At 40.0% G+C, this 60948-nt stretch overlaps 3 protein-coding genes across 3 annotated transcripts; all 3 read left to right on the top strand.

Moving 5' to 3' along the window:
• Positions 1 to 232: 232 nt before the first annotated feature.
• MAN2B2 (mannosidase alpha class 2B member 2) lies at positions 233 to 27613 on the top strand. Its single transcript, XM_038135717.1, has 19 exons — positions 233 to 471; positions 2698 to 2844; positions 6708 to 6813; positions 9143 to 9315; positions 10582 to 10697; positions 11687 to 11864; positions 13069 to 13267; positions 16158 to 16348; positions 17073 to 17259; positions 18108 to 18241; positions 19283 to 19539; positions 21507 to 21698; positions 23453 to 23705; positions 23811 to 23921; positions 24036 to 24228; positions 24889 to 25044; positions 25413 to 25525; positions 26372 to 26489; positions 27384 to 27613. Exons 1-19 carry the CDS (start codon positions 340 to 342, stop codon positions 27476 to 27478), a joined length of 3051 nt encoding a protein of 1016 aa, XP_037991645.1. The 5' UTR covers positions 233 to 339; the 3' UTR covers positions 27479 to 27613.
• A 4874-nt stretch (positions 27614 to 32487) lies between these two features.
• Positions 32488 to 43500, top strand: LOC119700516. The gene is made up of 5 exons (XM_038135718.1): positions 32488 to 32620; positions 34572 to 34901; positions 36268 to 36381; positions 37242 to 37375; positions 40201 to 43500. The coding sequence occupies exons 1-5, from the start codon at positions 32566 to 32568 to the stop codon at positions 40315 to 40317; spliced, it is 750 nt and encodes a 249-aa protein (XP_037991646.1). The 5' UTR covers positions 32488 to 32565; the 3' UTR covers positions 40318 to 43500.
• A 6337-nt stretch (positions 43501 to 49837) lies between these two features.
• LOC119700517 (S100 calcium binding protein P) lies at positions 49838 to 54764 on the top strand. The gene is made up of 2 exons (XM_038135719.1): positions 49838 to 49975; positions 54225 to 54764. The coding sequence occupies exons 1-2, from the start codon at positions 49838 to 49840 to the stop codon at positions 54372 to 54374; spliced, it is 288 nt and encodes a 95-aa protein (XP_037991647.1). The 3' UTR covers positions 54375 to 54764.
• The last annotated feature ends 6184 nt before the right edge of the window (positions 54765 to 60948 follow it).

The raw sequence follows: 60948 nt of genomic DNA, 5'->3' as shown, positions 1-60948 counted from the left end.
ACTCGCCCTCAATTCAAAGGAATTTCCTAAAGCCGACAAAGATTTTTGCCCAAGGTGCAGAACTCGGCCTCTCGCTGAGCAGCCCAGCGTTATCGGAAAGGCAGCCCCGGAATTCCCAGCGAGAGCCGCTCTGGGGCCGCGCTTCCCGCCCCTCACGCCCGCTAGGGCGATCTCCCGCCCCCGCAGCGCCGCTCGGGGCTGAGGCGGAGTCACCCCTCGGGCCTCGGAACCTCCCGCTCGAGAGGCGACTCCTGCCCCTCGCTTTATTTATTTATTTAATTCCGCTCGGGGAGGCGGCGCCGCGGGACGCGGAAGTGCGGCGGGAGCGCCGCAGCAGCCATGGCTGCCCCGCGCATCCCGCTCCTGCCGCTGCTCCCGCTCCTCGCCCTCCTGCCGCGGGCCGGCGGCGAGCTGCGGGCCTTCGTGGTCGCCCACAGCCACATGGACGTCGGCTGGGTGTACACGGTGCAGGTCGGCGGGGGCGCCGCACGGGTGGGGCGGGTTCTCCGCGGCCGGGGCTGAGCCGCAGGCAGGGCTGCCCGGCGCCGCCGGCTCCCGGGGCGCGCCGCCTGCGGAGAAACGCGCGCATCCTTGGCCGGTGCAGCTCCTGCCCCCAGTGTGGCCTGCCGTGTCCCCTGGTGTTTCGGGATCCTCCTTTGCGGGTGGCATGGTTAGCCTAGGAGCCGTGCCCTTGGGCTGTGGGTTTCTGTGTGCCTGTGTTCAGTAGGATGCTCCTGATGGTGTTTTGGTTGTTTTTGGGGTTTTTTTTTCTTTTTAAGGGAAGTCTTAATTCTGCTTGATGGGGCTTTGATTGCGTGGCAGATTTTCATGGTCGTTACGTTTATCTTGTTACAAAGCCAAAACCCCAGGAAAACCTTCTGTCATTTCTTCAGAGAGGAGAGCAGGATCCCAGGCCCTCGATGGCTGGGGTGGGGAGACTAGGGCACTGGAGACTAGTGCCTCTGAAGTAGGGTAGCAAACTAATTTTTGCCAAATGCATGAAATGCCAAGCAAAATAAATCAGGTGGGGCTTCATGCCTTTTACCTTCGTTAGCCAAAATCCTAATACTGAATTCTTCTTCGTTACTATGAATTATTTTCATTTACGTGTGAAAGATGCTGTGGGTCCTTCACTCACTAGAGTGAAATGGCATTAGGCCTAACTAATAAAAAAGAGCTAGTGGCTCACCCACTATCTCTGCTGTGCATGTATTTTGTCTTCCCTTTTTAGGAAAGATTAATGAATTTCTCCTTTAATACTTCAAAGTCATACTCAGAAATTGCATAAGAGAGCACAAAACTAAAACTTCAAACCCTTAGTTAAAATTTCACAGTGTTTTAAGTATCTAATAATCTTGATTTCAAAAAACCCTTATGAACCAATGGGAAAATAATTGAGGAAGAAATTATTCAGATAAACCCAACAATATTTTAAGCCATTCCTCCTACACTCAAATGTTTTCCATTTTCTAGTGGCATGAGCATTTTTGCAAAGGTGTCTGGATTTCTGTTGTGGAAAGAAAGCAAGGGGCTAGGAAAAGTTAATTTCTGGAATGGATTACCTCATTTTATTTCAAATTGTTATTTTCATGTAGGAAGTTTACCTAAATTGAAACTCTGCATTCGTGTTTTACATATCATGTCCATTAGTTTTTCTGTGGGGAGAGATCTATGTGTCAACCACTTTAGCATGTACATTTTGTGTTGTGTGTTCTTAAGTAGCAGTAGTTTAAGTAGAAAAGTGTTAGAGTGAAATAACTGTCCAATAACATACAGATAACTTCGTTACAAGACAGACATCTCAGGGAATCCCAGGACGTTGGCTGTTGTCTTTAGACATTCTCTATCTCTTTGAAATTAAGTAATAGGTGGAAGATGATCTGGTCAACAAAGGTTGTTCAGGTTGAGGTAAGTGTACAAAGAGTACAGCTTTGTGTGCACAGCTTCAAAATTAACATGGTGTTGTTAATTTGATACCATTTCACAGGATATAACACTGTGGTAGATTATTTGATGGGTGCAGCTGTCATATTTGCATTGCAATAAAAGTCCGTAGGCCTCGTTCTGGAATAGAGGTGTTTTTAGGAGCAAGATACAGTAGATGCGTAAGAGCTCACACTTTCTGTGTCAACACTTGAACTCATTCTAAGATTCTTTTACCGGCTTGGGTTTACTCTATCCTAAAACATCAAGCAAAATAGAGTTATTTTTTCATGATAGTATAATTTACATCACTGCATTGTACTGGTAATGCACAGCACAGTCGTACTCGCTCTGAAGAAGCAATTCTGGTAATTCAGGCCGTCAGAAGAAGAGCTGGAATGGGAGAATGAAGCGTGCATGTGGGGTCTTTATGGTGGTGCAAAATATTATCATTCATAGCATCAGTGATTTAAGGTGAACACTGAGGGACGGGGTAAGCTGTTCCCAGTGTGTCTAAAAGAAAGCTGATATTAGTGCTGGTCTTGGGAGAAGCTACACCTTGATCTAGTCAGGTCCCCAGTCAGGAGGATGTTTTCTGAAACAGAAGGGCCAAAGGCCTTATGTAGACAGCACTCAATCTTTCTCAGGCTACAAAGGAAGCGTACAGCAAATGTGAGGTTTTTGGTATCTCTCTTTTCAAGCCCAATGAATGTTTAAAACAGCCCTTTTAATTTAGGTAAAACAGAGCTTATTTACCTTTTTTTTTTCTTTCAGGAAAGTATGCACGCGTACGCAGCAAATGTCTACACTACCGTCACAGAAGAGCTAATGAAAGGAAAACAGCGCAAATTCATTGCGGTGGAGCAGGAATTCTTTCGACTCTGGTGGGATATGGTAGCCACAGATACACAGAAGCAGCAGGTAAATTGCACTGAAGCCATGCTTCCTTCTAACAAAGAATTCACACTCTTTTCAGGGGGATAAATAAGGGCAAAGTACTTTGCCATTTGCTTTTTACCCAGGTCTGATGTAAGCTGCCTCTGAATCTAGTACTTAAAGGACTTTAAAGGCAGTTGCAAGAGGTTAAACCCCAGCTATAGATTAGAGCAGTAGGAGGTAGTAACCTTTGCACTGAAGATTTTTTTACACTTTACCATTCTTGTTTCATCGGCAACTTACTTATCTGGGGCCATGCTACTTTAAGATGTGGGTGAACCTGAAACAGGCTGCACCAATATCCATTAAAACATCTGATACCTGTCACTGCTCACAAGAAGGAACTTTTTGTTCTTTCCAGTTAAGCACGGCTCAAAAACCTGCCATGTGTAAGCTCAGGTAGTACAGCAAGTCAGTGACTGTACATTTAATGGAAGTGATTTTTTTCTAGTAACGTCATTGTGGAGTTTTATTTGTCACTTCTTCTTTCCTCTGACATGAAACAAACATGCTGAATCAAAGACTGGACTGATAGGCTAGCAGCTGGTTGTTTATTTTGGATCCTAAAACCAAAGGGTATACACATGCAACTTCCCATGGGCACTTAGAACTCCATGGTCTGGTTTGTTACCAGGGTCCTAACAACAGTTCTTTACATTTCAGTTTGTTTAAAGTTCTGGATGTTTGAAGCATGGTGCAAAAAACCACACCTCTTGTCTGGTTTTCTTCACATAGTTCTTCACTATTCTGAGTCTTCTCTTATGTTCCGTATTCAAATAACAGCCTGTGCACAGCTGATCTTTGCAGGAGAGATTTTGCTGGGTTTAGGCAGTTGGCAGTTTTTGTGGGGGCACTCTGCCCATATTTGCCTGTTGTAGGACAATTTTCTTGTAGATTTGTTAAATGAGAAAGCTGTGCTGTAAGTGGGGAAGAAAACAGCATAGGAACTGCTTTGTAGAAGGACAGGAAAGTCCTCCAACTTTCAAAGGTGAGTTGATCTTATTTCAAGTATGTTCTGCTGCTATAAGCCAAATGTAAACTCAAGGCCCATGTTTCTAATGTCTATTCCTGCTATTATGTGGAGTTGAGAAGAATAATGTGTATCACGTTTGACCTTGGTAGTGCAAAATTTAGTACCTATGATTCAGGCTTTAGTTTCTTAGCCTAATTATTTGTAATTGTTGCTTTTACACATTGTATAGTCAGTTCTCTAGTTACTTTGTAGTTTCTTCTCTCAAAATGAAAATGCTTAAAACTAAATTCCTCTTAAACCTGTGTGTCTAACTTTGAAACTCTAATTTGCAGATAAATGGTATGTTTTTAACATTAGCAAGTTGCAAATATTGGTCCCTGAAATTAGGTCACTCTGGTTACTGTCCTGCTTTTTCCACTTGAACTCTAGAATTAATGATTTTCTGTGGTATAGGCACTCTGGTTTTAATTTTCTTTTTTTTTTTTTTTGTCATTTAGTGGTTTACTTGGAATACAGGATGTAATTCTAGTTTGTTTTGAAGTGTCTAGGATTTAATTCTAGTGTTGTTTTGAAGCTTTGTATTGGAACTATAGCATTAAAGACTTGTAAAGGGTACAGCCTGGGTGTCACAGTTGAGACGGTCACAGTACAAAGCAACACACTCCATTTTCAGAAGGCTTCAAACTGCTTTTATCATAGCATGCATGCTTTTTATACATTCTTACAAAACTCTTAAGTTTACACTTTACTCATTGGTCACGAAAGACAAACAAGGTGCTTATTGGAACAGACAGTTGCAGTTTTCTCTTATTTATCCTTCTTTCTTTCTTGGTTTCTATGTCAACGACCTTGGTAGAAAATTCTTCCAGGGGTAAACATGGATCCTCTTATCAAACTTCTCTCTGGTTCACAGAAGTCGCTGTAAAACCTCTTCCACACCGGGGTACAGAAGTTGGTTTTTCAATTCAGACAAGAGAATACGTTAGAGTGAAATGTACTGCAGCGGTATTCAGCCAGATGGGAACCTTGTAGTTCTTTGCACGTGTTATTTACACTGAATTGTCTTGTGTGAACCATTCCTACCTCCTTACTGCGGGTTGATGTCTGGGTGCTTTAACTAGGAGACAAAAAAGATGTGTAGCCACTTCTGTCTGGTTTGTAGGCATGAGTTGATGGTAGTATGGTCCCAAGGATCACAGATATGTTCTAACACCATAGCATCCTGCTGCTTACAGTACTACTGCATCTGTTTCCTCCTTCATTTTGCCCCCTTCTGATCAGAAAAAGTGCTTGTCTTTACAGATACTGTTTTCTTTTCTTTTTTGGAGAGATGGAAGATTGGATATTGCTTAAATTACTTGATTTTTTTTTTCTTGTCTCTCCAGCCTCTCAGTGGTTCCACAAAATTTACATTAAAAAACATTTCTGTGGCCCCAAGTTTTGATCAGAGGTATATTTTGGACTTCCATCCAAATGGGGAATAATAATTTCAGATTCTTTTCATGTAGGTCAGGGCCAGTTCTGTGCTGACACCAGATATCAGTTATCTGGTCTCCCAGCATGCTAATCAGTCACCACAGTCGGCTGGAACTAATTTAGGAATGCTGAGCCCTGAAGCGTTTTCACAACATTGTGAAGGAGAGAAATGATTATAATCAAAATTGACAATCTGGCATCCTATCTGAGTAGACACTGAAGGTTCCTGGGAAAATAAACATAATAGCTCTAAAAATGGCATCCTACATGACAGATTAAAAAAAAAAAAAAAGTTGAGGATTAAAATATATATTTGCATAAACTTTACTTATTGGAAGTTTGAGATATCTCTGAATTTCTAAAGTAACTAAAATAAAACCAAAAGACTCCTAATGCTTTTAGAAAGGAACATAGACTATTCCTTCCTCCCTCCAAACACCACCCCCCTCTTCATCCAGCATTTGCTGAAGGTTGTACTTGTTTCTAGGAGCTGAAATTAAACTCCCCCCTCCCCCACCAAGAAAAAAATTCCCAACCCCACCCCCCCCAAAAAAAAAAAAAAAAAAACACCACCAAAACTTGAGCAGGTTGCAATATATTGACATTTTTTAAACTAGGAAAAAGATCAGAAATTGAGGTTAGCAGTGGGTTATTCAGGCAGGCAAACCTGTGGAATAACTATTTCTTAATAAAGCTTTCTGTCAGTCACAAGTTGAGCAACTTGTCTGTGCCCCAAAGGCAAGATAGATGCACAGGGAGTGAGGAGAGATGTTTGTGGCCATGGTGTGATGGCACTGTCTGTCTGTCTCTCTCCTGGATTCCAGAGATCTTGTTTCCAGCTAAAACCCTGGGAGCCTGAATATTACTGCCTGCCTGGGGCTCCATTGCTGCTTGCAAGGAATTGCATATTGCTTCCTCATCCAGCCACCAAGTGCCTTCCCTAAGCCAAGCTGGATGCAGCAGGAGGAAGATTTTGGGAGAAGCATTAGTATCTTCTGTTTTAATCCTCGAGCTCTAGCTGCCTTGAGGCAGGATTACAGGCTGCTGCCAGTGCAATGTCTGGTGTTGACAGCATAAAAAAGCACAGTAACAGCACTACTGAAAAACACCAAAAGGTCAATGTCTTCCTGGCATCCTTTGTTCCTGTTACCTGATTTCAGTGTAAGCTGGATAAATCAGTGCACTGTGCAGCTCATTGAAATCCTTTTTTTCTCTGTTGCTCTCCTTTAGATACCCTCAGTACAGACAGCCCTGTATCTCACTTTTATCTCACTTTTTCTCCTAGATGCCTTCTTGATAAGTGTTGTGTCTAGGTAATGTACTAGCAAATGAATTTGCAGCCTTTTTGGATAAGACTGAAATGATGCTTATGTTCTGTGTCTTAATTTCCATATCATAGGTCCATCAGTTGCTTCAGGAGGGACGACTGGAATTTGTCATTGGAGGGCAAGTGATGCATGATGAAGCTGTGACACTAATTGATGATCAGATTTTACAGTTGACGGGTATGCGTATTTGCATTTAACCTTTATTTTTCATTGTAATGACCTTGGAGGTTTTGTTTGTCATTTTTTCCACTCCAAAATTGCTATTAATTTCTGACTTCTTAAGAACTAATTAAAGCATTTCTTATTTTTTTACTAGCCAAAGTGTTATTCGTATAAAAATTGTTGCTTAAACAAAACCCATTAGTTTTGACATGACAGTTCTGCAGCAGGCACAAAGGTTACCAAAAGCTGGTTTGTCAGGTATAAACTTGTTTGGAGCAGAGGCCTTTCCTGTGTGTGTGTTTGAGAGCAAAGTTCCTGGGAAGATAGTTATGGTGAAATTGAGGGTATGAAACTCCTCAGGAAAATACCTGGTGCAATTCAGAGTGTAGGGAAGTTGTATTGTTTCGGCAAGGTCTTCTGCAGAATGGGGCACAGGGAATGTCACAGAGGTCAACTAAAATGAGTTGAAAGACTTCCTTGATGAAGAAACCCCCTTTGTAATCATCATCATTTTCTGTGAGAAAGGGGTGCATATTTCCAGGAGACGCACTGTTTGCCATTTAATCTTCTAACTTTTGCATCTAACATTTAAATGTTACACCTGTCCGTCTGATGGTTTAAACATTCTTCTAGTGCATGGGTGTGTTTGCATGAAACAGAAACAGGATAGCTGATGCCACCTCTGTGCTAGAGATGTCTATTTTATGCCACTAAGGTGTAGCAGGGAGGGGATGTGTTAGCACCAGCTGCCATGGCTGATGGAAACTCTGCCAGGGCTATAGTATTTCTACATGGGACAGCAAAGGGACAGAAAACACTTCTGTTATCTTCTGCATCTGACTGCACAGCACCACTGGCCTTGTTCCTTGCTTGTTAGTGTTTATCAGGAGCTCCGGATTAGCAGCTGCTTTTGTATCTCTACACTCTGGCCAAGAGGAGGAGGAGATATGAACTTGTTTTTTCTCTCATCTGACTCCTGTGTTTAAAGGTTGCTTTATGGGCTTAGAGCACTGAACCTAGGACTTCTCAAATAAAATACTAAAATGATTGAAGAGTTCTTTTGTTAAACAAAAACACAGCTTTTCTATACATTGTAGTTAGCTGAAAAAGACATAATTTCTAATTTAACATTTCATTCTGTGTAAACATAATCTTTATTTTTAAAAAGAAATTTCAAGTTTGGTAATTTATTAACCAGGAACAAAATAATTAATGTATTTTAAAATTCTCATTTGTTTGTCCTGAACCCTCTATTCAGTTTGAGTATGTACAAAGAAAATTGATTGTGTGGTGTTCAAGTTGAGAAGCCAGTGCAGACATTTGTGGTCTAGATTTCATGTCTTCTTTTGTCTGTCCAGAATTCCGGTGTTTTGGAGGAGCCTGGAAAACCCTGTTTTAAATATGTCTGTATCAGAATACTGAAACACATTGCAAATATTTTAGCTAGGAAAAATATTAACCAAGGGAAAGATGAAGTGGAAAGAGGCCTTGCAGCCTCACTTATTCAAATGTGATATTAAAATTTGAAATAGAGTTATTCCAGGGAAGATAGGATTGTATTTTCAGATAGTTCTGAGCATAATTCTTCAATTATGAAATAATGATCTGCAATTTTTTTTCTTTTTTCTTCTTTTTTTTTTATGATGAGTATCCAAGTGCAATATACCTGAGTTCCAAATAAAATCTACTGCTTTCCTGGTAGTTTTACTTTGATTCAAATTATTTTTCTGGGTTCATGCTATTGTCTGGGCTTTCCCAGTTCAGGGGTTTCTTTCTTCAAAACTCATTTCTATATTAGTAACATTAGTAACTACATTAGTAACATTAATTGTAAATAACATCAACTATCAAGTTCACTATTAACCTTTGTCTTTTTTAGCTTCATATGACTGATAATTATATTCATGCTAGTTTTATTTAGTGGATGGCTTGCTTCTCTGTCCCTTGTCATTAATATGAGACTAAAATTTTCTGGGAATGGGTTTTATGATTTTTAAGCAAACTTAAACTAAGCCCCAGGTTGTTATTTTCATGCAGACTCCAACCTGGCTATTAGCCTTAACCTAATCTGTAGCTATGTACTTTTTCTGAGACCTCTCTGATCGTAATTCCTTTTTGTTGTAATCTTTTATAATGTTAATAAGTTATACTTGGCGAACAATATAAACATTTTCAGTGTGAAATTTTTTGGTGTGAATGATTAAATTCCCAAAACTTTGAATGCTTTGGGAAACAGCTACAAGAAGCTATCCTTCAAGTGCTTACCTGTATCACAATATGCCTTTTAAACTTAGGAAATTAACTTTTAGAAGTGTTCCTAACCTGAACAAATTTTGCTTTGCAGAAGGTCATGGTTTTTTGTATGAAACTTTTGGCTTCAGGCCTCAGTTTTCTTGGCATGTTGATCCTTTTGGAGCTTCAGCTACAACACCAACTCTTTTTGCTCTGGCTGGTTTCAATGCTCATCTTATTTCTCGTATTGACTATGATCTGAAGGCTGACATGCAGAAAAACAAGGTAAAAATACCCTTAGGAATGAAAACTTTGCTGGCCTCTACTTACAGTAATCTAAACTATGACATTAAGATAAGAATCTGTCATCTGGGCAAGAAAATGTAGGTATTTCTGGTTTAAATGGGACATACTGATTGCATGTGGTAATAGTGAATCATATTAAATGTGTTATATAGTCAATTAATGTCTTCATGACTTCTGGTCAGTGATAAAATGTAGTCCAGCCTGAAGACACAAAATGTGGGCAAGTGGGCAAGTCTAAATGGACACTCCTAATTTGGAGTGTTTGAAGTAGAGACATCTGGGAGTTCCAGCTTTCCCTGACAGAATCTTGTATCTGTTGGGTTTTGTGTGAGCAGGTTTTTTTGTAACCCTTGGGCACAGTGTTGTCAGGCTTGAAACATTTATTTGTGCCTGTAAAATTAATGGTACTAGGTCAGTTAAAGTGGCAGTTAGTCTTGGTTTTGCTGAATTAAGGTTTTCTTTCCTGTTCTGCCTTCTCTTGCACAGTGTCCCATACACAATAAAGGCTTTTCCTATCACTATGTTGGACCCTGATCTGCCATCAGTTTTACTCACTACATTATGAGAAAATAAGGGGCCTTCACTACTGTGTTCTGGGCACTGGGCAGTTTTTATGAATCTTGGGTAAAACTCAAGTGTCTCTGAAGAAAACAGAATTCATGTTGAATTTACTGAAGCCTGGACCTTATGTTTGCAATGATTTGCAGTTCTTCCTTTCTGTTAAAATCTTTTATGACCTTTTGATGATCTTTGCCCAGATGTTTGTTTTTTTTTCTGGCCCTTAAGAGTCTGAAGGCTTCTAAAACAGTAAAATTCTACTTCAGTAGAATGTAAGCATTAACATCAGTTAAACATTGATTCCCACTGACTATAGTGCAGTCAGACTACATCTGGATCTTTTCTAGCTTCCATTGAAACAACTGAGGTATAATGGCTGTGATAAGCCAGGCTTATCTCTGGATTTTAGTGTGCTGGCACTGTGCTGCCTCCTCTCCTTCTGCATCAGTTCTAATGGAAAGAGGCACTGATGTGGCTTCCTGTATATAGTGTGGGGCCTTGCCTGGGATACCATTGGCATTGGATCTTCAGAAAAAGCACTTAAAAGTATTAGAAGTGGTGGAAAGGAAGATGAGAACTCTGAAGTCTTAGGTTGTTATGTTGTTTATGATGTATATATTGTTAATGATGTATTTCTGTGAATGTCATCAAGGGTAATGGTTTTTTACCTTTTCTTTTGTTTTCCAGAAGCTTCAGTTTGTATGGCAGGGCTCTCCTTCCTTATCTGCAAGACAGGAGATCTTCACCCATGTTATGGATCAGTACAGCTACTGTACTCCATCTCAATTACCTTTTTCAAACAGGTCCAAAGATTTCCCAAATATACAGAAATGTTGTTCACTTCTGAGAGTTTATATTATTGGAGTTTAAGCATGTTCTTTGACTGTTTTCTTTCAAAAGTATCCTACTCCTTTCTCCTGACCTGTCGTAGGTCAAGGAGATGTCTGGACTCTGTAGATCTGAGTAAGGATTGTTAAGCATGCATCCCCAGCTTTCTACCATAATAAAGAGGTTTGCTCTGTATGTAACAGTTGAATTCTCAAAAGTGGCACTTGGTACTGACAGGCATTAAAAATGTCTCTAAATATTGACAGACTTGTTTTCTTACACCAGCAGGCTTGAAACATAGGTATGGCTTTCATCTACTTATAATACAGTGACTTACTTACAATGTCAGTCATTATTAAAAAAAAGAGAATAAAAATATGAAACAAATTAATTACTGTAAATAGAAAATGTCCAAAGCAGTACTGGGGTCTTTTTTCTCTGCCTGGAAGTAAAGATTTGAAAGCTCCAGGAAGCTCAGTAGGGAATTGGACATTGCTAATTGATTTTCTATGGGAGATTTTCAGCATTATCTTGAGCTGAGATTGTGTCTGTTGTCCCTGTATACACTACGGCAACAAAAATTTGCCATTAATTTTGTGAAGAAATTTTAGAACTTTTAAAAAAATTATTTTGCTTACTTGCTTATTCAGTAAAATACTCTTTGAAAATGAAGTCTACTTGAGGGAACATCCTCATTGTTACAAAGCTTGCTGGTTGTCCTGTGATTTCTTTGTTCTATGACAGCAAGCAGCAGGGACTTGAAAAGTTGCACAGTGTTGAAAGAAAACGGTAGACTCTTCCCCCTACCTCCATCCCCAAAGAAATACTTAAACCTAAATAGTAGCAATGAATATAAACGGAATTTTTTTGCCTCTTATTCCCGTTTTGTACCAGCACCTTTTGATTTGTTTTTTGCAGTTGAGTAAATCCTGTTTACAGCTTACTGCTTTCTGCTTCTGCTTAGGTCAGGATTTTTTTGGAATGGATTTGCAACTTTCCCAGATCCACCAAAAGATGGTGTTTATCCAAACATGAGTCTCCCTGTTACAGATGCTAACCTCCACCTGTATGCACAAACCATGGTGGCAAACATCAAGGAGAGAGCGGCCTGGTTCCGGACAGGGGAGGTCTTGTGGCCATGGGTGAGTGCCTGGTCAGTGTTTGCTTTAGAAGAGACAGGTACACACCAGAGTGTGAGTGGGTGGTTCTTGTTGCAGCAGGTACTTCAGAAATGCTGGTACAAACCACGTGACATGAACTGTTTTTCTAGTAATTGTGATCCAAATGGCTGACTGGTAATGATATTTAAAAATTCCTTGTATAGCCTGCCAGTTGCCTATCAAAGCTTTCCACTCTACTCAATATAGAAAAAAAAAGTGTCAAAACTGTAAAGATAACCTCTTGCATAACTATATGTTACAGTATTGCTTCCTTTTTTTACCCCTTGCTTTTCTATTTATATGATCTCCTTTTTGAATTGCTTAGCCCAACATAACTCAGTGTTAACAAAATTATAGCATTATAGAAAAGTTTATGACACTTAGGTAGACGTGGTCTTTCCTAACAGATGTCTAATAATTTTCTTTTAGAGTCCTTATATTTTAGCTAGAACGATAAGCAAGCATATCAGCTTGGTCATCCAAACACTTTCTTCAGCAATATGCTGTGTTATTTACATCCTACATGTACATATAGCACTGATGTGCTCTTGCTGTTTCCAAGACCTTAGGAAAGAATAACCTTGCCTAAACTAAAAGTACAGTCTGGTTTCTAATTTTGATGGATGCTGCAGGTATCATTATTACAATATTAAAGGATTATGGGCTATTTCACCACAATATCTGTTCTTACAAAGAAAAACTTTTCTGACTGATGAGTCACTGATTTGTTTTTCTCCTGTGTTTATGACACTTGCTTATATTGAATTTATTATTTTTGTAGAGAGTGAGAAATAGAATATAGCACTCTGTAGTTGTGCTATGGTGAAAATTGTGCTGGAATGGGGAGAAGTTTTTAACAGTACAAATAAACCCCTAACATCTAGATCCAAACCCACAGTTTTGCAGTAATGTAAGAAAACTTATGGCTTTCTGTGCTTGTGATAATGCTATGTAAAGAAGTAGGGAGAATATATGGTTCTAAAACTCTATGCTTTTTAATTATTTTTTCATGATTACAGACAATTTGTGCGAGTAACCCTGCCCTTGATAGTTTTGTAACCAATGTCAGTTATATGGGCAGTCAAAATCAAAATAAATACCCCTGGAACATTGACTAGTGTTAAAAATTATCCTCCTTAATTATGTGACCCAAAGTGATTTGGCTGTTCTGCATTTGGAATTTCAGGGCTGTGACAAACAGTTCTTTAATGCATCTGTTCAGTACTCTAACATGGACCTGCTGGTAGATTATATTAACAAGCATTCTGCTGAGTTTGGAGTGACTGTCCAGTATGCCACTGTCAGTGATTACTTCCAAGCAGTCTATAGCAGGAATCTTACATGGGAAACTCGGGACTCTCAAGATTTTCTTCCATATTCAACAGGTAATGAAGTCCACAGCTGACTAATGTCTGCCTCAAATGTACGTATGTAAAATTTTAATAAGGGAAAATGAGCAGTAAAAAAGAAAAATGCCTTCTGATAAGATTTGTTCACTCTATGAGGTATCATCAACAGACTAGTTGATCCCAATTTAGTTGTGTAAAAAAGATGGGTGTGTGGCCAAATAGAACAGTGTCCCATTTTTACTGTTTAAAATAACTGGATTAGGCATAGCTTAGACCAGAGGTGGAAAATGTGATGTGGATCTGTGAATGTCTGGAGAAGCTACAGGTAACCAAGGGACCAAGGCAATCTGAAAGCTCTTGGGGTAGTTCTGTGTTACTACAGTAGGATGGGGGTTCCCACAGTGAAACAGTCAATGTTCAGGATTTGGTGTCCACACTGTAAGTAATTACAGGAAATTTGTAATCTAGTCATGTGTGGCCACAGCTCTCTTCACAGAAAGCAGCAGGCACAAGTTCTCCAAGGATTTTTCCTGGGAAAGGCAGTCAGAAGTTCAGAGAAGAAGAGAAAACAATTCTTATCTCTATTCACTCCTCCTGTTGTTTTGCACATGTGGAATGTGTTATGGAGATTGTTTCCTGAAAATGATTTGGTTATTGGACACCAGTGAAGGTTGTTTTGATTCCTTGGCCAGCTGGGTCAAAGCTGTGTCCTGGCTGTCTCAGACAGTCATGGGTTTTTCTTAAGTATCTCTTTTAGTATAGTATTCTTAAGTATTTTTTATATCATTTTAGTATGTAATTGAGTATAGTAGTAGTGTAATATAGTATAGCTTAGTAAAGCAATTGTTCAGCCTTCTTAATCATGGAGTCAGAGCACATTATTCCCTGGCTGGGGATTGCCTGTTTCTACTATAGTCATATAGACTTGAATGCCCATTAATGCTTGTTGCATCCATCAGGAATCCAGTTTGTGAGCTCCAAATCCAATCTTTTCTATAAGGCAAAGCATACTAGGTAAGGATGACCTGATCCAAACAAAATACTAATGGAGATGAACCCCTAAAGTCTCCTGTAGGAGAAATCTTGCCTTTTTCATTAAAGAAAACACTTTGAAATTCTGGGGTGGGAAAGAATCCTCTTATAACTGAAGTCTAAACAAGTAAAAAAACGGTCAGTATTTTGGAAATTTTGTTATACAGTGTTAGAAAATTTCTTTGCTGCTCCTTGTTGTTTACCTGCTGCACTGACTTAGCTTTTCAAGCCAAGCTGAAAAGTACTAAAAGATACCAAAAAAATCATGCCGTACCAAACATCCCTTTAATTCTTTTCCCCAGTAAATTTACCCTTTTAGACCTCATATCAAAGTATGCAGAGAGAAGCCACAACCAATTTCTCAATTTCTAAACTCATTAATTTATTTTATTGCCTGGTTTATTGTTAAAATCCCATTGATTTCATTAAAACACCTTTCTGTGTAATTGTAGCTCCCACTGCTTCATCACATTTTTTGGCTGTGTACGTATATTTCAGACTGTTCTGTAATGTGTCTGTTAACTTTTCAATGAATAAAAATAACCATTGCTTCCTGTGAATCATGGCGTGGACTGATCCCTGACTCCCTCACCTCCCTCTAGGGATCATACCTAACAACTTACTGATTAAAGCATTGCCAGTTCTAACTGCTAATATCCTTTTACATCTGGGCTCTTTCCTTTATCTTCTGGCATAATTTACCTGCAGGATTCAATTGCTATTAGCTTGCATAATAGCAGCACCTTCAGTGTTCCAGCTGGGTGCCCACACAGAGATGTAGTTTTTTTCCCCAAATGACTTTCTGTGCCTGGCAATTGCAGTATAGATTTGAGTGCACTTTCTCCCACATGCTGTTTTGCTTCTTGATGATTAATCCTCTCTTATTCTTGCTATGCCCTTTTTTTGTGAGTCACATATTGGGCTCAGTGTCACTTATGATATATGGAAACTCAAGTTTTAAGTCCCAGATAAGTATTTCCTTCTGCTCTGCATTCATTGTACTGTGCTGATACGTATGTGTGGTTCTTCTGCTTGTAATGTTTAAAACCAAAAATGAATTAATTCTGTTGAAACTTCTAGCACCTTTCAGTCCAAAATAAGTTTTTTGAGCAAAAGATCCTATTTTTTAATCATTGCCTTTGCTCTTGGGCTGATAGCAGATTATTACATTTGCATGTATGCTCTTTGGAAACACTTTCTGCAACTTCTTTCTAGAAAACCTATTTATCACTAGTGTATGTTAAAAGAAATTGCCCCCCAAAAAACACACACTCCCACCCCTAAGGAGAGTTTTGAAGGTTTTAAAAACAAATAATTGTTTTCCAAGTTCACTCTGTGGGCTACTGAAACATTAACACAAACAGAATGTTGAAATACTTTCCAGTAACCACTTGAGGGCATCTCTTGATGTAGTTTGAAATGCTGCAGTAGTTTGGAGTCATCCCATCACTATTTCTACTCCAGTTTGAAGAAATCAAATTTAAGCTAAATCTCTTTGACTGAAAGGTTGAAATTTAGAGTGTGTGTATCAAGCAATTACCAAAGATTATAATGTATTTTATTAACAACTAATAATAATATATGGTTCAGTGAAACTTCGAAAATTCTTCAGTGCAGATCCACAAGGAAGAAATTTCCATAAACACAGGTTAACTTGGTTGGTACTGGCTGTGTATCAAACTTGCATGTTACTAGGCCTGTAGGAGAGATGATTTTTCAAAATGCGTGTTCCTGGCTGAGTTTCTTTGTAGGCTTTATGACCTTTGTACTTGATGGCTGCTGTGTCAATCCCCAGTAGGATTCATGTAAGAAGCTGAACAGTAGTAGTAGAAGAAGAAGAAGAATAAATGAAGTGGTATTTTGATGTGTATTGGATCTGTTCCACTCTAAACAGAGCCATTCCAAGCATGGACTGGGTTTTATACTTCTCGGAGCACATTAAAAGGAATTGCGAGGAGAGCAAGTTCACTGCTTTATGCTGGAGAATCCTTTTTCACACAGTATGTCCAGAAACACCCAGAAGGTTCTATTTGCAAATGTAAAGCCTTAAAGCAACTTCAGAGTCTTAGATGGGCAGTTTCAGAGGTAAAGATTGATTTATTTTCTACTTTGAATGAAATTGTTTATTTTCCAAATGAAAATTTGCATAAGCATTTCACCTGGAGTGTCTCAAAGTTGCTTTTATATTTTTGGAAATAACTTTCCGCCTTTTGCAAGTCATAAGCAATAAAGCAATTTTTCAAAAAACTGTCTTGTAACATTACTTCAGCCCCTTAACCATGCATCATGGTTTCCACTGGCAAATGTTTTCTTCAACCAGTGAAAGAGTATGGGGTTAGAAATTTTGCATATGAAATTCCTTTTCTTGGTGTTACTTTTGTTATTTACAAAATTATTCTTAAAAGTAAATAAATACCAAACAAAAATTGAACTAATTGAAAACTACTGATAATCTCTACTTCTGCTAGCTAGAACAGGAAGGACAGATTTGTTTCTTCAAAGTTCAGCAGCTAAGTGATTAGCCTTGTATCATTAACCATTTGCAGTCCTCAATGCTTTTGCTGTCAATAATTATTTTGTCTGCTAAGGTAATGACCAGAACTAAGTATGAAATGAAAAATCTGTCTTGTTACAGTATATTTGCTGCATTCTTGGTTTTGGTAACTTGTTTGGTTTTTCCCTCTGAATATAGCTGTCATCTCTTATTGTTTTAAGTTGTGTGTAAGAAGTTTAGTGACTATCATGTTAACACATTGCAAACCTGAAGTTGTCGTCCTGTTGCACCTTTCAAATTACTTTTAAATACAAGGTCCAGCACCATGATGGTATAACAGGCACAGAGTCTCCCAAGGTGAAGGACATGTACTTGAATAACTTGATGTATGGAATGTTCAACGTAAAGAAGCTAATGGCTTCCATAATCTTTGATATCAACAATGCAAAGAAGAATGGAGAGGTCTATTCTTCTGTTTACACTAAAGGCTCAGGAAAACCAGGTACTTTTTGCACAGCTTTTCCAATTTTCAAGCTACCTTATGAAAGCTATCATGTTTTCCTCCAAAATAACATATTAAGAACATCTAAGTTCTGTGAACCATGGCTAGAAAATCGTGTTTGCCTTCTGAGACCCAGGATTTCTCAGCTGATGTTAGACAGAACTCTACCTCAGTGCATATGTTAGACCTGGCTCTCAGATTCAGATTTCAAATGTAAAACAAGGGGAGGAAGAGGTGCTGATCAGAATAGTCACTAAATTAACTTTCCTCTGCAACAGAGCGTTATATGATAAGGAGCGCCGTCAGAGTGAAGAAATGTTCTTGCTATAATGTACTGCCAGCTTGTGTAAAAAATGTAAAAGGATTTTTAAGAAGTCTGTTCTAAAGACTGTACACTCCCTTTTATCTTGACTTTGGAAACTTTTTAAACTGTCAGATGTAAGCAGTGCCGTGGGCTGTGCAACAGACCCATTTGGATTTTTACAGGGCTGTTTTTAAATTAGGCTTCTCATTTGATCTTCTGTATAACTCTGATAAAGTTAATACTGCATGACAATGAGTTGTAAGCAGCTTATCTTCACTAAATGCATTTACATTCAACTCAGGTGTCATTTTCTGAATACATGGTCTCTTTTGATTGGGCAGAGAATAGAAGAATAAAGCAGAAAAGGTTTAAATGAAGCACTGTAAAATGTTTTCCTTTTTTCAATCATGAAGTTTTACTGCAGGGTTTTATGTTAAAATTTTGTAAGATAGTTGTATCTATACAGATTTCTTAAATACATTTTAATACCACATTTTAAAGATACATAATGTAGTGACTGCAGGTTTTGTTTGTTTGCACAAAGGTGCTGCAGATGTTGACCTGTATGTGGTTGTCTATAACCCACTGGCATGGAACATCACTACCTTTGTCACGGTTTCTGTCAGCAGTGAGGCGATGAGTGTATATGATGAACTGGGACATTCTGTGCCAGCACAGGTACTTCAACTTTGTTTCTTTCTGTTACTTTTTACTCACTTGTCAGTTTTCATTAACCAGATTCTACTTCCTGTTGAAGTTGGATTTTCCTACTTATCCTTCAAGGGTTGTTTTTGCTTGTCTGTTGTCTCAACAGAGAGACTTTTTTACTCTCTGAAAGGACTTGCTGCTCTTGTGGTGTGCTTGGTTTGTCCTTTGCATGTCTGCTGTGTGTGACCTGGTGCTTCTTACCTTATTTTTCTTTCTGTAAAAAAACACTGTTTCAAATAAATTCTATTATGTTGAAGGACTGCCTTACAATTGACAGCCCCGTTTGTGCAATTGACAGATTGCCTTGGGGAGGGAGAAGAAGAGAATTAAGAAATGTACGTCTTAGAAACTGGTGTCAGTCAGCTGCCATTTGATGTCTCATTCTTTCATAGCCAAGCTCCAAGACACAGCCAGCTGTTCCAGGGGAGGGAAGAAAGTGGCCTCAAGTGAGAGCTAGCACTAGCCTTTCTCAGGAGCATCTGCTGTACAGAATGCATCATCATCAATGGCTTGATAAATCTCCAGGAATGCTTCCTGCACATGAGGCCTGAAGAGGCCTGACACAATTCCAGATGTTCCCCTCTGTCCCTGAGATGCCAGATAGCTCAGCAAATTCTGCCAGCTGCACAGTTTCTGTGACCTGTGGCTTACAACTGTGACAGTGCATGAAGGCACATTGTAGTCAGGTAGTGAGGCACAGCAGCTGTCCCTTGTTCCTGTACATGTGATGGCATAAGACCACACTGCCTTTATCTGGAAATCGTCAGTCTCTTTGGTTTGGCACGTGGTCGTGCTTCACTGGAAAGGCTCAGCTTAATCCAAGTTCATCAGGCTCCCAATTAAAAGCAGCATGGATCTACATTGTAACTTAGAATTATAAGAATGGCATGTTTTAAAACTTACTAAAGTAGAAGCCAATTTTTATAATTTAGGACTTAACAATACATGAAATTAATTGCCTTGCTAATTAATGTGCTGTAATGAAGCATTTTTGTGTATGCTAACGTACAGGTTCAAAGCTCCGTGGAATCCCAGTCTACCTATGATCTGTATATTCTAGTTGAAATAAGTGGTCTGAGCTACAGAAAATACAGTATTAAACCCTTGGATGGTCAACAATCTGCCTTTGTTGGGAGCTCAATCAAGTACAGGCGGAGAGACTTGACTCGTGCAGGGCAGCGAAGCCAACAGTTGTTTCCTGTGGTTAACAGCTGCTACCAGATCGTGTTTGACCAAAACACAAACCTGATGCACAGCATTACAGACAGGTGAGATTGCCTGTTTGTTTCAATAGTGTGTCAGATTATTTAAAGCACTTCATAAAAATAAGTCCAAGGATTTGTATTATGTGTCTTTATTCCAAGACTCAACAAAATGTTCTTTGTGGTCTTTAAAATTGTTTTTATCCCTTCACATGCTTTCTTTTTACAGGACACTTCAACACTAGCACAGGCAGAATTCCTTACTAGTTCTGTGATGTTTCCCTGTTTAACTTTGCAGTTGGTCTGAGATGACATATCACAGTAATAACTAGTATGTCAGCAGAGTTTCACTGTACTTTAGAACAAAATAGGATTGTGAATGTGCATTTTTGTTAAAAATTACTAAGAAGCACAGTGAGCCTTAAGTGATAAAGTAAGCGCTTACTTACACTAAGTAGAGTTTTGCAAGTCCCGTATCACTCTTTCTGTGGTAGAAAGCTACAAAACTCTCTGAAAGGAAACTTTTAACTAAGGAATTTCCATTTAATCAGGTAGGAAAAATGGAAGCATTATCAAGATCTAGGTGAGATTTGAAGTTTTCAGGTGGTGTCTCTCAGCTGATGTGACTTGGCCCAATTTCTTCAGCTTCAGTGGAGTTGTGCTGCATTTTGCCTGCTCAGGATTCAGATTGTCACCTGTTATATACTGATGGAATATTTGACCCCTTTGACACTGGCATGCTGATTGCTAGATCTCTTTCACCTTTGCAGTTTTGTTCATAATTCTGCCCTCTATAGCGAGGACTTGTTGTCCAGCATCACTAAAATCAGCTTTAGAAGTTCAGCTGGTCCTTAACTAAGAGCCCTGGAGTATTTTCTCAGAGTGCCTCCAGATCATAACTCCAGAAGTCTTTGAGATTCTATGTCTATGAGATTCATGTCTATGACATGTCTCCAGATTCTATGAGAAATATAGTGTGGAAGAACAAAAATCTAAATTCAGATTTTGGGTTTCTTCATCCTGTTCTGGCAGGCAGCAAGAGCTGGAATTCAGCACGTAGGGGAAATGAGATACTCAATAATTTTGAACTTTTCTAAAGGCAATGTAGAAAAGCTCAAAATGCTTGAGTTTCAGAAAGTTTGCAGTGGGATAATGGGAAAGGATGAGGCCTCACAGGTCAGAATGGGAGGAAAGGTTGAAAAAAATTGGGATCTTCAATTGGAAAGCCCTTTACATTCAACTGCAACAGTTAGAAGTTCTAGATCCTGCCCCTGCACTGAAAGGGCCTCATAAGAGAAGTAGTAGAAAAGACTTGGATATTCTCCTCAGTTAATACAAATTATGGGTAGCTGTATTAACATGAGATAAAACATTTAGCAGTATAAATTTATATGCTAGATGAAGTGATTTTTCCTGTTTTCACAGCAAGTTGCCAAAGGCAGAGCAGGTAGCTGAGAGCAGCATCTTAAATTGCCTCCATATGACTTTCTGAAAATTGTGATAATAAGTCATGAAAACTGTAGGCTTCAGTGGAGAGAGGAGGAGATACAGTAGGTAGTGAGTGATTGTAAATGTTGCTATCCTGTTGATTGTATTGTTACCAGTGTTAGACATGGAAACTTGCATCATGCTGATTTTACCTAGCTACAAAGGTCAATGAAACTAATTATTCATTGGAGCAGTGCAGTGTACCTCATTCTTGTGAAATGGGTAGTTTTAATCCTGTAGCAACTCTGGCATCAAAACAATGAGGTGATATAGATGATGTTTAATCTTAAAATGTTTCTCTTCTGCAAAAATAGGAAATTACATAGAAACTCCATTTGCTTACAAACTGATTGATATCTTAATGGGGGGCACTTTAGTTCTTTGCTGTCCTCATTTGCTCAGTCTCACAAAATCAATCCAGAAGAAGAAACAGTTTTTTGTCCTTATATTTCCAGCCTCGTTCTTCTTGCTGTTCAGCTTTGCATTTCTCATGTACAAAATGTGTTTATAAGTTACTTAATTTTTACTCTTCTCTGGATTCTCAGGGAGACTAACCAGACTGTCCAGTTCACCCAGGAGTTCCTTGAGTACCACGTAAATGGAGACACAAAGAAAGGACCCATTTCAGATAACTACTTGTTTGCTCCAAATGCTTCAGCTGTTCCAGTATCAAAAGCAGTGGGGTTGGAAGTGATGTTTGGAAACTTGATGACAGAGATAAGGCAGTATTTCTACAGGTACAGCACCGTTACAGCTTCACTGGAATGTTTGGATGTGTATGAGGTTACTTCTGTACAGTTACTCCTAAACAGTGAGCTCTGTGTATTTGTACTGTTTAGGATTTAGACAAAAAAACTTACCTTACATCTGCTGAATGTACTGCTGAGGAAGCACCTCCTGTAAATCATAAAATCATAGATTTTTTGGTGTTAGAAGGACTGTAAGATCCAATTCCAAACCCTCTGCAGGGACACCTTCCACTAGACCAGGTTGCTCAAAGCCCCATCCAACCTTGAGGGCCAGGGCCAGAGACAGAGCCTTCAGCACCTCCAGGGATGGAGCATCCACAGTTTCTCTGTGACAGTGTCTCACTACCCTCAGAGCAAGGAATTTCTTCCTAACATCTTACCTAAACCTACTCTTTTTAAGTTTAAAGCTATTTCCTCTTGTCCTGTCACTACATGCCCTTGTCAAAAGTACCTCTCCAGCTCCCCTGTAGGTCCCCTTCAGGTACTGGAAGGCTGCCCTAAGGTCTCTCCAGAGCCTTTTCTTCTCTCCTGAGCAATCTTAAGCTGTCTTCGTAGGAGAGATGCTCCAGCCCTCTGATCATCTTTGTAGCCCTGCTCTGGACTCATTCCAGCAGGTCCTTGTGCTTCCCACGCTGAGGGCCCCAGAGCTGGATGCAGTACTCTGGGTGTGGTCGCAGGAAGGGGAAGCAGAGAGGCAGAATGCCCCCCCTTGACCTGCTGGCTGTGCTGCTTTGGAGGCAGCCCAGGACAAGTTTGGGTTTCTGGGTTATGAGCACACTTTTGCCAGCTCATGTTGAGTTTCTTATTAGCCAACACCCCCAGTGCCTTCTCTTAAGGGCTGCTCTCCAGCCTTTCTCTGCCCAGCCTGTGTTTGTGTTTGTGTTTGTGCTTGGGATTGCTCTGATACAGGTGCAGAGCCTTGCACTTGGTCTTGTTGAACTTCCTGAGGTTCACATGGGCCCACTTCTGAAGCACATACTGCTGCAGGAGGGAGGGGGGGATGTGGAGATTGTTTAGGGAGATCCTTTGTGGTACATTTTTTAATGCAACTTCTGTTGAGAAACTGGTTCTGTACAACTCAGTGTTAATATTGCAGCTAATATCTTACATGGATGGAAATTGGACATAATGATACATTTTCATAACTGTGAATATCTATCTTGAAAGCAAATTAGAGAAAGGAGAAAATAATCCTTTATAAGGTCACTCTGACCCCTGATGAACTGTTTTCTCTGTGGTAAAATTATATCAGTCTATAAACCCTTCGTCCCCTTTTAAATCTGGTTGTTTGGTTGAAGTCTTTGGCTTTACATGGCATTGCTCAAGGATTGTAGTTGAGAAGGACCTTTGGAAAGTAGTGTGGAATTCTTGCATCATAGTTGATGTCACCCAGATTGTAAAAATCTATGTATTCTTTACAATGTAAATATATTGTTTAAGGAGTCATAATAATTTTAAAATTTGTTGTTCATTTTGAGCAACACAGAGCCTTTGTAATCAAATGAGGAATCCTCCTTACACTAGTAATGTGAAGGAAACTTTAAGGATATAACTTACTCTGGTTGAATATCTGTACATTTGAAAGCTAAATTGAAATTTAAAATTACTGTACATGAAATAAATAGAAAATGGGCAATAAAGTTGTCTGTGTAGGATGACATCATGAGTGCCTTACAAGTTTTGTCATAAACACTCAAGTGCTCCACCTTATAAACTCTGCATCCTTCCTCTCATTTTTGTAGCAATGTTACTTCTCAGGACTATATATATGCAGTGTACACCAGGCTGTATTCAGTACCAGAAGGCTACGATGGGAAGCTGCTTTGCCATAGGATAGAGCAAGAATACAGTGTTGGGCCTTTGGAATTAAATCGTGAAGCAGTTCTAAGAACAAGCACAAATTTGAACACCAGACAACTTCTCTACACTGACAACAACGGGTATCAGATGCAGAAAAGACCATTCAAGGCATATGTGAATAACACAGTGGCTCGGGTAGGCACTAAGGTGTAATCCAAAGTCAGTTGTGTCTTATCTTTGCTCTCTGTTACTGTTTCCTGTGTTAATATTATCTCTGCATGGTTTGCTGTGTGGTTACAGAACTATTACCCTATGGTCCAGACTGCCTACATAGAAGATGATACCACAAGGCTGATGCTGCTTGCAGAAAGAGCTCACGGTGTGTCAAGTCAAGGGAATGGACAAGTTGAGGTAAAGTATGAATTTTTATTTCTTTTTCTACAAGGGCTTAATTTCATGGCTGCTGATAATGTAAGTAAAGCCTGATGGCTGATTCCTCTTGTGACATTTACCCTCCCAATACAGGTGATGCTACACAGGAGACTGTGGAACAACCTTCAGTGGGACCTGAATAACAATCTCACTTTGAATGACTCTTCAGTGGTTCGCCCTGTAATTTGGCTTATTTTAGGAGCTAAGGATGTCACCAACACTTTGTATCGGACAAGTGGACTGGCGTTAGAGCATAGGCCAGTAGTGATGTTTGGAGCATTATCAGGTAATCGTTCAGTCCCCTATGTTACCTTTAGCAGCTGGATGGCTTGTTTATGTTGCTTTGATTTATGCTGTTGAGTTTTTAAATGCAGACTTCAAGCGTCGTGTGAGGCAAAGTTAGCATGGAGTGAGTTAGGAGGCAGATTTAGAGCCTGCTAATTACTTTGCATTAATTTCAAACATGGATGTTGTCCAAGTATATGTAATGTTTCTCTTGTTATATAATTATCTCTACTTTGAGAGGAAAATAAATTTTAAAGCATCTAATGAGAGCAAAATGTTCACACAGGGAATTAGTGCAAAGTAGGTAGTGCACCATATATCATCTTCCTGGATGCTGAGTCCTTAATGACCATTTTTGAGTTATTCTTTTAAAAATATTTGTTCGCCTTATCAACTAAAAGTGAAGCCTGGTATTGAAATAGCAATTTCAAACTGAAGTGAAATTTGTTTTATGGAAAGCTCTGATACACTGTTCTAGCAGCTTAAAATCATGCTGCTTTCTGCTTATTATCTTGGAAGGCCTTGGAGGAGAAAGCATATCACTACTTTGCCTCTGCCTGGGCCGAATAAGCAAAAAGCCCTTTACCCTTCCACAGTGCCCTAGCCAGGCTTGTGTGTATGATGGATGTTTAATGTTTGTTTTGTTTTATTTTGCATAAAGGAGGAGATAAACCAAAGCTACCCAGACAACTTCAGCAGAATTCAGTCCGTGATTTGCCTGTAACTGTGCCACCTAATCTTCATCTCCAGACTCTGAGCATTCCAGGGTGGAGGTACAGCTCTAATCATGCAGAGCAGGTCCGCAGCATCCACATGGGTAGGTGCCTTCCAAAAGGTGGCTGGATGTTACACTTAAATAAGCTGGTTTTCTTTTTTTTATCTCTTCTGTGGCTAGTATTTTTATTTATTCAAAGCATTAAATTCCTCAATCAAGGAAGTTAATTGTACAGTATTATTTGGCTGCCCAAGTAGTAAAATATTTCTCCTGCCTGAGTTTGTTATGCCTGTTAGTGACATTCCTGTCAAAGTGGGAGCTGGGTATTTCCTGATATTAGTCCTCTTGCTAATTTTAAAAAATAGGAACTAAGTTCAAGTGATGGGAGTTTAAAGTTTAAAAAATTCAAGTTTAAAACTTGGGTTTAATTTTAAAGAAAGAAAATATATGTATTTTGGTTTCTTTTGAAGGTGAACAGAAGCAAGGTGATGCAGATTTCAGTCGTGTCCTGCTAAGAATTAGACACTTGTATGAAGTTGGAGAGGATCCTGTGCTGTCTCAGCCTGTGATGGTAGATCTAAAGGTAAATGTAGCCCTTCGAGATGGGACACCAAGTAAGGTGGTTTTATTCCAGAGAGAAGTGGTTCTGGAATGCTACATCCTGTGTACTATAAAGTACACAAAAGATGGATATAAATGTATTAGTAGAACTTTACCTCAGAGGGAAGTGAGCCTTTTTTTTTCACTTGGCTTTGCAACACAGAAGCCATCACTTCAAATGAAGTTGCCATAGGCACAGCATGAGGATCTGCTGAAAATGGGTAGGACTGGTTCTGCTGAGCTGTTGGAGTGTAACACTTCCTGCACTACCTTAACCAGTGCAGAGAGTAGGATTCTGTGTTGTTGTTTCTTTAGTTATTGAAAATTGTACCTATAATTAATGAAACTTGAACAGGATTAAAGGAAAACATTTTTTTTCTACAGTTTATTTCAGTGAGTTAGTTGTTGCTTCCATCATGTACTCACTTTTTTTCAGTTTCATGTTTATTTGATCTTTCCTATGGAAATAGATTACTTTATACTTCATGGCAGGAGTTTATTATTTTTATTGTCATGACAGAAACCTGGGGATCAATGTGTAGGATTCTTTGTTTTAGTTAAAAGGGGAGTGTGAGTTTCAGCCCTTTTAAGAGACTCTGTACTGCAATGCAGAGGAAGCTTTCAGCACCTCAGCTTCTTAGTGTGAAGCCTGGTGAATCTGTATTTGCCCATGTGCTGCATGACCTTGCAGATTTTCAGTGTCTCTGCTCCAATTAACAGGCCGGTGCTAGAGTTGAAAATTCTGTCTGGTCTTACTGTGTACTAGGCTAGTGAGTCAAAACTCCTGTCTATGAACTCTCCTTTGATTCCTGGTGTCCTCTTTACTCAGTCTTTGCTAAAGGGATTGGGATCAGTGGCGGCGGTGGAGGAGCGATCCCTCACGGGCACCTGGGATGTGAACACTTTGGAGCGGTGGAAATGGAAGACTGCGCAATACCCAGGCAAAGGTAGGTGGAATAAGGTGGTTCGTGTCCATTGACTGTTGAAGCTTGATGATTAGTCTGGTTAAAAATATTTTCAAAAACTGCAAGATTAGAAATGCATTATTGTTTTGTATGGCAGACCTGGTACCTGTCACAGCCTGCAGGTAGGAACATTTAGCTAAGATTCCCTGCAAGTACCAGACTGTTGTATTCATTGATAGCTTGTTTTGCCTAGAAGTGTTAAAAAGCTTGGAATCTTTCTGGAGTTTTCTTTGTCCAGGTAGAAGTGACTACTTTATGAATTCATGCTTGTGACACAGATTGATTTTGTCAGATGCTGATGAGTTGTGTTTATCTAAGTTGAAGCCTGTGCTGCAGAAAAACGCACAGCTGCAGTTAAAAATCTCTGCTGTAATCAGCTTAAAGGACTCTATGGATTCTATGGATATGATTCAAGTTAGGGCTGACACTCAGATCCAGTGCTGTGGGTGACCTCATTTTATTTCTCATTCCAGTTAGTTGCTTGGACAATATCCTTGCTGTCACTTACATACATATTGTGCCTTGTGAAAAGCTTGCAGAGGTTTTGGAATGGGCTTGGTAGAGAGTTTAGAGCTCTATTTGACCTGCAGCTTAGAGCTTGCTTGCTCTTTATTCATGTTGAAGACAAGGTGCATGACTGGAAGAGTCGTTTCGCATTTTCTGTGTGAGTCAGTGTGTGAAAAGAAGAGAAATTGTTGTATATTTTAATATTATGAATGGGTACATCTTAGGCTCTATACTATGAGTTTTAAGGAGGAGAATCTGCTCAAACACTAACTTTTAGGGAAGGGATGAGTTAAAACTGATGTGATAGAATAACATAGCCATTTGAGTAAAGCTGCTGTAATAAATTACCAACGCTTTTGTGTTTTACAGGGTTCTTCAACAGCACAGAGACCTCAGAAGACTTCATAGTAACTGTTCACCCAAAAGAAATAAGAACTTTCTTTGTATACTTCCAGGTTCAATAATGATTGATGTATTTCAGGTGAATATGTAATATCTTTGAAGTTTTGTTTCATGATACAAGTTATGATCTTGGAAAACATCCTACTGCTGTTAATGAAGGAAAAATTAATTTTGGAATAAACTTTGAATTTAATTGAGTTGTTGGCCCGAGGTGTGGGTGTTTTTGTTGGTTAATTATTTACAACTCTTCTTTTCTGAAACTTGCTCAATGTAAGAAAGACCTGTGTTGCAGAGTGAGCATATTGAACATTATTTTGCTTGCTGTTGATGGTTTTGAAGTGATTGCTTCTATGATGCTTCACTGTGGATCACTAACAAAATCATATTAGTCCTACAGTCTCAATGTCTTTCTAATTAATAGTGCTGCCAAGAGTCTTCTCTTAAGGTTTTTATTGTTAGGGAAGATGAGTTCCAAATCACAGAATAGTCATTGGTCAAGGGGTGGTCTGTTCCTGCATGCAAGGAGAAATGCCTGCTGTGTTTCAGCTACTTTGTCTTCTGGGCAAAAACTGCAAGGTTTCTGCTTTGCTGAACTGAAATGAAATGTACAGTTTGTATTCCTTAGCCCCAAGTTCATTTAAATTGTGTCTCTTTAAGGTTCAGAAGTGATGAACTTTGCCTGACAGAATCCTGGTCCTGGATGTTTGTCTTGTGGTCAGGGTGAGCTGAAGCCAGTTTGACAGCAGAAGGTGTGTTTTGTCCCATGGCCATGGCCATCATGTAACCTGAAGGAGGAACGCTGTTCTTGTGATGCTGTGAACTTTCTTACTTCTCAGGCTCAGGGAATGTGCACAGTGGTAGCAGGAAATGTTCCAACAGCAGCAAGTCACAGTTAACTATGGAGTACTGTGTGGAGAGGTTAAACTGGCAGTGAGGGCAAATTCTAAGCAGATCTGATTGAGCAGCAGAAGGAAACATGGATAGTGACTAACTTTCCCAAGAGCTGCTATGGATTTTTGTCCAAAATCTGCATTTTTTTCTATTTTGGTTCTTAGCTCTAGACAACGTGGATGTGTAGAATCTTACTCTGCTCCCATGCCATTGGAAGAGATTACTTATTTTGCTTATTCACCAGGAAAATGCCCACAGCTGAGATGAGAATCGTCAGTCACTTCACTGCAGTAGTAATGATGAGTTATGCTTGGTGCAACACTGTACAAAGCTGCATTTCTGATGAGTGAAACATAAAACTGAAAGAGGAAATAGAGAGTTTTAAAAGAGAACAGGTGCATTTTCAGCCACTTAATAGTCCCAGATCAAGAATCATGTAAAAATGACATTTTACTGTGGTAATTGTTCTCATTTACTTTGGCTGTTCCACAATAATTTTCTGCACATGGAGACACTGTTCAAGAACAAAGGAAAAAGAGTGGAAAAGGCCCTTCCAGAATACTATTGAGATTTAGTTCTGCTGAAGACCTGCACTGGTGCTCAACTTTTCTGTGCAGACAGCCTGCTTTGCATCTCATTGAAATCACTGCAGAGACTGTCACATTCAGTTATTGGATGAAGAAAGGTTGTTTCATGTTTTCTGATGATTATTTTTCATCCATGGCTGTAAATATTTAGTGACGTGCAAATCAAACCTGTCCTACTGCAGTGGAAGCCATTTTTCTGCAACATCAGAAGGGGAAGCACATAAAACCACTTACTGTGGTGCAGTAAAGCATGATGGCAGTGCTGGTTTGGGAAATGAAATGTGTTCAGCTAGGTCATTGTCCTTGATTCTATGCCTTCCTTCATTCCCTGCTTGGTTCTGCTGTGGAGTATAATGCACGGATTACACAGAGATACGAGTGAAGTGGAGTTTGCTAATACAAGTGATGGTAACAGCAAGTCATGTTGATAGATTTTTAAAAAATGAGCGGTTCCTTTAGTGAGCAATTGCGTGGTCAGTCCTGGCCAAGCAGCAAAGGATCCTACAGCTGCTACCTCTGGGTGCTGCTTTCCCAGATGGCAGATTGAACTAGGCCTACAAAAACCTTCTTATACAGGATAATACAAGCAGGAATATCTCATTACCAGCTGATTTATCTCTTTGAGGGAATTTCTGTTTTGATTAGTGGAAGCTTTCTGATTTAAAGGAAGAAAAATAACATAAAAAGGAATATTTTATCTGGAGTTATTTCAATGCAATTGGCCATCAGGGAATAATTTGCCAGAGTCAAATCTTGTATTGCACCAGAGGCATCCCAGACTGTGGTCTGTAAAAAGCATGGTGTTCCTGCTAGAAGAAGATGTCATTCCATATTTTGTATGTTCTTTTTCCTGAGAAGCCTCAGCCTAAGCAAATGGAAGCCTGTAGGCATTCAAATCTCAGTAGAGTGACCTGTTTACTAATGATCCTTTTTCTTTCCTCACATATATGAATCTAGTGAGGAGGAATACTGCATTGCTGCATAAAAAAATGATAGAAATCAAGCCACTCAAATACTACTTCAAACCATATATCAGACAGGACCTGCAAAAGAAAGAGGGTTGATGTAATGTTCTAACCAGAGGACAAAGTCACACGTGTGCAGCATGTTTGTACTATGGGACGCCTTGGTGTTAGTTTCAGTTCCACACACATTCTCCTCACTGTTGCTATCTATTAATAAATTTTTCCAGCTGACAGTTGCACCTCAAAAAATTGCTGTCTCATTAATACCTGTATGAGAAGCTCTCAAACAAGTCTGACATATAGGTAAGGAGAGGGAAGAGGGTTTCGACCCTCCTTGTTCAAAAGTTTCAGGTAATTTTCAGTATGTCTCAAGTAGTGCTCTTTGAAAGTGACAGAGAAAAGTTTTGGGAAGAGAGATTTGTGAAAAGTATTTGGAGGAGGCTGACTCTGACTGCACTGAGCAGCTGCTCTTCAATCATCTCCAGGACACAGGTGAGTTTACACATTTAGAGAATCCAAATTCATCAAAGCAGTTTCCAAGGTTAAATATGATTGAGTTGCAGAAAGATCCCATTAGTATTTCTTTTCTTTCTGTTGTAGATGCTTTCCTGACCCACATAGTTATTTTGTGTGCTACACTTCTGGCAGCAAAGGTCACTTAAGAAATTTTGACACCATATTTTTCCTCCCACTCAGTAGTGCTGTCGTGACAGTTTGTGAGGTTGTGTTGTAAAATGGTACAGAGAAATTACCAGGACTAAAAATAAACCTTTTTAGCCAACCCCTTTTTTGTGTGCTAGTTCATTTCATCTCTGACAGTAGATGCTTTGGACTAGAACCAAAGTATCTCTTAGAGTAAATACAAGCTGCTGTCAGCACTATGGAAAAAGCTGCCCCTAGTTTCTAGACAAATTATTCTGCATGTTGGAGCTGCCAGCTGAGCAACTCAACACTAAATTCACAAATGCAGTAATTTAAATGCAAAATAAAATACTTTTTTCCTTTGGATTTAAACATGCATCTTTGTGTATGTAAATTTTTAGTGCAATCTACATCTTCCATCAGTACTATCAAAGCATGAATGCAAGCAGAATCATTTACATAATGAAATAATATCCCTAAATTATTTGCTATAATAAATCCCTTTATTCATTTGAATTTAAAGGTATTTATGTCCTCACTAGTTCTAAAAAATAATAAACAGGTCAGCTGGATACCATCAGAAATGGGGCTAGCCTGTAGCACTTTGTGATATTTATCTTTGCTATCTTCTTCCTCTTAATTTTGCATGACAACCTAAATATCACTGAAACTGTAAGGCGGATACAGAGAAGTAGATGAGCTGGTGCACTGTGCTTTTGTTGCTGATGACTGGAAAGGAACATTGCCTTAGGCTCTAAATATGACTGTGTCATCATTACAATATGTTGTTCAATGTTGTTCAGTTGTTTCTGGGCACCTGCCCAGTGCTACTGAAACCTGATATTAGTTCTAGGAAATTAGTGACTGACAGAGTCTTAATCAATTTTTTAATGTAACTGATTTATATTCTCAGCATGTTCTATTTGATTCACTTTTTTATCTTTTTTTTTTTTCTGTCATTGCAATTTTGACATTATCCAACTAAACATGTTTAGGACAATTTAGGACATGCAGGACAATTTTTTTTCTGGCCTGGTAACTGCATTTGAAACATTGAATAAGATGGATAAGTTAAACAAATGCAATGTTTTGTCTTCCAGGGAATGTCTCTGGCCAGGCCATATAAGTGTTTCTGGGTTGGAGCCAAAAATCAGTGCTGGAGAATATGAAGCAGCATACAGTTACCTGCATTTGCAGAGATTTTTTTCATAATTGATGGCAAATAAGTCTTACCCTTACCTTTATGAGGTAAGCGTAGATCATTTTCTTTTAACAAAGAAAATGCTACAATCTTCCTGAAACGAGCTTTAGTTAATGTACATGGCACTGGCATTGCATTAATGCAGCTGCACCCGCAGAGGTGATGGTTGATGCATTGCACGCACAGCAGAAGGTCCCCACTGGTGATGCAGGATGCTGGAGACACCTTGAGTGGCATCATGGAACTCAGCCTTCCTCTGCTGCTCCTGCCAGTAGAGCTCTGCTGCTGTTAAGGCAAAAGTACAAAAGTACTTCTCACGGGAGGGAGTAATTCAGGCAACATTTCAGCAAGGAGGCAATGAAATATATGGTAAAGAAAGATAGGAGCAATGCTTGACTTCAGTGTAACCCATGTGCAATCATTGTCTCTGGCTTTGGATGAGATTCATCTGTTTGGCTGGAGGAAGCTGCTGACAAGCACGTGCACAGCAGCTGAAGAAACCTCGCCTTTGTAAAGTGCTTTTAAAGGAAGGATTTTAGGACAATGGCAAATGCTGTCATGAAACCACACATGGAAAACCAGTTTTTTATGTCATATCAGAAGAGAGAATAATATAGGTTAAACAGCAAACAGTTAAAACAGAGTTTAAATGTTAAAGAAGAAATTATTTCATTTCAAATAGGATGGCTGAGTTCTGAAACAGCAGTTTCACAGAGTGTAGGGAAAAATTGGGTTGCATTTAGGTTGTATCATCATCACCACGTGAGGGGAGAGGAAGTTAAGCTGCAAATTTGACATGCTTTCATTTGGTGTTTTGCTGATTTTCAACCAAGACAGCCTGATGCAAATGCTAATAATTGTGCATGATGATCATCATTTCAATGAAACTTCTTTTGACAGTGTGTTTTGGCTGCTTAGGTAAGTGTTGGTTTGTTTTTTTGGTTTTTTGGGGTTTTTTTTGTTTTGTTTAGTTGTTTTGTTTTTAGTTAGTTGCCTGTAATTCTCGAGCTGGATTTTAAAAAAAACTTATGGTATATCCACCTCAACTACACATGTGAGACAAGGAGAATATTAACTGTTTTTTCATAATGCTGACAGCTAGATTAAAAAGCATGAGAAATCAAAAGAAATTGTTGCAGGGAAAACATAGTGGAACAAACTGAACACTTCAACACCAAAATGATGTGAGGTTAATGTAGGCACCATCTTTTTAGGACTTATGACTTGAATATTTGTTATGACAAATGCTGAATGTAGAATTTTAAAATGTTGAGGAGGATTTTTCTAGATCACATAGGTACTGAAATACAAAGCAGATAAGGATTCATAATTCTTGTTCAATACAAATCGCAGTGGATAATACTGAAGGTATTCCATATGGGTTAAAAAATCAGCAAAATAATTTTTTTCAGTGATATTTTTCAGAAAAACAGTAACGATGGAAATATAGCACCGTCAATAGCACAACTGTGTTTTAAACAACAAATGGAATGAACAGAAAAACTGCAATGGGTGATTATTTCTTTAACTTGATCAGCTTCTAGGTTATCATTTACACACTACATCAATTATTTCCCTTATTTTTTCTGCCGCTTATATTACCCCTATATTTTCCATCTTGTTTTCTACAAGTTCTTAAGTGTTGCATTGTAAAGATGGAGGTGCCTGACTCCTTTACTTGTGATGAATATGAGGCTTTTTCTATTGAAAAAATAGAAAAATTTATTTGCATATTTTTGATAAAACTGATCAAATGCCATTTTAGGGTGAGATATGAAAAAAAATTGTCTAATTAATTATGCCTAGCTGTGAAATATGCCTGCGTGATAAACAAGATAAAATTTAGAAGAAAATCATGCCATTTACTCTTATTATTAGTTCTTCACTTTAATGTTGTAAAGGATAGAAAAAAGGAATTATAATTCTTCATACAGCATATGAAAATAATTGTCTTGGCAGTCATGGGAATAGATTTTATAGGATTAGCACTTTTGTAATGAGCATCAATGCCATTAGAATGTTAGAAGAGTTATCTGACACCCACACAGTGGCGTCACTTTAGAAGAAAATGTTTTGTACATATATTGCACAATGTCTCATGTATCACTCACTTTGCATGCTGACAGTGAGAGAAAAATTTATTGAAAGCAGGAAGGAACAAAAAGCTTGATTTCTACTGATACTGTCCAAGTCAGCCTTTTCTTAGAAGCCAGACAAGAGACCCAAAGAGAGAGCAGGGATCTGTGTGGCTTCTCTAATTAAGTGAAGGAGGTGAATTTGAGGTTATAAACTGCTTGTCAGCAAGTACTTAATGGAAGAAGTTGAAACCAAATGAAAAAACCCACCTCTAAAATGCTGTACACTTGTCATTCATTAGAAGCAGTGCTGGACAAGAACTCCTATAGAAGGACAAAAATTGCAGTGTCTTTGTCTTTAACCTTGATGAATTTTCCACTATTGACTAACGAATCATTCTGAATTACTCCTTTTGTTTCTTCTTTATCTGGCAGAGAGTGTTTAATATGCTTCAGGTTCAATCTCTTTTAATAAAGCTTTTTCTTGAAAATAAAAATATGTTTATCAGCAAGCATGCAGAAAATAATCATTTATTGCACACAAACAGTGATGGAGGCCTTTAACACATCAGGTTAAGAGTTTACTTTAGCCAGAAAACGTTTGCTGTCATTCAAGGGAGAAGTGAGTAGTAAGCTTGAAAATTAATGTCATAATAATTTTACAGTATTACTTGTTATTTTAAATGTTTCTTTCAATATTTAAACACTTATATTTAAATTATTTATTTTAAATACAGCTTTAATGGCATCTCTTTGTTGCTTTACCTCTTAAATCTATGTGTATTTCTCCATAGCTACAGATCCCAATAATTTAAGAGTCATCCAAAGACCAACAAATATAAATCTATCAGTTGGAGACTACACTGAAATCACCTGTATTTGGGAAAAAGCTATTGAGAGGTGTAGAGCATGCTGGTGGTTTGTTAATAAAGTGAACATCACTAAAGGTATAGCATCAAAAGTTCTCTATTCGTCCAACATCACCCGTGAAAACAAGGATGTGCTCGTCATCAAATCTGCCAGTGTAAATGACACTGGGTTTTACTACTGTGAGATAATTCTTGAAATACCTTTCTTTAAGAAACTACGTGGAAATGGGACAACAGTGATTGTTGAAGAGAAAGGTAGGCTGGCAAGAACATGTGTGTGCCGTATCACTTTTCATCAGAAAGATTCTTCAGTCTGAGCTATGTTATGCATTTCCTGCCCCTCCTACCTTTCTTCCTCAACACTTTGGATCTCTGGGTGAAAGAGACAAACACTAAGAGGGCCTGAACAACTTTTAATGACAATTGACTTAAAGTCTCTGCCTTAATATCTCTTGTGTAGTGTTTGTTCTCCTCCATAAGGATGCACTAATAGGAATTATTACCTAAAGTTTACAAAAATGCTGTGCATGAGCTGCATGTTTCACACAAGACCCAACCACAGTTCCTCCTCAGAAGAGGAGGAGGATAGGTGTGAGACACTGAGTGAATCTGCTGTGTGGTTCCAGGGGGCTGCAGTGATCACATGGTAACTCTGCTCACTAATCTGTAACCTTTGCTAACCATTTTAATTTGTATTACAAGTTCTTAATGAAAAGTGAGAAATAAGTCAATATGGACAGAAGAGCAGTATGGGCCCCATATGGATTTGTGTCCAGAAAATTGTTGTGGCTACTTGTTTTATATGTGCTGTGTCTCCCTGTTTTACCAAAGTCAAATGCTAACTTTTACAGCGGAGCAGTTTAAGGTCCCAGTTCTGAGTTAAACATTGAAAAGCATGAATGCAATTAGTATTCACACGCAACTAAAATTTTCAGCAATAGGAGTGAAATCTGTTTATCCTTAAATTATTAACACAATGTGAGACACCCAGAAGACAATTGACCTCTCTTCTGTTATACAACTAACTGAAGACATTATGCACCAGTTCTGGAAGATGCTGATCTTCAGCTCTCTTTATACCTCTCAAATGCAGAAAAAGACTAGGGGACTAGCTCTGATTAGACCTTTAGCATTACCAAACATCACTCATTTGCTGACTGGTCAAGTCACAAAGCCTTTCCAATCCTGCAGCACACTCCAGTTTTGTATGGTATTTTGTATCATGGGTCAGCTGGTTCAAAGAGAAACACAAAAATTATCAAAGATTTAGAAACTATTAGTGCCAGAGAATCAATGAAGTAGTGTTCAAAATGGTGGGAAATTAATGTAGAGTATTCAAACTCTTTAACAGTGTTTTAATGTCCTAAAATGAGTTAGGGAATCTGATCTCTTGTTTGTGTTAAATACTGTGGGGAGAGGGGATGTGAATCTGCAGGAGCTGTAGGAGTACTGAAGTTATTGTTTATCTGGCATACATCCCTTAGGAATGGGAAAGTGACCTTGCACCTGATTCACTCTTGAAATAATTTTTAATTTTTCCTGCCTTTTCATTTGTTGTGACGTTGATCTTTTATTTTATCTTTGGCGAGTACATCACTTTATTTAAAATTTATAATTGCAGAAGCTCACTCACTGGAAAAGAGATATTTGGAATCATGGGCCGTCCTTCCTTTTTTAGTGGCAGTGGGAAGCTTGTACCTTTGCTACAAAAAGAAAAAGCACTCCAGCCTATCTGGTGAGTTACAATATTTCCATTAGCACATATAAGTTATGGGTTTGGTTTGAGATGCTGGAGAGGCGCCCTGAAGAGGTATTTCAGTATATAACTTTGCTCACCTGGTCCTGGTCTGCTGACATCTCGAGCTGACAGGAGGGATCAGAGGCACAGCTTGTAGTTCAGGTGAGTGTTCTTGCAGCCACTTGCTTTCATTATTTACCTTTTAAGGAGAGTCATCACTTAAACTGAAGATCTTGACCTGGCTAGGGTATTCAAGGATATCAGTTCTGATAATTTCTTGCTGATTTCTGACTGAAAAAGTGAGGAGCCAGAACTTAGCTCTGCTTCATAGTCTCTTACTCCTGGTAATGACAACTGAAGTGACATGAACACATGTGAAAGACCCAGCCTTGAATACATAGTTCTGGGTTTTTTTTCAGGCTGTGATTTCTTTCTAATTAATTATTAATTTGGGTTGGTAGGGGGTTTTGGAGGGCAGTTTTGTTTGTTCATTTGGGGTTTTTGTTGTTGTTGGGTTTGGGGGTGTTTTTCAAAATCTAGAACTTTAAGGATGGAAGAAGTCATAGGAAGATAATGGTGAATGACAAGGGTGCAGGCCAAATATAAAAGTAGGGCGGCTGTGAGCAGAGGGCTCAGATCAATGAGATAATCTAAGGCAGCCTCCAAAGTAACTGTTCGGGTTGTTTTCAGCTTATTTTATTTACAGCTTGAATACCACTCTGGGGCCTGTTATCAAGACTAGCTGTACAAGAGCTCTGCACTCTCCATTGCGAGGCTTGTCGAGCTCTGGCAGAGTACAAATGTGACTCTGGACAGGGACAGTAAGCAAGCACTGACTGGAGCTTGGGTTTTAAAAGGTGCTGCACAGCTTCCTGTGCTGACAGGAAGGCAAGAGCAGGAGCAGAGACTCGAGGTGGAAGAGCTTCATGGGAGAAATGAATACACCAGAGAAGCAGCTGAGGAAAACTCATCATCTAATTCTGTTGAATGGGTAAGAGGTTTATAAAAAGACTCATGCTATGAGAGGGTTTTCAAAATGAGGCACTGGGGAGTGGATGGAACAGAAAGCACACAAGAACCCGCTGTTCCTAGGACAGCATCTTCCTACACATGAAAAAGGTTTAAAGCAAAAAAAAAAAAAAAAAACCACCACACTCAGAAATAAGAAGAGGGATATTTATGTAGTAGGAAAGTATTGAAATCTGTTATTATAGTTAATAACACTCTAAGATTGTCTGGAGAAGAGGACAGCAAAAAGCTGAGAATATGAATATAGAGACTGAGTGAAAGAAAGAAATGTAGGAGAAGTAAAAAGTGGCAAGTCCCTTTATGTGTAATTGTGTACCAAGCTCAAGGGGTTTGGACCAGCTTCAGCTCAGAGGGTCATTAGAGCAGGCAACACTTGCCCAGAGCAGGTAGCAGATTTCTGGCAATCTCCTTTTCCCATGCAATTATTCATCTTTTAATTGCATTGAAACATAATTTAGGCAAGGAAAAGAAGCCCTAATTTAACCCTTGCATAAGCAGGCACAGTTTTCATTGCAATCAGCTGGACAGACTTGGGCAAGTCACACAGAAGAGATGAAAAATGTTCAAGCCCATGATCACAACTGCAGTTACTGGGCTTACAGATTCCCAGGAATCTGTAAGAGAACCTGGCTGCAGCCTTGATTTGGTCACATTGGTACTGTGGCAAGAGAAAATATCAGCATGCAGGTAGTGAAACAGTAATATCTATCTTTTATTGAGCAATAGTCATTGCTCTAAGAAAAAGAAAATACCTGGGAAAATTCATTCTCTGTGAGTAGATTGCCACTGAAACTAAGAGACTTGTTTTTACTGGAGATATCATAGTAGAAAATTACAAGAATACAAGTCATAATATGGTCTGGTCATAGTAATAGATTATTCTAATTGCTAGTTATGAAGGGATTACTCTTCTGCTCGTTAATATTTAATGAAGATGTAGGAAAATGAGGTTGAGAATGAGAAAACAAACATCCTAGGGGGTGCTGAGTGAAAAGTTCATTAGTAGCCAGTTACTGCTCAGGATTTGTGTGGATAAGACTACACCAGAGGATGTGTGAATGCAAAAAAAATATTTTGCAGCTGCTTTATAATTTAGCAGCTACCAGCCACAGTGATGTGTCATGACATAGGTTCAGTATTTTTCTTCATGTAACAGATCTTTTTGCTATTTTAGTGAAAGCAGAAGGAGTGTTTTCATAGTGTCATCTTTTTAAATTTTCAAGCATAATTGGATGTTATAAATCATTCAAGAGATCCAGTAGGTTAGTAAAGCTAGTACATACAATGTGTATGGACACCATATTTCAAACAAATTAAGCCAGCAGCGATGAACAAATATTATGGTATCTCTGGAATTGCACTTACTGCCTTTCAATTGTATTGCAGAATATTATCACCTTAATTTAATTTTTTTTTTTCTGATTGTGAGCAAGTGTCTACTTACTTGGGAAAAACTAGTCTCACACTGGTTTTTAACATAACTTACAATTTTTAAATTTGGAAATTTGGTGAATATTCTGAGTTGGTTTGGGCATCATTTCTAGAACGGTGAACATGAAGGTTCTATCTGCTTCTGCAAGACTTTTTAGTCTCATGCTTTTTTTACAATTCTTGGTGTTGAAAAGGCAATCCTGTAACACAGAAATTGAATCAAGCCATGGATTTTATTCTCACCTGTATTATATGTCACAGCAACACTGAGCAATTAGGTCAGGTGATAGCACATAGGTGCAAGCATCCAAGGTAACTTAACCCGGGAGTGAACATCCTCATGGCAAAGCTGGATCCTGTAGCACTTGTCTCTGTCCCTGGAGAATCATCCCATGTTTCCTCAGCTGAGATGCTCAGGGAGTGTTTCCCTGACAGTTCTTCCAGCTGCAGGGGAATTTGGCCTTTGAGGGAATTTTCAGAGCAGTTGATGATTTTTTCCATCTAGTTCTGCAGGTTCCAGCCAAAATCTAAGCACTTTTGTAGCAATAATACAAACTTCCAGCTCATGGTAGCATGTGTAGTGCTCCCTCTTGACTGGGGAGTTCTGGTTGTTCAAAATGCACAGAACTGTGATCCAGATTAATTGGCCATCCCTACCATGCCTCCTGTTTGACATTTGTCTGACAGGTACCCCTCTGTGCTGAGCATGGTTCAGAACACAGACATCAAACCCCCGTAGAAGCGTGTAAATGTGAAGACAGAAAGCCTCTTCATGACTTCCACCCATTTATTAATTTGTGCCATCCCAGCTCGAGATTTTGATTTTTTATGTCTGTGGGAATTGGTCTTTGTGTTCATTTCAGGCAGATCTTTAATTCTCATCTTTTGCTAAAGGACTTACCTAGTTATGTTTAGGAGTAGGATGACTTTTGCGATGTCTAGAACAGCATCTGACTACCACAGCAGTGTGCTAGTTCACTGCCTCAAAAGAGCATCCATCCAGAGGGAGGAGTATGATGAAGTTTTTTGGAAATATCAGAGTTAAAAGATTAAGGGGGTAAAAATGTTTTCCATTTCAGATTTCATAAAATCTGATCTGCCCTGAAACTTGACATCTTTGAAATTCTAAAAAGTATTTTGTGCCTGCTGCCTAATTAACTAAGAGAATTGAATCTGAACATAGGAAAGCTTTGCCTTTCAACATTACTACTGAAACATTCATTTCCTCTGTAATTGTAACTTCACAGCCTGTGTTTCTTTGTGTTTCCTGGGGCTGTGCTGTGTCATGGGTAAAAGTTCATTTTACATCTACGTCATGGGTAAAAGTCTTGACTGACATTTTCCTTGCTTTTTAAGGCTGTGTCTATGCTTTATGAATCACTTGAAATTTTTTGCAATGAATCAGGAGAAAAAGATGACAAATCCACTGCGACTATTGTATCTAATGGAGAAGATGAGCAAATCCCAAACTAGGGCAGCTGAAAAGTCTAGAATGAGACAAGGATCTGCCGTCTACCTCGACATTCAGAACTAAACAAAATATGGCTAAATAACTACAAAATTGAAAATATATGATAATTTACTGCTGCAAGATGGATTACGTGTTTCCTGTCAAAAGCTTGTCAGTGGGACATATACAAGAAAAACAGTTGGCTCCAAGCAGTTTTTGAATGTTTTGTCATTACCAAAACATTCTAAGGAGTCTCTGAATTTGGAGGATATGTCATTTAGAAGACTGTCTTCAGCTCTTCCTCTGGTGTCCAGAGGAAGAAATACTCTGTTTACCATACTTTGAAAAAAACTTCTGGACTGAGCAACATTCTCCTACACAAGCATTTCTTCAGGAAGCCCATGTATGAATAGGAGATGGTAGAGACAAAAATGCATGGAGTCTGAGCTCTGAAACTGCCATCAGTTCTGACCACATTATGTACAGAGAGGTATGCCAGAAAGGATTATATTCCTGTTATATATAGAGGGACTTAATTTGTTCACAAACTAGGAAAAGTCTTCCAGAGAAAGAAGTCTCCTACACACAATTAAATACTACATTTAAATATATATATATATATATATATATATGTACATATATATATATATGAATGATGTATAATTATTGTCTAAGTGGTTGAGGAGGACTACTTGGAGGAGATAGGGGTGGTAATTCTTGTTCCACTTTTGCCAGCTTTAAAACTTTTTTAAAAATCACTGAAGAAAAACCGAAGTTGAAAAAACTTAAGGAGAACCTGGTTTCCAAGGTCAGAGCACAGGAGAAAAGTTTTGGCAGCAAAGCTAATGGCAGTTGTCCAAGGGCTGCTGAATGCTAAGAGTGGATATCTGAAATGTGAATGTGTTTATGTACCAGGGTTATGTCATCTTCTGTTAATGTTTTTCCCAGAGCTTAGCTGGAGGTTAGAACATCTTGCCATCAGTGCAGATAGAAACAACTTCACTGCTTGAGATTTTTGGCCAGCTCCTACCTGGGCAGTGCAATAGACACAATCCAGCTTTCCCAGAGCCCTTAAAAACTGCTTGTGTAGCCTAAATGTGTGACTGGCTTCCTACTAAATGCTGTTAATGAAATCTTTGTGGCCATAGAGCACAGCTCGTGGTGTGGCTCAGTCTGTGCTGTACTGACTGCAGTTCACAAAGCTACTTCTCAAATCACTGTAACTCAGCTGGGTCTCACTCTGTGCTTGGATCCTCTCTCCTGGGTTGCTCTGTAACCTGCCCTGAATTCCCTACTGCAATAAATATGCTGCTGTCTGAACTAGACTGTGATCAGTGCTCTGTGATTATATCTTTTATGAGAGAAACTGTTACATCTCATGGTGTTTATGTGTAAATGGAATAAAGCAAAAAAATATTCTTTTTCTCTTCTTAAAGTTCAGGTATTTTAAAATCCTGGTGGGATTTGTCCTGAAACTCACTATTACAGATCCATTTCCTTTACTGCATGGTGAAACTTGTCATGTGCCATATTCCTTTAAAGATCAGAGATGGGGCTGCTCTGGATTCCCCCAAACCCTGTAACTTTGTTTGCCACACAAAGTCACCATGTGTAAAGCAGTGACCTTCAGTCCAAGTCCCTGCTCAAGGAAGCTCTCAGTTATGCACCAGAGCTGTAAGTGGGTGCAGTAAATTTTGGTCTTTCTATATACTGCTGCTTACTTCTCTGTTTAATCGCAATGAGATGTACAGTTTTCAGGGAAAATGTTACAGAAAACCACAGCTTAATAGTCTCCAAATCCTATTTTCATTACATTTTGATTAAATGTGTCTCCTAACAGCAAAGAATGCTCCCTTCTTAACAGCTGCTCACATTTTGTATGTTAACATGGTCATTTCCAACATCTGTAGAAGACTGCACCCAATTATCATGACCTGTTTTTATCTGTGGCTGACAGTGGTGGCTATGAGCCAGCAGAGTATTTTTAGAGCTCCAGCTTTTGACACCTCTGCCTCAAATATATTAGCTTCTCTGCTTCTATGACACTTGGGAAGCAATAAATCCTTCGGCGTTTTAATTCTTCTTGGCTGTTTTGTTAGCTTTAAAACAAAACCAGCACTCTGTAATTAACCTCAGGTCACATTCTAGCATGCAGTATGATCTCAGTTTTAACTGTCTGTTTGGCTGATGAGTATATAATGAAGGCATCTGTCTAATAATAGAACTTGAAGAGAGTCCTGGGCCCTTGCTTTTAGCCATTTTATTGGTTATTCTCTTTTGAACAAGCTGCTGAAAAATGATGGTTCCATTCCATTTAATTTGATGTCCAAAGTCCTGTGTTGAGCACAGGCTGAAACACACTGATTTAGGAGCAAGTCTGGCACAATGAATTCAAAAGCCTTGTGTGTGTTCTGTGCTTTTAATGTCTCCCCAATGTACTGGGCTTAGTCACAGTCCTACAAATGAGGCTCCCTCTCTGCTTCTGTCACGCTCCTGACCCTGGTTTGCAGAGCTGGTACAGTCTCCTTGAGCCTGAACTCTCTCTCTGCCCACTCCCTTGCAAAACATGCAAAGAGTCTCATCTTATTTACCCTACCTAGCACTTAGGCAGCTGCTCTTAGTGACTGAGTATGATCTAGCTTGACCTGCACATTTTCTTCCAAGCCCTGGCCTGACTGGGGTTCCTTCCTCTGGTTGTATCCATGGAAGATCATGGAGCCGGCATTCCCAGCCCCATGACAGCAAGGACCCTCGGTGGCAGGCAGGATGATGAGGTGTCCCAATGGAGGTGTTTGCAGAACAGCCCTGTTTGTGTGTGGTGCTGTGAGTGATGTTCCTGTGCCTGATAACGGGGCTGTCAGAGCAGCAAGGATGTCGTGGATTAGCCCTGCCTGGCAGCTGAGCTCTGCACAGCCACTCGCTCCTGCCTCCCCTGGGTGGTTACAGGGGGCAGCTGTAAAGGGCTTTTTATTACCATTGTTTTTACTAAGTGCTCTTCCGTCAGTTTCTTTGTAAACAGGAAACTGAAATACAACTGACAAACAAATACTCAGATCAAAAGAATGTGAAGCAATTTCTCTAATGAAGACAAAGGGCAGGTGGGTGATCATGTGTCAATGTTTCTTGTTTTCTACATAATGTGAAATACTGAGATGGGAGGAAGGATTCTTATGAACATTGAAATAAAACAGCTTTGGCTAAGTTGCGTGCTGGTGAATTTTGCTGGCTGAGAGAATGTGACAAAAATTAGTTCTTTGTCTTTTTTTCCAGAACAGAGTCTGTTGGCAGGGTTTGCTAATATCTTATGCAGCCAAAGCTGCCCTTCCTAAAGCCTTGTTTCAGGAAGTATTCAACTCCACAGAGGTGGAGGAGTATGAAAAGGGTAAGGCAGAGAGGCAACGAGTGCAGCATCTGTGTTAGGCGTTATTCACGGACTGAAGACAGCCGGAGACCAGACGTATAACTTAACAACTTAAAGGTTTGAAATTATAACAAGGAACTGGGCCTGTCATATACATTTGCTCTGAAATGTTGTCTATTCTTTTATCTGCTGATGTCCTTGTCTTGTCCTAAACTTGAATGCTCAGCACCACAAGCCAGGCATGCTATATCTGTAAGTTGCCAGGCCTAACACAATGGCAGTCCATGGTTAGGGTTTCTGATACTGCTGTGGAAATAAAGCATGAAAGCAACTAGTAGATGTTGCTCCCTCCTTTACTTTTTTGCTTTTTAGCTTTTAATTCTGGAGAGAGGGAAAAAGCCATAAGCTTCTCTAACAAAGACAGCACAAACTGGTCAGGTAGTAGGGTGAAAGACACTCCAAAAAATGCCTTTTTTTTTTCTTTTTTCAGATGGAAGAGCTCTGCTTTTTCAGTTTAGCAGCTGTACAATGTTAAAAGATTTCATTTCAAGTTTCTTTGTAACTACAGACTAAGCTTAACTGCAGATCTAATCTCAGAGAGGGGCTGCTACCAAGCAAGAAAGGAAATGGAAAGAGTAGTTACCATTTAATTCAAACTGGTTACCCCTGGGTAGAAAGAGTTGCAACAGCTTCCTCACCTCACCTTCAGATGAGCAGTGTGGCCACAGTTGTGTGAGTGCTGAGCACGGGGACATCACACAGGTACAGGTTGTTCCTGAGACACCATAACCAGTGTCCTGGCACAGCAATGGCTACCCTAGTTAAGACACATACCTGGTGGGACATCTAGATAGATATAAGTACATTCAGAGGATAAATTTTGGCCAAAATAATGCAGCTCCTGTATTTGTATTTGTGACCACATTTCCTCAACACAGTCAAGCATCCTCTCTTCTAGGTGAGACTCTATTCATGGTTGGATTCCCCTCTCCAAAGCAAGGATTCTCCCACTTCTGTGCAGATCATTTTTATTTTTCTATTTGTTGAAAGCTTTCTCTTTTGTGATGAGTGAAATCTGAAGTTAAATGATCTGTTACAAAAGCAGGCTCTACTTCCATTTCCCACTCCTGCTTCCAGTATTTCAGAGCCCAGCGTTTTCTGGGCAGTGACAGAACTGCTAAAAAAGCCCCACTCCTTATCAGTTGCACTACACTCTGTGATTGCTTTCAGGAAACTGAAAGCAGCCAGCTCTGTAATATGTGTGTGCCTGGGGAACTTCCACTCCAGCAATTTGCCTTGTTAATCGTCCTGGCGGCATCTATGGATATCACCTCACTTTACACACAGTTCTGGGGTAGTAGGTCAGTCTTACTCGTATCCTCAGTGTAATACACAGAAATTCATATATCAAAATGAAAGAAAAAAGTTTTTTGAAAAGGGAAATGCATAGGTGTTTCTTTGATGTGTTTCCTGCATGGACACTCAAGACTAAACAACTTTCTCTTAGGTATTTCTTCCTCTCAGAAAATTTTTTTTACAATGAAAGAAAAAGTGTATTGCTTAATTCATAATTAAGCATGAGACCTAACAGAGCCAAAATATTCCTCCCTGCATACAGAAATCTCTTGAGAGCTTTGTTGGAATTGGCTTATTCATTTTAACATCTATAACAAATAAGAACTTCCTTTAAAGGGTTTACTCAGTGCTTTTAGTGTTACAAAACAACTAGCCTCCCTCATAGCTCTGTTTGTGCCTTTCTGATTTTTCATCTCTTTTTATTTTCCTTTTTCTTTTTCTTTTCCTCTTTGTTTTTCTTTTCCTTTCTCTTCTCTTCTTTTTCCCCTATTTTTCCTGACCATGCCATAGATCAACTTTTTGCTATGCTCTCCACAGCTCAGCAGGATTGGCTGATAGCTGAGTGGGATTTTACAGAAGTGTTAAAGTAGAGCAAATGACACTTGGGCTGCTGGTGAGAGGCTGGCTGAGGAATCATGGATTTAGAAACTACAGCACTTGTGTGGACAACATTTGGTTACCTTAGGGTGTGACCTCTTTTCCTGTCATTACAACAAAAAATAAAAAGTATTCTTGGAAGAATTAATATCAAGAACCTTAAAAGTGAAGTATAAAAGAACCCTGCAAAGAATGGCATTCAGGAAATTATTCGAACAAGGAGCAAAAACTAGACAGAAGTATTTACCCTGCAAATATTAATTTATTGGCTGTAAATATATTCATTGATTTTACTGTCTAATGTGGCTGTGTCTTGTGCACTAATAAATGTGTTTGATTAGAGTCAACATGCAGTGCTAAAAGTGAGTTTCCCATGGCACAGCTTTGCCAGCTGACGGTGTTTTTACTCCAACTCTCAACTCAGGAAATCACACAGCCAGTCAACTGACCTCAATCTCATTTCACCTGCCTTTAAACTTCCCTGAAATGGTATGTGAGCTTATTAATTGCATTTTTAAAATACATTTTAAGGATATTCTGAGAAGTAAATGATAAGAAACCAATGAAAACTGGTCTGTCTATAATTAACACAACCTATCCAGTGTGTCACTGAGCAGCACACTGTCCTTGTACGAACTCTTCTTCTGCCCCACCAGTGCCTGTTTAGTCTGGTCTTTTTCTACTTTCTCTGCTAAGCAATGTAGTAATTGCATCATCTGCTCACTAGACATAAATAAATTGATCACTAGACATAAATAAATTCACTGTGTATCGTGGAAATGAAATGATCTTTAAAAACTGTTAACCAGACTTACAGAAAATTTTGAGAAGCAGTGCAAAGTAAATGAGGTGTGTTTATGCTTCAAGTTCAACAGACTGTCCACGACACTGGAAAATTCAGGGAGTTGGATAATTTTATCTCAATGTGGAAAATGAAATGTTTGTTTGTTGTTCAAATGTTACTCTCTTGCTAAGAGGAAAATAAATTGCTTTTCATATTGCTGCCAAGAAACCAGAAAAAATAACAAGTTCATAATTTCAGATTGTTTTCTTCCTCCTGTGTTTCTTCCACCCAAACACATAACACATTTGTGGAAACTGTCAAAAAGTCCTTCTCCTTCCTGCATCTTTAGGAAGAAGATAAGCTGTGAGGGATGAAAAGCTCGAGTAGAAGTTTAAAATTTCCACTATCCCATTTCAACTCTTTATCTGGCTGTGACACAAATGGGCCTTTACAGTCGAACTGAAAAATCTATTTCTTCAGGCTTTTCCAAAACAGACACTGCTGCAAAGAGCATGGAATAAAATGTATTCTCTAAGAGAATATCAGCAAAGGGTCACACAAATCTCATGTAAGCCTGAATATCTGACCAAATGTCAGAAAACTGGGATACACCTGAGTGGGTTTTGAAAATCATGCATGTGACAGTCCACATTTTATCACATATATAATTTAAACTTTTGGTCCAAGTTAGGAACAGCAAGACCTAATTATGTATAAACACTCAGTAAATGCTCTTTCAAACTGTTGCCTATACCATTCTTCAAAGAAAGAAACCTGAAAGAAGCAAATAATGAGTATTATTAATATTATAGTACAAAATTTAAACAAACCCACAGAAATGGCTTCTCTCACTGGGGAGCTGGACAGATGGATTGGCATCAAAATACTGCCAGCTCTCCTATGTGGGCCTTCTATTGTACTCTGGTTTTGTTTTGCAAACAACTGTAATAGTCTGTGCAGTGTGCACAAAGCTGCTATTTTTAATGACAAAAAATCATAAGAAAATATTTAAACAGTACAGAAAGTGTGAATTGAAAACTCTGAGCAGTACTGAGGTGTGTGCACATGCATGAATTCAGATATAATACCCATCAAAAATACACAAACCCAGCCAGGCAGCACTACCACGGTGACCTTTCCGTTAGTAGAAATTCAAGCTCTGTGGTTTATTCTGTGTTTTAGCACTTTTGCAGCCATATCATCAAAAACTGTGAGTCACCTATGTTTGCAGAGGAAAATGTGTGAGAGCACCTTCTTACCACGTTACGTGGGAGAGTTGTGGACATACTGACACATCCTGTTGACTGAAGCTGATCTCCCTCTCTGCCCTTTTGGGAACTCTTTCTTCCTTCTGTATAGCAAACACTGATGTTCATGATTCAAAGCCATAAAAATGCATGAAATGTACATTTTAATTTTAATTTTTCTTCCTTTAGATGCAGGAATTCATTTTTCTTTACTGACCATGTTTAATATTCGTGTTGGAGACACATGTCAGAAAAGGACAAAGAAAAGTTCCTGGCACTCGACACAGTAGAGAGTGCCACTGTGTGGTGTGTGCAAAGACCAGATCATGTTCATAGCTGACAAGGGCCAGGTGTTTGCTTTATTCTTGTTTCTTCTGAAGAAGAAACCCCGCAGATTTCAACATGCACTTAATTGTAAAAATTTGAAACTTCACTTAAAACCCTTATCCCTGTAATGCAAATCAGTTGCAACTATGTCATCAGGTTGAAGTCAGGAACAAATAATTCTCAAGAACTGTTTGAATAAAGTGTACAGCCTGAGGTGCTGCTGTGATTTTTGGGAAATGCAAAATCACTTGTTGGAAAATGTAAGATGGAACATCATAGAGGTTTTCTTTCAGAATGGTTCTAGATTTCTACATACATGGGATGTGTAGGCTTGCTCTGAGATACTGTTGATGTTAGAGAACAGATTTTGCCTGGGGAACAGGTGGCTATAGGCATTTGAGAGAAAGGAGTTTAGTTTTTACAACTTTGCTTAATTAAAAACCAATTTTTGCTAACTCATCTCTAGCATATTGTGAGTGGAAAGTTATCTGCAAGCATCTTCAAGGATACCCAAAGACATCCAAACTCAGGTTTAATTTTGGGAATCCACAATCAGGGTCTTCTACAGAGAACACTGCACCCTGGGGTCCATCAGCATTATTCATGCACACTGGCCTAGTTTTGATGGGTTCCCCCAAATAATTTGCTCAGAGTGTGTCCATTCTGTATGCTCCACATGTCACTCACCTCAAATGAGCTCCTCCAGGTCTGGTGTAGGCACTGGGAGTTGACAGAGACCAAGTTACCCTGTGCTTGGCCAGAAAGAAGAACTTGTTCAAAACTCAGCATGGCTCTAGCCGATGAGCTTCCACCAGCTGTGCTCCCACTGTCCAGGTGCCACCCAGCTCCCAGCACAGACCCTCAAGCAGCTCAGCTCTGGGTAGGTCTGAGCCCAGCCAGTTTGGTGTCTAATGATGGAGGACCTCGTTTTAGGAGCAAACCACAAAGTTCATCAAAGGCCACAGAGGGACAGAGGACTTGAGAGTGACCTTTTGTCTTCAGTAAAAGTCATTTTATTGCAAAATTTGTACTGCGTAAAGTAAATAGCAAGTTATTTTACTACAGATGAAGATGGATTTTGATACTGGCTATTTGCTCAAGTATCAGATTTATTGCTTCAGATATCTCTACCTAAGCAATTTTTTTTTTTGTGGAGCAGCTCTGCAAGGCTCCCTTTGCTGGCCCTGGACAGATGCAGGGCTCCTTTTGCTGCCTGTGGAGAGATGCTGGTTCATAAGACCTGTTTGAGACATCCCCTATGGACTGAGCACAAGCCCAGGAGGACTGTGCTAGCTGTCTGCATGGCAGATCTCTGCTTTTCATCCAGAGAATCCCACCCCAAGTGTGTGCTAGTGATTTATGTGGTTTGTAACAAGGTCCTCAGTGTGGCAGAGAGGGCAGTCCAAGTCTGCAGCCCCTCACAGTCCCTAACTGGGGTGGTGAGGGAGAGGTGAGATGCTCATCTTCCTCCTGAAGAGGAGGCTGATACTGTACCAAAACTGGGCTGCCAACCCTCTGCTCCCATAGGGATATCTGAAAGAACACATCTTGAGCAAACAGCCAATAACAAAATCTGATTTTCGTTTGTTAGTCACTCTGTGTACCTTGAAGGAGAGGCTGGTTTCTACTGGTGAGCAACTGGTTGTACCAGTCACACCAGGACAGCAAACCTTTAGTTTTGAAAAGGTGTTGGCATGGAGGTGTGTAGTCCAGATACAGGTGTTTGCTAAAGGATAACTGTCCCCTGGGTGTGCAGCCACTGATTGGAGGGGACAGAGGCATAAAGAGCCCCAGAAGCAGAGCAGGCTCCATCCTCCAAGAGAGCCCTGAGGCTGTGCCTGCTCAGGAGAGAGCCAGGCTCCAGAAACAACATGTCTCAGCTGGAAACTGCAATGGGAATGACCATTGCTGTCTTTGACCAGTATGCAAAGACTGATGGCAACAGGCAAACCCTCAGCAAAGCAGAACTAAAGACTCTGCTGGAAAAGGAGCTCCCAAACTTCCTCGCGGTAAGAGAACAGCGCGGCACCGTTTCTGCGTAGCAGGTGCAAGAGCAGCCTGCAGAAACAGTTTTTAGTAGATTTTTAGGGAAATTATATCCAAAAATTTGCAATGGTTTGTAGCAAAATATGAAATTTAAAAAAAAAAAGTTTTGCACAGACTCTGTAAAACTGGTTTTGATATGCAGGGCCATTCCCTGTTTGCTAAATTCATCACTTGAGTTATCAGGACAATGGATTTGAAATAGATTTGGTTTCAACTCCAGAATTCACTTACTTCTGTTTATCCCTGGATTTATCATCTCACTTCATGTCACAACTTCTTTGAAGGTAGTTGTGCTGTCAGCAATTGAGGATCTTGATTGCAGATGGGGAATCTCTCTAAATATTTATACATTTACCTTCTCTAGGTATTTATACTGCACACTCAGTATGCTCATCAAAATGATGCATAAACCAGAACAACAGATGAACTCAGAGCAAACTGTTTGGCATTTGTCTTTAACAGCAAAAGAAAGACCTGGATATATATTGTACAACATAGATTTGCATGTAATCATAAAGTGCATTTCAGTAGGTATCCAAAGTGCTTAATATGTTCTCGTAAAAGCTTTAGCTGCCAGGGAGACAATTTCAATTTTTTTTAAAATTTGTTTCCCTTCACTAAAAATCCAGGAAATGCTTTAAAATACATTGTTCTTTCCTCATTGGAGTAATATTTGTACTGTTTTATTACTGTTCTAAATGTTACTGTTTTGTTACTGTTCTAAATGGCAAAATCTAGAACCAAATGCTCCTTGTGTGGCTCTCAGTTTTTATATCCAGCATAGTTCAGTTTTATAACAACTATTTCAGGGCACTGCAGCCAGAGCCCTTGATACAATTCCATATCTTTCCATGCAAACTTTATGAATTCACCATATGAAATCCACACCTGCTGGAGTTATGTCTCACAAATTAAAGAGATGCAATATTCAGAATGAGGACCTGGGTGGCTCAGGGGGCATATATTCCAATGTTTCTGAGAAATCTGTGTAAGACAGATGAGTGCTCATGACCCAACAGCATCACAGAAGGGTCCTGCTCCTGAGCACGGAGCTGTGTGGTACCTACAGCACTTCCATGTAAAGAGAAACTATACCAACAACAAAACCTCAATCCTGTGACGGCATGGAAATCCTCCAGCCACCTGGCACTTGGTCTAAATAAGGCTGGGGAGCCACTGCAGTAAGCAGCTACCAAATGGGATAATGCTCACAGGTCTGTCCTGGCTTGTCTGGTGGCCTGGAACCACTTCTTCCAGGTCCCCACGGCTGCTCTTACTGGCTCTACCTATTTCCTGCAACTGGTGGAAAAACTGGAATTTTCAAGGAAGATAATTAGCTAATTGTCCTCTTATATTCCAGCCTCCATCGCCCTTTCCTGCTTTACCTCTTCTAGAAAAAACAAAACCAAAAACAACAACAACAAAAAAACCCACCCCAATAACAACCCAAACCCCCCACATGTTTATGCCAGTATTTTAAATAAATTTAAACCAATAATATTCCTTGTTCCTGTCTTGCCATACTGATATCTGCAAGAAAAAAAGCTGAGAATATAATTCTGACTTCAGAAAAAAATTTCTGCCTGCATTTTTCTGCCATCTACATCTGCATTTTTTCATTTGCTAGAAAATCTAGGGAACAGTGTTTTCTAATTATTCGTGTATGCTTTTGGCCTTAGAATTGGTTATCGCTGGCACAGATCACAACTTCCTGGAAAGGTCTTGAATCAGCCATAATATCAGGCATAAATATCACAGGACTGAAGGACTAGACTCAGTTACAAAGAATTTCCAAAAAACAATTTCCATTTTTGCATCTCAGAAGTAAATCAGGTGCTACAACTAGTTCATATAGTTCACTAAATAATTTGAAATATTGACTTATAAAATTAAAACAATGTTATTTACGAATTGAAAATTATTCAACCTTCCAGACACATTCATCTGTCAAATCTAAGGAAATGGTTCAATTTTAAGTGATTTTAAAACATCTGCATTTGAAGTGAAACATTAAATTACAGGATGACAAATTTTGCTGATTGGAATATGATAAAATATTGCCTTCAGATTTAAATTTAGGTTGCAACAGTTTTAAATTGGTGGAAATTTTTCAGAAGTTTATATAATTTTTTCTAGTATTATATCGGGGTTTTTTTAGTCTATGAAAGCCACACGATTGTTTCCTAGCTTTAGCAGGTCTGTAATGCCATCTCCTGTTTAATGTTAAAATTGCAGCTTCTAAAATCCCTGTAAATTATCAGCGCCAAAAAGCCCTCCTATAAGCTTCTTTTCTTTTTAATATATTTTGGCAAAATGAAGAAAAACACAAACAAAAAACCAAAACCACAAACAAACAAACGCTTTTTAATTTGATTATGCATTTCTCAACATCAGCCTTGAAATGAGTGTTTCAGAGAGTCACAGAAGCACAGAATATGCGGAGTTGGAAGGGACACACAAATATCATTGAGTCCATCCTCTGGTCCTGCACAGGACACCCCAAGAGTCACACCATGTACCCAAGAGCATTGTCCAAACACTCCTGAGCTCTGTCAGGTTCTGCTGTGACCCCTTCACCCTGGGATTCCATTGGGTGAAGAACCTTTTCCTGATATCCAACTTAAACCTCCTCTGACACAACTTCAGGCCATTCCCCGGGGTCCTGTCACTGTCACCACAGAGCAGAGATCAGTGTCTGCCCCTGCTCTTCCCCTCATGAGGAAGCTGTAACTGCAGTGATGTCTCACCTCAGTGTCCTCTCCTCCAGGCTGACCAGACCAAGTGACCTCAGCCACTCCTCACACGGCTTCCCCTGAAGGCCCTTCACCATCCTCACTGCCCTCCTTTGGACACTCTCTAATAGTTATCCATGTTTCTTATATTTTGGTCCCCAAAACTGCCCTCAGCACTTGAGGTGAGGCTGCCCCAGTGCAGAGCAGAGTGGGACAATCCCTCCCTTGCCTGGCTGGCCATGCTGTGCCTGATGTCCCCAGGACAGGGCTGGCCCTCCTGGCTGCCAGGGCACTGCTGGCTCATGTTCATCTTGCCACTGACCAGGTCTCTTTCCCTGGCACTGATCTCCAGCATCTCATTCCCCAGTGCATCTGTACATACAAGATTGTCCAATCCCAGGTACAGAATTCAGAACTTTTCTTTGTTCCCTTCATATGGTTGGTGATTGCCCAGCCCTCTCATTTGTTGAGGTGTCTCCACAGGGCCTCCCTGCCATCAACAGAGTCAGCAGCTCCTCCCAGTTTTGTATCATCAGCAAACTTCCTCAGTATCCCTTCCAGTCCCATGTCCAAATCATTTATGAAGATGTTGAAGAGCACAGGGACAAGGATGGAGCCCTGTGGAACCCCAGTGGTGACAGGTCCCCAGTCTGATGTCCCCCCATCATGCTCTACCCATGAGCCAGTTGCTCAGCCATCCCATGATGACATTTTGTCAAGAAGAATCCTGCGAGAGGCAGTATTGAAAGCTTTATTGAAATCCAAAAAGAAGACATCAACTGGCTTCCCTTGGTCAACTAGGTGGGTTACTTTACTATAAAAGGGGGTCAGGTTTGCTAAGCAGGACTTTCCTCTCATGAAACCCTGCTGGCTGTGGCTGATGACGCTGTTCAGTCATTCCATCAGAATAATGGCAACTTAGAAGAATAATGACAACTTAGAAAAATATTTGCTGTGGTAACTCAAGCTCAGAATCCCACAGGCTTCATCTCCTGTAAGCAGCTTCTGCTAGGCCATAAGGCCAGTGGCAGCACTCAAAGCACTTTTGAGGCTGTTTGCATATTTTCTAGGGTGGAAGTGTTAAATGAAGTTTAAATTTTACATTTGCTCCAGGAAAACATCTCTTTGCAAAACTGCAAACTGCCTGTGCTCCAGCTGAGCCTTTCCAGGGGAATGGATGGGGAACTCACAGCATTTAATTCATCTGGGTGTTGTCCCCAGGGCTTTGTGCTACACAGCTTTAATGTGATAAGTGCTGTTTTAAATGTAGCAGCCATGCCTCTTTGTGACAGTGCCTGACTGCAGCTCCCAGCTGTAACAAACCCAAAAGTGCATGCTTTGGTACTCACTGCTGTTGTGCAGACAGTGGGAGCACACACCTTACCAAGTGCCCAGAGCCCAACCAAGGACCTTGTCTGGAGAAGTTGCTGCATTGGGGTTGTGCATCCTCTCACCTCAACCTGCTCTTTTTCTTTTACAGTCTGGGAAGGACAAGAATGCTATTGATAAAGTCTTCAAGAACCTGGATGAAAATGGAGATTCCCAAGTGGACTTCAAAGAATTTGTCATCTTTGTGGCAGCTCTGACTTGCTGCTGTCACAAATATTTTGAGCAGAATGCAGCCAAATAGTTGTCAAACTACTCACAAAAGCTGTCTTTGCATGTGCTCCATATGCCAGTGATATGGATCCCTTCACTCCTTCCCTGTGCTGCCATGAAGTTTGCAAGCATGCTGGACTGTAAAAATAAACCCTACTGAGCTTATCTCCTATCCTGAATGCTAATTTCTTCTCATTTGTGGAACAGCCTGGGTTGAATGACTCCCACTAACTCACACTGAGTAGTTTCTCCCTTTCTCTGGTTTTAAAACGCTTTTCTTAGCCAAAAGGTTCAATATTCATACCTATGCAGAAGCTGCACAAGAATAAGGGCTGCTGGAGCCATGAATCAGCTGGAGGCTGTTTTTATACAGCAGCATCTCTGGGATGCATCCTAAATGCACACATGTGCCACCACAGCTGCACAGGACAGGCCTCACTGGCACTGCCTTTGAGCCTGTTTGGTACCCTCAGCTCTGTGGTTGTTGCAGGGCTGCGTTGTAGGTTCTTTCTTGGTTAAAAGAACAAAACAACCCCAAACACCTTTTCTGGGTTTTTTCATCATGGAGGATTCTGTGCAGTTTTGTGTGCTAGTGAGCCATCTCACCCAGATCACATAGATTTATTTTCTATGACACCATAATACTTTAGTACCAATACATTGATATTGTTCTAAAATAAATTTAAATATCCTCCCAAATAGTGTGCCATAGTATTTTTGCCTGAAGCAAAAATGGCAGCAATTGTTGCTTCCTTACCTGAAAAATGTCTGCATGGAGAAGTGGAAGAATTTGCATACAGAGGAGCAGGCAACAGACATCAGCTGGACTCTGCAACTGAAGCAAAACTGTACACAAAATCAAATCTATCTTTTGAAGCACTTTACTGGTGAGCATCCTAACACAAACTGCAAAACCATAAATTTAGTTCCTTTATCTACAGAACAGTATTGTTCAGTGCTATTCCTATGCTATGCCAGCAGCCAAATATTTCCCTGTCCTGCATGTGCAAATGTGCTGTGTAGGTAGAGGTGCCACAAGTCCCTCTGGAGCCTCTGAAAGACCGTGCAGCACAGCAGAAGCAGGAACAGGAGCTCAGTTTCACTGTGCTGCCTGAATCTGAAGTTACACTGCAGGTTTGACTCATTCACAACCCTGTACAAACATACCTTGTTTAGGTGTATTCATCTTTTGGGGAGCTCAATGCAAAATTTTGGTCTTATTAGTTTCTTTAAGCCTAGTTTATTTCAGTTTATTGTAACCATTACAGGTTTTGTTTCATCTAGCTCACCCTGGTGCTGGATGGCTGGAGATGAATTGCAGCACATCCATTACACTTGCAGAAGTACCATTACCTCTCTTGTTGACAACCGTAATATTTTCTGCATTACCTGAGCAAGGAAACTACCTGTCACCAAAATGTGCAAAAGTCTTCCCAATCCAGAGATCCCAAATTAGCCTTTTCTTCAGAGACTGCTCCGTATTACTGCCATTTTGAGATGTCTTTACAGCTCTAATCCAGGATGGCTCTGCCCTATGGCTGCTGTGCCACTTGCATGGGCCAATCCCACTATCACATCCCTCACCATTTTGTCACGGCTACAAATGAGCAAAATACTCTGCTTGTTGCAAGCTAACTTGAACAGAGTTAGAAAATTCCTGTATTGCACATTTATCTAGCTAGTGGTATAAACCATCCTCAGCCAATGAAACCTTGGTGATACATATCACAAATTGATCGGTATATCCTAATTTTTTTGAAATGTATTTTTACTTTTACAAGTTCAGCATTAACACCTAATGTTCTGCATTGCTTCAGAATACTCCGCCTCACTGATTTTTTTTTTTTGTTTTTTACCACTATGTGGCACTAAATGCTCCCTTTTTATTGCTCATTGAGCCCAAAAGTCCATGTATCGTTATAGAATGGAAAGAATCTTTCTTAAGATTAGGAAAAAAAAAAATCAGAAGTGTTCATAACATGGCAATAAATGGGAATGTTATGTCTGGACAAATACCATATGTCCCATCGAGGGCATTTTAGTGGTTGCAGTGGAAGCAGCAGGAGCTGAGGGCCAGGCAGAAGCTCCATCTCCTGAGCTTTTGGAAGGTTTTAGCTGCACCATCTCAATCTCACCCTTATGAAAGTGTTTCCCTTTATTTGTAAATTGCAAACCCCCTGTGCAATTTATGGCAGCATTGTTCTCCACAACATTGAAATTGCTTTTAAAACATAACTCTTAAAGAGAATGTTGGTGAAAAGCTCTACCTGTCTTGTGAGCCAAGGGATTCACCTTGTTACTCCATTTTATCAATCAGATCTTTCAAACCACATTATTGAGCAATGACAGCTGTGACATACCCCACATTTCACTCTTGTTTCAGAAACTTCCTGCCCCCAGTCCAATACCCACACCATTTCACTCACCCATTAATGCCATTTTGTCCATTTTCCTGAAAACCTGAGGGTTTTTTCAGTGCTGGAGGACTGCTCACAGCAATCCTGGTCCCAGCAGCCCAAAGCTGCCTCGTAACCTCCCCAAAGGGGTTCTGACAGACCGTGATGAGCTCAAGTACCTTCGTCTCCTTGAGGGAGTTCCAGGGCTGCCCCTCACTGTTCTCATTGTTCCTGCAGCCCCAACCCTCACAACTCTTACCTCTGTCTTGACCTCTTGGTCCCACATGAGGGGACAGCTGGGGAGCTCAGAGCCCGTGCCCAGAAGCACACGGATGCTGTGTGCTGCTTTGCTAACCCACGGGAGCTGTGCCTGTTCAGAGCTGCATGAAAAGGGGGAAGAAAAGGGGTTCAGGGCTTTTTTTCTTTTTCCCTACAGATTTTTCAAGTGCTGTAACTCTGTGATGAATATTCATTTCAATGTAGTACTGAAAATTCAACTTGATGACACCTCAGAGAGAAAATGATCCAGGAATAAAAGAAATTAACATATAGCTCCCACCTTACCATAGAACAAAAGTGACTTTTCAGAATATATTATTTAACCTAAAAGCATCTGAACAGAGTCACTTTAGTATCTTTCAATCCATTAATTTTCTTTCCCAGTATTATTAATTTTCACTATGAACCTACAGTTTACCCAGAATATACTGTGTATTTCCTTCCCTTGGTAAACTTCTGTAACTCAAAGTTCAAGCTACAGAGATGGGAGACCTGTTTTAAACCTGCTATTTAATTTCAACTTTTAGGCCTCAACATCTTAAGTACAATGAGATAATTTAAGAGACTGTATAGGCAGCTGTAGGGGACAAGAAAAGAACATAAAAGACAGCTCGGAATATATAAGCTAACAGTTGTGGCTTGTGCACATTTGACCGAGCTATCTGAAAGGAAAAAAATATATGGGAAAATATGTTACCAGCAAATGACAATATGGGAAATCATCATTTGTGATAAGTTACAAATTAAACGAGTCTTAAAGGCAGAGGTGAGAAAGTCAGCTAAGCAGCAAATCAGCCAATAGGTATTTTTGTAATACAGAAAAAATATAACTTATATTAACATCAGATCAATTCTATGGATTAAAATACTCTAGTATTGCCATTTTGAAATCTAGTGGGCTACCTTCAACACTCTTCAATTTTTAAAATGACATATTGAAATCTGATTTCTGAGTGTGCATACAGGAGAAAACAGGCACAATGTTACCTAACCCATAAGTCACTCATGGCCACTTATGCTGCAGTTTTGGCTGGGAATATTCCTCGTTATTTTACCTTAAAGTTGGAGGAAAAAAATGAAAAAGAGTTTCATCCAGTCAAGTACACTGCTTATCTCCCCAGTAACCCCAGTTTGGGGCTGAAAGCAGGAAGATTTCTTTCCCCAAACTCCCTGAGCATCCTACACTAGCAACGTGCACTTCCAACACTTGACCTGGAGTGTCAAGATCAAGCTTTTCACAAAACACGTTTTAGCTGCTGGTTTCCTTACAGAAGGCGGGCAGGGGAGGAGGAGGAGATGTTACCTGTCTTTTATGTAACAGCCTCACTGTGAAACGCTCCTGTAAGAGCTGGGAAATTGTGTTCAAACCTTCCCTTGAGTGAAACCCACCCACGCCAGCTGTGTGCACCAAATAGCAGCAAGCCCAGGGCACCTGACAGTGGCTCCCTCCACCATGGCAGATGCTCGTGGGGCTGAGGAGGCCTGGAAAAGGGTGCATGAGAAGCAGCACATCTTTCTGGCCTGGTAGATGGAGTACATGGCCAGTCCTGCAGGTGTCTGTGTCCCAGAGACATGGTAAGGGCACATTCTGTATTTTAGTCATTTAATACAGACTATTTTATACAAAACACACAGCTGGCATAGTTGAAAAAGATGTTTCTTGGCAAGTGAGTTCCCAAACCACTGAACAGTAGAGGTATGGTCACTGCTCTGGTCCTCTCTCTTGGACAATGTTCTCTGCAACAGGCTGAAAACGTGACAGCAGAGGATGAGAGGGAGCACCTCCTCCATCATTTTCTCCTCCTCCTTTTCCTTTTCTTCCTTCTCCTCCTTCTTACCATCGTCCTCTTCCCTAAGGGAGCATCTCCTCCTCCTGCCCTGCAAAGCAGCAGGTGCTGTTCACCACCAGCAGAGTGAAAGTCCTGCTGGCACATCTCCCCTGCCTCAACCACTCAGCAGTGCTCAGAAAAGCTTTCATATAAAAATGAAAAGCTGACTCCAGGTACCTGAAGGGAAGAATTGAGGTCTCTATTTTGCTGAAAAAGGTTCACGACTGCAGCCCAGGGGAGGTTCAGAGCTTGCCTGGCCTCCTCTGGGCCATGCCCTCTTGCCTGTGCCATAAAGCTCCCCAGCAGATGGGCTCATGCTTTTGGGTCCCTTGCTGAGGGACTTCTCCCATGTGCTGGGAGCAGAGCCTTGGGGCTTAACACAGGTTTCTGCAGTCTGCTCAGATCCACCCACCTGGAAATTAGTCATTCCAGCAGCTAATTGACTATGCTTTTGTACAGCTTTTACAGGCCATTTTCTTCCCTAGAAAAATTCCTTTCTTTTTCCTTCCTAGTCAATAATTTTTTCTTAATCCTGTACCAGCCTCTAAGCCTCTAGGTCACAGCTCCATTCTGGAAGCTGTTCACTATCTGAAAGGAGAGAAAATTCCATTTTTATTAAGGATACAGCTCTGCTACTCTCCAGCAGGTGATCAATAGATGCATACACTATATTATACTGCAGGACTAGGCACCAGACTATTTTATAAATGTGTTTGAGTTTGTCTTTTAAACCTTTCCATTGTATCCAAATAAAAGTACTTATCTTCTTTTCCTCCCGATTTCATAACTTTCTATTTAAATGCAATTGCCAATAGTATTTTCTTTTGTTTCATGACAAGAAGAAGCAGGTCTCTGTAGTATTAGGTAACTCTTGACTGTTGCCTTCAGAAAGAACAAAAGTTTCCTGGAATGAAATGGATAAGAAAGATGAGCAGAGATCTGCTGTGAGAGTCAGAAACTTCCCATCTGGAAGGGGAGGAAAGCACGTGGACACAGAGACTGAAGCAACCTGCAGGTCCCTGCTACACTTTTAGCTATGCTACCTAAAAGGGTTCAAACCTGATGAAGGCTTGAAGACCCAGGATTGTGGGTTCGTTTTGGAAGCATTTTAATGTCCAAGTATTTATTTCCCTTAGCCTGCAAAATCCTTGTTGTAGTGATTATAACTGCTTTCTTTCTCCTCATTGCCAAACCCCACTCTGTAATTTAAGTCTGTGATGCTTTGACCAAGCGGTTTCAGATGGAGATGTTCTGGAAGCCACCAATACATCGCAAAAGTCAATTTTGTGTTTCTGAATTAACTTCCCCACCTGTGCTGACCTCAGTCTCCCCATACTTTCTGTGAGATTTCCTATCTGTCAGTGCCAAGTTAATGTGTTTAAAACACTGAACAGTAAAATCTGCAGAACAGGCAAAAGGTCAAAGACCCAGTGCCCTCTGTTGTTCTTTCTGCAGGTACTGAGAGGGCTGTCTGAAATGAATATTTAATTTTCCATGAGAAAACCAACTTCTTCCTTCCTATCACTGACTTCCAAATGAAACGGATGAGAGAAAGAGAAAACCCAGAGTTGCAGCTGTAGGGGAACTGGAAAGGATGTAAAGTAAGTAAAAATCCCAAGTAAGGCAGGGATGATGCTAGGCTTGTCTTGGAGGGCTCTCTATTTGGTGTGAACATGCGTGCCTTGCCTAAGGCTCAGCCTGGGACTCAGCCTGGGACTGGGGCTAGGAGAAAGGGAAAGCCCAGGCTGCAGTTTTGGGGGGCTGGAAAGCACCTTCCAGAGCCAACTTGGGGCTGATGCTTGAATGTTTGGTCTGAACATGTAGCTGGGTGCCCAGCCTTGTGCCACCTTACCTTCCAAATTCAGAGGCATGCTGAAAGACACACGCTCCTTAGGCTGGTAGTGCCTCAGCCATCGTTTCAGGGGGAGGTTCTTTTAGTCTGGTTCTTTTTAGTCTGGTTTTGGCAGGGATAAGTGCAATTCCTGCAAATCCAGGTACTGGATCTTTCCATGGGGACATTCTGCTGGCTCTCCCTCGTGCTGAGGCAGCAGCAGATCCTCGCTGACGGCCTGGCCCTGCACGCAGGCTGCAGGCACATCAC

This window comes from Motacilla alba, chromosome 4 (assembly GCF_015832195.1).
Source record: "Motacilla alba alba isolate MOTALB_02 chromosome 4, Motacilla_alba_V1.0_pri, whole genome shotgun sequence".
In the NCBI taxonomy this organism is placed as follows: domain Eukaryota; kingdom Metazoa; phylum Chordata; class Aves; order Passeriformes; family Motacillidae; genus Motacilla; species Motacilla alba.
The sequence above is the reverse complement of the archived record's forward strand: the minus strand, read 5'-3'. Positions and strand labels throughout refer to the sequence as shown.

Coding starts and splice junctions, on each gene's coding strand:
- LOC119700517 (XM_038135719.1), top strand. CDS start 49,838: ATGTCTCAGCTGGAAACTGCAATGGGAATGACCATTGCTGTCTTTGAC. Junction 49,976..54,224: donor AGCTCCCAAACTTCCTCGCG/GTAAGAGAACAG, acceptor TTTCTTTTACAG/TCTGGGAAGGACAAGAATGC.
- LOC119700516 (XM_038135718.1), top strand. CDS start 32,566: ATGATGATCATCATTTCAATGAAACTTCTTTTGACAGTGTGTTTTGGC. Junction 34,902..36,267: donor AGTGATTGTTGAAGAGAAAG/GTAGGCTGGCAA, acceptor TTATAATTGCAG/AAGCTCACTCACTGGAAAAG. Junction 37,376..40,200: donor CATCTAATTCTGTTGAATGG/GTAAGAGGTTTA, acceptor TTGCTTTTTAAG/GCTGTGTCTATGCTTTATGA.
- MAN2B2 (XM_038135717.1), top strand. CDS start 340: ATGGCTGCCCCGCGCATCCCGCTCCTGCCGCTGCTCCCGCTCCTCGCC. Junction 16,349..17,072: donor TTAGATGGGCAGTTTCAGAG/GTAAAGATTGAT, acceptor TTTAAATACAAG/GTCCAGCACCATGATGGTAT. Junction 25,526..26,371: donor CTGTGATGGTAGATCTAAAG/GTAAATGTAGCC, acceptor CTCTTTACTCAG/TCTTTGCTAAAGGGATTGGG.